The sequence below is a fragment of the Artemia sp. Qi Xiang Cuo genome, chromosome 18 (assembly GCF_049724085.1).
Source record: "Artemia sp. Qi Xiang Cuo chromosome 18, ASM4972408v1, whole genome shotgun sequence".
In the NCBI taxonomy this organism is placed as follows: Eukaryota; Metazoa; Arthropoda; class Branchiopoda; order Anostraca; family Artemiidae; genus Artemia; species Artemia sp. Qi Xiang Cuo.
Window position 1 is genome coordinate 23,676,271 of NC_142811.1, and position 72,089 is coordinate 23,748,359.

At 36.1% G+C, this 72,089-nt stretch overlaps 1 protein-coding gene across 1 annotated transcript; it reads right to left on the reverse strand.

The window, feature by feature from the left end:
• Positions 1-4,828: 4,828 nt before the first annotated feature.
• On the reverse strand, positions 4,829-59,336 carry LOC148941343 (remodeling and spacing factor 1-like). Its single transcript, XM_089104340.1, has 5 exons — positions 59,155-59,336; positions 23,684-23,868; positions 13,045-13,244; positions 8,341-8,695; positions 4,829-5,605 (listed from the first exon to the last, which is right to left on the reverse strand). The coding sequence occupies exons 1-4, from the start codon at positions 59,288-59,290 to the stop codon at positions 8,398-8,400; spliced, it is 819 nt and encodes a 272-aa protein (XP_088960466.1). The 5' UTR covers positions 59,291-59,336; the 3' UTR covers positions 4,829-5,605; positions 8,341-8,397.
• Between the last annotated feature and the right edge of the window lie 12,753 nt (positions 59,337-72,089).

Here is a 72,089-nt window from a genome sequence, read left to right on the forward strand (position 1 = left end):
TTCCTCCCACTCTTTCTCCATCACAGCTGCTGTCAATCTTACCGTATTTCTCTGATGAACTTCCCCTTCTATTACGTCCTGAACAGTTATCAGCTCAGGCAAAGCTTCCGAATTTCATTCTGTGTAATGCCCGATCCTTAACAAATAAAGTTGACGAGATGGAGATACTGCTGAGAGAAGTGAGTGTTCCTATTGCCGCAGTTACCGAATGCTGGGATACCACTGATGAAATGGGTAGAATAAAAGGCTACACTAGCTATTTCAACACTCGCCGTGATAGAGGCTTGAGTAGAAAAGGTGGTGGCGTTGGTATCTATATTCGTAATGACATTTCATCGAAGCTGTTAAATATACCAACCGATTCGTGTCACGATAGTTGTCTGGTAGAGTGTCACGATTAGTTGTCTGGGTAGAGTGCAAGCCATTCAAACTATCAAAAAAGTTCTCATGTTTGATAATTGCATCTGTGTATTACCCAGAGAGTGCAAAAAATAGGAAAGAGCTTATCAGCTACTTACAGACCTACATCAATAAACTTCGTCGTGCCCATGCCTATCCTGGCTTCATAATAGCTAGCGATTTTAACCAGACGAACAGACAATGGGTATCTAGTGTCCTTGATCTGAAGCAGGTAGTTACCATTGCTACGCACCAGAGTGGCAGTACTCTAGACCTAATTTTTACAAACATGAGTGACAATTATTATTCCCCTCGGTCGTTAGGTCCTCTCCAGAGTTCAGATCATCATGTAATTCTCTGGCAAGCCAAAAATAACCAACCGAAGCCAAAGAGAACCAAAGTGACTATTCGTCCGCTTAACTCTCAATCAATCTGCGATTTCGGTCGGTGGATCGGGACTTACAGCTTCGACGACCTGTGTTCTATAGTAAACCTGAATAGCAAAGTTCAGCAGTTTAACTCTCTTCTGTTAGAGATGTTTCACAAGTTTTTTCCTACTAAAGTTGTGGTGGTAAGTGAGTCCGATAAGCCATGGATCACAAGCGATCTCAAACAAATGATCAAGATGAGGTGCAAGCTGCACAGTTCCGGACAAATAGCCGCGGCGACAAAACTTAGAAATCGAATCGTGGCAGTCAATCGTTTCAAGCGAAGAAATTATGTTCGGGAAAAGGTAGTACCCCTTGTCCAAAGTAGCAGTCGGAAGTGGCATTCCACAGTGAAACAAATGACTGGCAAGTCAGTTAACAGTGAGCTAAAAATACCCAAGCCTGACGGATCTCAAATGAGCGCTTCAGACGTAAACGAGTTCTTTGCTGGCATTTGTACCACCTATCCCTCAATTACAGAGGCCGAACTGGTTGATCTCTTAGTCCATTGTGAAACTGACGAAATAAAACAGTTTACCGAATTTGCTGTTTTTAAAGAACTTCAAAAACTAAAACCGAATTGATCTTCCTACCCTGGTGAGTTGCCGGTCAAACTTATTCGTGAATATGCCTTGTTTTTAGCCAGACCATTGGCATCGATCATCAATCAGGGCTTCAGTGAACAAACCTTTCCCGATGCTTGGAAGCGAGCATATGTTCGCGTAATACCCAAAGTTCAAGGACCTAAGACATGTGATCAGTTAAAACCTATTTCGATCACACCGAACTTTGCTAAAGTTGCAGAATTTTTCGTGTATCGTGAACTTCTCACGGACATTTCACCGTCACTTGACCCCTTCCAGTATGGTTGCTTGAAGGGATGCAGCACGTCTGTTTATTTAGTACGGCTTTATCACCTAGTAGTTGAATGGTTGGAGTTTGGAAGCTCGTTTGTAGATTTAGTTCTGGTAGACTACCGAAAGGCATTTGATTTGATTAAGCACCCTCTTGCCTCCCAGAATCTCAAGTCAATGGGCGCCCGTAAGCACATCCTCCAATTAGTAGTTGATTTCTTACGTCACAGGTATCAAAAAGTGGACGCCCTTTTTCCCGGTGATATTGAATCGGAATGGGTGGAAATTACATGTGGCGCCCCACAAGGTACCAAATTAGCAGCTCTTCTTTTCCTGGCTGTTATCAACTATGTACTTTCTGACTTTGACGATCGTTTTAAATTCGTCGATGATTTGTCTGCGCTTCTTAAATACCACGTAAAGGATTCGCAAGCTGTAGCCCAGTTCGACCCAAATTTTTTCGATCAGTTTAAATCACAGTGTACTGCAAACAGTCTTCAAATTAATGAGAATAAATCAAAGGTTTTGAGGTTCAACCCACTTAAACGCGATTTTACCTACCCCACGACTTTGTTCCCTTCTGCTTCATGTGCGACTATCTTGGGTGTCACCTTTAGTGTGGACTGTTCGTTCTCTATTCATGTACAAGAGCTAGTTAAGAAGGGACATTATGCTATGCGGACACTGGTGGCGATGCGACGCCTAGGTTTTCCAGTGTATCAGCTGAAAACAGCGTGCCTCACTTTTATTCGACCCATCCTTGAATATGCGTGTCCCGTCTGGGGCCCACAAGTTCATCACATAGATTACTTAAGTGATGATTTGGAGGGGATCCAGAAACGAGCTGTAAAGATCATTCTTTGCGACGAATATGTAGATTACAGCTCCGCTCTGAAGTCACTTGAAATACCAAGCCTTCGCGATCGCCGTTTTCAGCTGATGATTCGTTTTGGCCAGTTTTTATTGTCTAGTCCTGTACATAGGACAATATTACCACCTAAAATGCCTGTCCGCGCAAATACCAGAAGCAAAAGCAAACTTATGCCCGTCTCGTGCCGCACAAACAGACTTAGTAACTCCTTTGTTCCTTTTTTTACATGTGCTTTTAATAAAATGAAGAGAAGTGTTTTCATGTAAAAATTTTTTCATGTAAAAAACAGCACCTTTTAGTGCATTTTTTTTTTAATGTGTCTATGACAGCTGTTTTCATTAAAGTGATTCTGATTCTGTTTTTGTAAGACCAAAACAGAAACAGGTACTTTAAAAACAGAACAGAAAACAGAAACAGAGCCCATGCTTAGTCTAGCAAGTACGTGGTAAAAAAAAAAAACTTTCGTGAATTAAGGTTAATTTCTATATGGAGACCAAAAATACATTCAATGAGAATCTAAGGAGCTTTTGTTGCGGAATATGTTGCTGTACTACAGTCGGTAAAGCATTTGACCTTTTTTGGAGAAGTCTCTTGCATATCCTCCTCCATTACAGAATTCCACAAAAACTAGTTGACCTTATCAAAGATATGTACTCTAAATTTAGGAATCATATCATGACTAGTGAACATCTCACTGACAGCTTCCAAACATCCACCGGAGTCCTTCAAGGATACACCTAGTCCCCAGAACTGTTTAACCTCTTCCTCAAAGTATTTTATCCCTGGTGGAAACAACTTGTGGCACACAGATAGCGGGTGTCCTGACAAACAAGCTAGCTTATACTGATAACATCAATGAAATGTCTGAAACACTACAAGTCATTGCTAACTGAGTCCTTAAAGCGACTAGCTCTTTTGTAATGATTATAAATGCATAATAGCCAAGGCTATGTGCTGCTCATGAAAGCTGCAGGATATAATTAAGCTAGATCTGAAACTTAACAGAAAGAATATCTAGTGGGTTAAAGAGTTCACCTACCTTGGTAGTATAATCACCAATGACAACAACCATTCAAATGACATAAAAAGATGGCTTCCACTAGCAAGGTTCAGTTTCAAAGGTCTCACGCCCAAAAGGCAAAGGAAGAATTCATCTTTACGACTTAAGAAATGACTTTTTTAAGCCTTGATTATCCCCGTCACAGTATACTCATGTCATGTGAAACATGGATGTTGAAGGTAGATGACCAGTGTCAGCTTGCAGCGTTTGAAACTAATGTCTCTGCTGCATTGCTTGCCTTACCAACCTTGATCGAATCTCAAACGTTGAACTCTTTAAGCACCTTAAAATCCAATCAACAATCCTCACCAGAATCCAACTCCAGCAGCATCAGTTGCTTTGTCGCATAAAACAGATGAGTCAGTTCTGTCTACCGAAAATCATCTTTGAAGGAGGACGGAATCCTAACCACTATCTTTACCAACTTGAGTATAGGCAAGAATTAATCAGTCTTCCCCCTCCACATGCCAAAAAGTTTCAACTTGTTCCCCTTCGCTTTTCCTGAGATATTGTGTGATATGCCCTTTCGGCAAATTTGATGTGTATAGTGTCATTTGATTTTGTTCCTCGTCCCCAACAACATGCCATGAAGTTGCAATGTAATACTTTTTTTTACACGGTACATTGCACAGATACCCTTTTGAGAATCTGGATACATATCGTTTTTTTTTTTTTTTAATTTAGTTTTATATCCTCATCTTTCCACTCAATACCCTATTATTCTATTCCTGAGATATTGCATCTGTACCATTTTGACAAACTGGATATACTTAAACTCTTTTGATTTAGTTCAATAGTAGTAGCAGTAATAATAATAGTAGGGAGCAAATAGCAATAGTTTCAATTTAATACTCTAAACTGTTCCTTTGATATTGCTAATATGCCCTTTTAACAACCTGCATAAATATAGTGTGTTTTGATTTAGTTTAACTTCTTTATCAACATTAGTAGGTGTTCAACTACTTGTATTACTAAGACCAACACTAAGGTTAGGATCCTCTCTTTCATTATGCGCGCTTTCATGTCTGCTTTCTAATAATTTTTTATCTAAACTAGCAGGGTCTGTAAGACTGCCAGTAGGCTTTAGTACGCTTTTACCATTATCAGGAACTATTGCTATACTGCTTGATCCAGGAGATTCATAATCATCATTTTGTGATAAATAAATCCATGTATCTGAGTTATCAATATCTCCTTCTTTGTCACCCTTTAACAATACAACACTAGGATCGTTGTCTATATTTGAAACATAAATAATACAACAACTGTGTTTTCCTTCATTTTACTTTGGTCATTAGATATACTTTCAGACTCACTGACTCTTGAAATTTGACATTCACTATCAATACTAATTGCATTTTTTTCTAAAGACGCATCAACCTTATAACTCTTATCATTTAACACACTAAAGTTGTTCACTTCTACTTTCTCTTTAGCTGCTGAGAAGGCTCAGCTATGTTTGCAGAGGCTTTGCCTTCTGACAAAGTTTCGGCCTCTGAGGATGGAACTATAGAGGAACACACTGACACAGAATATGACCTAGCACAGTGGCAGAATCTGACTGATCTAAATTTGTTTTATTATCAGTGCGTTGCACAAAAACAGGAATACTTTGACCCAACGACATATCTTCCACAGTTACAGCAGATACTAAAAAAAAACATTATCAACACGCAAATTAGGTACGACCTAGAGAAGATTAAATATACAGAAGTAAAACGAAGCATAAAGAATAGCTTTATGCTTCGTTGAATATTATCCAGTTGGATAATATTCAATCGTCGAATATTATTCACTTCTATAATAATAAAATCGTCTATTGTCCTGTAGTGGCACAGTGGGACTGCTCTGAGCTTGATAATACGGGAACTCACAATTGAAATTCAGCTGCAGCAACCCTCTACAAGGCCCAGAATTTGATTCCAGTGGTTAGATTATACGAAAGGGTCTCCAAACATCAGGAAGAATAGATTAAGATTATACGAAAGCGTCCCTAAACAAGAAAAAGAAGAAATAATAATAATTTATTTATAACCCACTTTTAAACAAAATAAGCGTAGTAAATTACACTAAAAAGGAAGAAAATCGAAAATTTTACATCTGAAATCGTTTTTCAGATCTAAACATATGTGTCTTCATGTCTTGTCCCACAAGTTTTCCTGCTAGAAATCAATAATTGTAGTCTCCAGTTTTTCGAGATTATTTGATACTACTACCACCAGAGGTATATCACAGAAGTACATGAAACCTTTTTCAATATTTTCAAAAAACCACCCAGGCAAGGAAACGGAACGGGTAATCATTGACTAATGCCCTGATTACAGGAATATTTTATTTTGTATGATTTGTCATTTGTGAATCTATTATTTGCCTACTAAAAACAAAAAACAAAAAAAAAACAGCGATTTTATTCTTGGCAAATAATTGCAAATTATTAAATATTGAATTATTACATATAAATTATTGGATAAAAATTATCAAATATAATTATTCAATAAAATAGATTTTTTCATATTTAATTATGCTTTATAATAATTTGTTTTATATTTAATAATAAAAAAAAAGAAATTAAATATAAAACACTGAAAAGCCGCAGAGGACCACGATGAATCTATAATGAATCCCGGATTTATCATAAGACTCTTTGGCAAGAACTTTGCAAAGAATTACACTGAAAAGTACATTTTTCAAGCATTTTCTAAAAAAAAAAGGTAGCACAGAACCGAAAGCTTGAAGCAGTTGAAATCATCTGTGACTTGATAAAACTGTTCCTTTGCAGAAATGATTTAGTCTTTCAGAGAAAAAGAGCATTTCAAGGAGGTAAGAATGTGAAAAATAATAAAACTCTGACTGCTATTTGAAAACAGTATTAATAACTTCGATTTTGAGTCAAATTCGAAAATCCGAAATTGACAAATATGCAAAGCGTAACTGTAAGGTAAAGATAGGGGTAAAGAACTTTCCCTAAGGGTATAAAAGCAACTCAACCTGCAAAGCCCCCTTATTCAGCATTTCAGACCCTCCAAACCCCACCGAAAGAAACATCATTCACTTTCTTCTGTTGCAAGTTCTGAAACCTGCATGAGTATTTAGAGCAAGGATAGACCAGAAAATGTATTGCAGTTATCCCCCTCCCTTCCAGTCGTATATCAGAATTTACAAATAAATTAAAGAAGGTCTGAAGCAAGAACATGAAGACTACAAACTCTTCATCTCTTTAAGGGCTCTGTTTTTTCAAATTGAAACAAAGAATGTGATATTAATTTATTCAACATAAAATAAAATCACCAAGCTATTAGTCCGCTTTGACAAAGAAAAAAAAAGAAGCAAAGATGAACACAGTCTAAACCAGGTTCCCAACTAAGGGTGCACACTCCCCTCGAGCAAAAAATTCTGGTGTACCATAGCCAAAAATGAAATATGGACCAATAGATTGGTCCAATATAAAAATGGAATAATAGAAAAATAAACCAAACAACAGCTCATCATAGTGCAAAGCCACGTGAGGCAAACACAAAACCATAGAATTTTTGTGGTAGCATTCACCTTGAGATTGCCATATTTATAGTTATTTAAATATTTCTTGATAGAACTGTGAATAAAATTTACCCTTGACGAAACCTGAATGTAGAGCCTCCTGAAAACTAGGCAGAGGCTCTGCCAAAGACCTACAATGGGATGTCCTTTCAAAAACCGAAAGATAGCCATGCTCAGAATCAAACCGACCAACGTCTTCATTTTCCCGTCTTCACAAACCGACAAACGTCATCCAGCTTCATTTTATACGTAATGTTTTGAAGGTTGCAGTCTTAATTGAATATTTTGTGGCCAGTTCAGCAGGGTTAGGTCTTGATATATTTGAAGTTTACCTTTATCGCTCCACACTGCCAGGTATTAAATCTTCTTCGTGATCCCACGAGGGGAGAGGGATAGATATATTTCTAGCCCTCAAAAGAGGACCAAGGTTGCATTATGAAATTGAAATAAAGACGATGTATATACAATTTAGGAGCTTCTAGTCTAAGGAGACTAGCAGCTTCTTCAGGGGAGGAATCAGATTTTGTTCCAAGATGAAATTTACAAAACATTTTAAGAATGAGTCGCTTTAGGCCAAAATGTCTCAACTTCTCTGCGTTTTGCGTCATGTCAAGGTTTTCCCAGCAATTTCTTGTAACATTTTTCGAACAAGCTTTTCACTCCAAACCCTTACTGCTCCTGCGTGCAAGCGTAAATTAAAACATACCTGCGCAGCAGAAGGAGAAAAGTAGACTTTTATCCCTAAGAATTATTGAGTACACCCCATTTCCTCTCGAAAAATCTTGGGTTTAAAATTGTTTTTCTATATTTGGCCTGTCTCCAACGCAAGACATGGATACAGATAGAAGAGGCGGGGGATGCCATCTACCCCCCCCCCCCAAAAAAAAACAAAAAAACAAAAAACAGATTGTTCAAGGTTGTTCTATAATTTTTATACTGTTCACTTGGCTTTGGCGTCTGAAAAATCAAACCTCAAAATAAATTCCAAGGTACGTCACCCCCTCCCCTTTCCTCCCTGTACGAAAATTTTGACATCCCAAACAATTCTCAGATTGATATATCTATGGTTTCAAGGAACCTTTATCCACCACTTTGATAAGTGTTTTAATTGTATTGCTTAGCTAAATAAAAAAAATGATCATGATTATCCCAAGACTGCGTTACAACTAAATAAACTAAGAGGAGTTTTACCTTCATTTTTTTTTTGTCAGATTCATCTTCTCCTTGATCTCCATTTTCCGGCTCAGATTATCTCCCCGAACCGCTCACAAGCAAAGCAGACTCTCTAACATCTTCTCTAATAATATCATTGTTAATCTCATTTGGGTTACTATCTCCTTCCTCCTTGTTATTGACTTCTGGAGAGGTCCCTTCAGCATCATCCATATTTTCTTCATCTTTCCTCTGATCACTCTCTATTTTATTCTTAAATTGGGTGTCATCAATCGTATCCTCAGGCGAAACAGACTCTGAAGTGTTTTCCTTAACAACGGTTTCTGTCTCTGATACAAGATTGTCAATTACTTTTGAAACTGATTCACGGTCCCTAAAACATGATATTTAAACTAAAGAGCATAAATTAAAGGAGCAATTAAGCAAATGTGTTCATAAGTTACTAGCAAACCTTTGAAGAGAAGAGGGCAAAATGGGAAAAATTCCCGTGTTCCCATAGTAGTGAGGGGAACTGCAGGATGTGTGTGTGTATAATACTGAATTTGTACACCAAATTTACTATCTAAATTTTTTACTTTCATTTTGGGAAGTTATAACCAAATCCAAAAAGCACCCGCAAGGGTATTCTACAGTCTCCACATAAATACTTAAAATTATCCCTGCAAAAAAATTGCAGTCCTGATCATAAGTGTTGCAACCTCTTGATGCCTAAAAATAGCTACATATACAAAGTGTCTCAGATGGCAAAGTGATTCAGATGGCTTTTCTTCAACGACAAATGGTGCATTATCGCCATGTTGGGGCAAAAATTGTCACCCTGAGACGCGAAAGGATGGAGGGTTATGCCTGGTCTAGTTATCCGCTAATTAATTGACCAACTCATTACTTTAAATTTGACAAATTCACTTGAACGCTTGAAAACCAGGACAACTTATAGTAGGCTATTCGGTGATTCGGATGGCTTTCCTACAACGGCAAATATTTCGTTATTGCCTTGTTGGGGCAAAAATCAACACTATGAGACAAGAAAGGATGGAAAGTAGAACTAAAGGTTAGAAAAAAGCAACAGAACACAAAATTCGCATTCAAGTGTGTTCTCTCCCATTATTCTAAAACTTACTCCTACCAACTATACCTTAAAAGTGTAGCTGGGACGTTCTTTATCAAGGAAAACTAAAAATTTCGTATATCTTTAGTTATAATGCCAAAACCAAAGGTCAGTTGCAAAAATCATAAAACTTGATGCAAAAGAGTGAAATTTGAGGTCATAAGGTATCTTAACTTACTTGTTTTTTGCCCATTCCAAACCACACATTGCTCACGCTGTCCCATTTTATTTTATGAAAAAGCTCAGACAGTAATGGTGTTCTCATCATTGGCTAGAGCAGTAATTTAGTTGTAACTATTTTTTTTATAGATTATATTAATAAAGATTTAATATAAAATTTCAGACATGGTAAATTTTAAGGGTATACTGTTTACTAATTTTTACAAGGATTACACCATTTTTAAGGCGGGAAAGAGATTTTTAACATTCTCTAAATGTTATAATTTTTGAAATTATGAAGACCAAAACCTAAATTATGCAGCGTAATCCCGGAAAGCCCAAAACTAAAAGTGTTACATTTAGAATCAGCATAAAATGAAGATCCTAGTGTTCTTTTCAAACTTTCGTTTATTTAAGTTGTGCTTATTGGGGACAATAACGGTTCTTTACTCTTTCAAGTAGAAGTGAATTTCCGATTGGCATTAATATACGGTTATAAAATACAACCCTTTTTAATTAGATAACAAGTGTCGCATTACAAGGAATACTGATAAGTTCCAAAAAAAATTAATGAATTCTGTATCCCAACGGAAATTGTCACTAGTGCGTTTCCCCCAGCAGAACGGAGCAAACACTGAGTTAGTTTTTACACAGGGAAAGATGCAGATAAAGTGGTAGCACCACCTTAATCAGTGGTAATTACCGTTTAATTTCATTTGACTTGATTATTCATATTTCATTTCCGTTCATTTAGGTTTCATACATTCATCCATAGTAGTATGGATAAAACTACTTATGGATGGAATTAGCCAAGAAATTTACAAACCCAAGCCGACTAGAGACGCAAAAGTTATGGTCCCGTTTTTGGGTGCCCTAAATATTTTAGGCTTTTAGCGTGGGGTAAACAAAATATTCGAATTTTAGTAGCTTCTTTCGTCGGCACTGATACAGAAAAAAAATAATTGAGAATTAGCCAATAGAAAAAAAAACTTTTGGCCGAAACCAAGATGTTTTTCAAGTTCTTCAAACGCTTAGGAATCCCCATTACTAAGGGAATGACGAATATGAGTTCCAAACTTTTCAGAAAAAAAATTGCTGGCCCTTTTTTGAGTGAGTCAATATTCCATGACTCCTGATCTCTTTGCACCCCCACATTCTTACCTGATAACTTTAGAGGGCCTGGGTACGTATATTGTCTTTCGATTTACTTGGCTACATCACAGTGAAAAAAAGGCCTAAAGCTTTAAGTAGATCAGAGACAAAAATTTGTTCGGGCCCTCTTCCCTTCCACAACCCAAAAAACGTTCGCTTATTCCGCCCCTACACTCCTTGAAAGCTTTCAAATCAGTCCCCACCGCCCCCAAGCCGTTCCCAATATATTAAAGATATGGTGTATTGGTAAACTGGGTTTATATAGCGTTTTTTGATTTTTCGATTTGCCGGGGTACGTAAAATGCATATACTCCATTGGTTCCATTGGGGCTTATAGCGCCAAAACTTTTACGCGGATTACAGACAAACAAGTTTCGCCTCTCTCCCCTCTGCCCCTCCCTTGACTCTAAATTTGCACATCACTGGTCCTCCATCTTCCAACACTCCCTGAAAATTCCAAATTAATCCCCTTTTCGTTACCAAGACATTGCAGATACGTTAGTTTAATAGCGTGGCAGCACACAATTTTTGATTTGCCTTGGTATTTAACCTTGAATAGATTCTAGGGGCTTATATTGTAGCGCAAAAACGCTCTAATGGATTGGAGACAAAACTATTTCACACTCAAAACTGTTTCAACTGATCAAGTTGGACACCAATATTTCAGGGAAGTTTCAACTTAATTCCTCAAGCCATTCCAAAGATATTGCAGATACGATATTTTGATGAGCGAGCAACATATAATGACTTTTGATTTACCATGCTACTTAATACTGCTTAGATACTAAGCCCAAAAACATTTAGCTGGATAGAAGGGAAAATATTTTCAGCCCCACCCCTTCCATCCAGCCTAAAAACTGAAGTTTCCCATAGCCATTCCTGAGATATTGCATCTATTATATTTTGATAACCCAGATCAACACACTGTCTTTCAATTTACCTCTGCCACTCTCCCCAAGTCAAAATTTGAGGTCCGTCTTGAGGTACCCGTACAATGGGTACCTGAAGCCTGAAGCAGAGCTAGTATTTCTCAGTCAATAGTTTTCTGCATTCCTGGAAATACAATTGCTAGATAAATCAGATTTTATTTTTCCAGTTCTCTTTAGCTTACCACCGCAATTAATGAAAAAGAATAACATCAGGTGTGTTTCATGTGAAGAGCCTTGATAAGCCTTATTTTAGCAATTTCAAATTAAGGAACTATACTTCCTTAAATTGTATTTATACACTGGAGAGTTGCTAACAGTGGAAGGTAACTTCTATGTTTATAGGGTTCAATTTTGAATAAATTGAAAATTACCAATCTATATTGCATAGTCTACATGAATCAAGAGAAAAAAAACTTAATTTTTTCAATTTCTATTGAATTTCTTAGCATGTTTATAAGTAATGAAAAAAGGGATATAAAGACTTGTGACAAAAATTTATCAAAACAAAAGAAGGAAAAAAGTGAAAGTTTTTCTTTTCAGAGAATGTAGTATTATAGGGAAGTGATAACACTGGACAAGAATATCAGAATTGCAATTTCAGGAAAGATGAAGATTATCTTGAACTGTTCCTTAGATAAAGCATGATATAGCATGCTAAGCTATATTTTGTCAAAAATCGCACATGAGAAACGGCACTCCAGCTGTCATATTTGGTGACTTGACTGCTCCTTACTTTTTCCATAATTTCATTGACCTGAGCCATAATTGCAACTGAGCTTATAAGAGGACCATTTCATCCCTCCCCACCAGAACTGGTATAGGCTATGTAGAAAGCTTTTTGGTAGAAAGGAAAAAGCAATTTCTTTTCTTCAACTGCTAAAAATATTTGCAGTCGTTTCATTTGTTAACTCGAAACTTTGTACTGCGACCTGTATGGCAACTCCACCTTTTTCTACAGAGGCATTCTTACCTTGCCAAAAGTTCCCATTTCTCATCGTCTTCGTCTTCCATATATGCTATTCAACCTTGAATATATTCTAGGGGCTTATATCGTAGTGCAAAAACGCTCTGGTAGATGGGAGACAAAACTGTGTCAGCCTTCTGTACCATTCTTCCAAAATTTTAGGTCAAATTGAACACCAATATTTAATGGAAGTTTCAACTTGATTCCTCAAGCTATTCCCGAAATATTGCAAATACGACATTTTGATAGGCAGGAAACATATAATACCTTTTGATCTTCCTTGCTACTTAATGCTGATCAGATACTAAGCCTGAAAAATATGACAACTCCACACTTTTCTACTTTCCAAGGAGATGAAGTTATCAACATTCCATAGTGGCTTCTGTTTTTTTCTACAGAGGCAATCTTACCTTGCCAAAAGTTCCCATTTCACATCATCTTCATCTTCCATATACAACCATATATTACACTCCGTATCAACTATGTACCAGTATTTTCGGCCATGTTTGTCTCTACCAATGGGTTGAAACCTCAAGCCTTCTGGTCCCAATCGAAGTATTTCAGCCTTAAGACCTGCACCTGGGTTGTCTAATGACGTCTCTACCAAATACTAAAAGAAAACTAAATATTTACATTTAATTAGCTTGTATAATTCTTTTTTCCTTTACTTAGAAATGTGTTTTTTTCCTTTTCAATTAGTCGTACACACTGTGTTTCAATGTACTAAGCTTAGAGGTTACAACATTTCCGATTAAAAAAAATCGGTAAAATAAAACACCAAAAACAAGTTTATAAGACAACTTATACCCTTGTACCTCTTTCCATTCAGGATAGCCGAAACAACTGACATCAATTTGTTTCTGATCTGCCATAGTTCAAGCCTGACATTTGAGTTACAGCGTTTATGGTGAATGGTATTATTCTTATATCCAAGCCACCAAGTTATAGTCATAAGTGTGGATAAAAGCAAAATTACGCTTGACTACAGCATCAATAATGCGTATGTGAATTGGTGCAATGTTGGTGCAATGAGTTGGTGAGTTGGTGCAATCTTGGTGAGTTGAGCAATGTTCAACTTTCAAGTGTGATCTTTAGCATTGACCTATCAGAGTGACAAATGAAACTCAGAGAGGAAAGACAATAACAAAATGAAATAAAAAAAGGGTGAAAAAAACGAGGATTTTGTAAATGGCCTACCACAATCTTTTAAAGAGGTAATTGAGATAAAAAAATACATAAACCTAAATTTAGCGATAAATAGAGACACTGGAGATATTTCATTAAGCCCCATTTATAAAAATTTAATTTTGAAGGACTCAATCAATATTTTCGCCCGGTCTAACTCGAGAGAACCTATTTGCACATCAAATCAAGACCGAATTTGTAGACCAGCTAAAGCTATAGCAAAACAAAGAATTATTGCTCAATCATCCTAGTAAATTTCTTTTTCATTGATTCCAACCTGGTTCTTATTTAGTTTATGTTCTGTTGTTGTAAAGTAAACTTCGAAAGATTCGATTTTTGTTGGATTCTTGGTTCTTTTCTTTCTTTTTTTTTTTGTTTAGAACTGAGGACGACTTGGCAGAGGTCCTTGTCGAAACATTTGCTCGTTTCTTCGTCTTTATGGTTCACCACTGGCAGACAAAATCCTCGTTTTTTCATCCTTTTCTTATATTATTTTTCATTTTGTTATTGTCTTTCCTCTCTGAGTTTCAATTGTCATGTATAGCCAGTGCGGTCTTAGAATGTATTTCCTATCAGAGTGAAGACTCAAGGCAAGGTCGACTGAAATCAGGAAATATTGAAGCTTTTAAAAGCAGTGTTTCCTTATCTGACGATAAAATCATCATCATTCAATCAGGTTAGTAGACCATACAAAGGATCAAATTGGTGTCAATACAGGCTTTTCAAAGCACTATCCAGTCATTTCAATATTTCAACTTCTGCAGTGCAAATCTGATATTAAAATCAAGAAAAAACACATATCATTCATAAACTTCGGGCTTTTTATCAACAGGTGTAACTAAAATTTGGCTCAAGCATTAGTTATCAAACTTGTTGTAGATAACAGATGGCAGGATAATCGTTAGCTGTTATTAAATTAAAAGAAACAAAATTTTGAAGAAACAAATACAATATCCAAATTTAAATCAGCAAAAAGTAACTCGTCCAAAAAGTCAAACTTGAAACAAACAAAAAATATTCTGAATTAAAGAAATTAAACACAGATAAACAGAAATTATAATGAATAATGAAATCTTAAAATAAATTTAAAAAAAGGATCAAGAACTGAGTTTTTAAGGTCGACGAAAATACTGAACGAAGCAATACGAATATTTTGGGAGGACAACCACTACCCTTCATTAGCGCTATGAGAAAAAATTAGAAAGAGACACATTCATTCTCTGAATAAAAATGACAGCAAAAAAAACCGAATGAACAAACTGATAAATGCATATAATTTATCCTAGAAGATTCTGCTTACTTTCATTTAAAGAAAAAAATTAATTAATTTCTTATCATTTTTCAGATCATGCCTGAAATCTCCTCCTCGGGAAATTTTCCCCGGAAACCACCAATGGCAAGTTTCCCCCACGGAAAATTCCCCCGCGAAAAATGTCCAAATGTTTCCCAATAGCAGAAATTATCTGTAAGCAATGGATAAATTACAAAACTTAAAAAGGCACTTAAACTTCTACAATGAGGTTCTCCAATTGGTTTGAAGTTAGGGAGGAAGGGAGATACCTCAAAGATTGCATTTAATGCCAAAACATCCCAGTTCTCATTGACCCTCCAGATAAGCACATAATTAGTTCTAAGGGAGAGAGGAGGGGTGGGTGGAGGCAAGAATTGATGTAAAATCCCTGGGGCCGTAACCAGGACTTCTGTTTGAGGGGGAAAGGGTACAAAAAACTTAAAAAAACGCATCAAAAATGTAAATTTGATCTTTAATCCCTCTTGATTTATGGGAATATTTCTGGTCAACGCGTCACGGTCGACTTTCTCACAACTCTATTTTTTTTAAACAATAAAAAACTTTAGCGTAAAGAGCGAGGTGCTGAGGAGGGGACAGCCCCTTTCATATACGGAATAATTTCTGTTCGTTTTAAGTTTTAACGTCGTTCCTTACTTTCAATTAAAAAAAAAACTTGTTTTTTTTTATTTAATCTTAATTAAGGATTACATTTTTTCCCTTAGTCCTCTCCCTTTTTTAATATAGGATATAATGCGGTTTGAACACCTATGGCAAGTCTCGGACCAGGAATGAAATGCCAATTCTTTGCCAAGGGATCGGAGTGAAGGGCAGCCAGATGATTTGGGTGATTATCTGTCCAGTTTACTCTCAATTGCTGACCATTGGTTGTACAAAATTGTTAAATGGTACAAAAGTATTCCATTATTCAGAAATATACAGGTAAATTTGATAATTTTTTTCAAAGGTTTGATGACAAATATTGGATCGATACAGACATTTGTAGTTTTGCTTAGAGACTGATTCCATTAGCGCTGCCAGGTACATCAGTTTCTGCTGATCTTTATCAGTTGTCTGTTTATTTTGGCTTTGTTTTTGCCACCTTGAGCTGTTTTTCTTCTCTTTTTATTTTCAGAGATTCATTTTCATATATGCTCAAATTTGGAAACATTTTGGTCATATTATAGGCGAAGGAGGATAAATTCACGAATTTGTGGAAACAGTGAAGCAGAAATGGTGGACCCAACACCCGTAAAGAAAAGTTGTGCCTTATACTTGGAACCCTGTCCCTCTAGGAAAATGACAACTTGGAATCTATTATAGCCATGCTGCTTTGATTTCTTTTGGAAAGTAATATAGGTTATAATGCTAGTATCAAACAGTCCGTGGTAACAAACGGTAAGTAAGGAGCAACTCGATCCAATACTAACCAAAACTCTAAAAAACGAAATTTTGAAAACAATAGATACGTTAAAAGCATTGGCTTTTTATGATGATTCCAAATATATAAAATTTATTAAGTTTCATATTACCCATAAAAAGATACGAGCTTGAGAAAATGTGCCCAATTTTCGAAAAAGAGAGGGAACACCCCCAAAACGTCAAGTAATCTTGATAAAAGTTACACCATGAGATTCAGCAAGTCAGATAACCCTCTGTAAAGGCTTCAAGCTTGTATCTACAAAAAAGTTTAATTTTGTATTTTTTGGCAGAAGAAATATCACAGATGTGTGTTTATTTATTATTTTTTTTATTATTATTATTCTTTCCAGATGTAATCGTATCAAACTAATAGTCCTAGAAGATCAGGAGATAGCTCTTTCGAACGAAAATAAAAAGTTCTAGTGCCCTTTTTAAGCGACGAAAAATATTAGCAGGCACCTAGCCCACCTAACACGCCAATTTTCCCCAAAGGCATCGTATCAAAATTTTATTCACCATAGTCGAAACCTCCCAAGTTTAAGTTTCAAGCTTCTATCTACAAAAAGGTTTAAAGGTCTAATGTGTGTTTTTTTTTCTTTCCAGGGGTAATTGTGTTCAACTAATAGTGCTAGAAGATCAGGAGATAGCTCTTTCGAACGAAAAAAGCTCTAGTGCCCTTTCTAAGTGACCAAAAAGATTAGAAGGCACCTAGCCCACCTACCACGCCAATTTTTTTCCCAAAGGCATCTGATCAAAATTTTGAGGATAGCCATTTAATTGACCATAGTCAAAACCTTTCATAGTTCCTTGGGAAAGGGCTGCAAGTTAAGCAATTTGCCCATATTTTTACATTTAGTATTTGTTATTGCGAAACCTATGGAGATTTTTTTGGGTTAATTTTCTAAGGGAGGGGGATTTTTTCATCAAAACTTGAAATGAACAGAAATTATTCTGCATATAAGGGGACTGTCCCATCCTCAACCCTAGCTCTTCATGCTAAAGTGTTTTAGAACTTTCTAAAAAACTTATTGTTCTAATGAAACGGCCCCTGTAACCCCCCCGTATATAGGACAATTTTAAGTTTTAATCTTGCTCTTTACTTTCAGTTCAAAAAACTTGTTGGTTTTTTGCTCAATTTCTGGTCATTTTTCAAACAATAATGGAGACCCGGCTCCCCTCCATGGAAAATTACCTTCTCCACAGAAAATCTCTATGAAAAGTTCCTAACACATAAAACAACCCCTCCCCTTAATGTCCCCCCAGGCAATCCCATCCTCCCTGAAAATTCCCCCAGAAAATTTATTGCAGACAATTCATACTGAAAAATTCTCTCTAGCATACCTTCATTTGATAAAGAATTTAGTTTCTGATCGATTTTAAAATTGTGCCAGAAATCCCCCATTCCGTGGAAAGGCCCCCCCCCCCAGTTGATAGTTACTGCCATGGAATATTCCCCAATGGAGAATTTTTACTGCAGAACAATAGGAGGGAGCTAGTTGCCATTCAATCTTTTTGGTCACTTGAAAAGAGTACTAAAACTTTTAATTTCCATTGCAATTGACTGTATCCCAGTATTATATGACAATTGGTTCAATACAGTCACCCTTAGGGAAAAAAACAACAACAAATAAGCACAAAAATTCTACATTTTTGCATATGGGAGCTTAAAACTTAAAAGTAGGATTTTCTGATACCCTGAATCTGATAGTGTGATTTTCATTAAGATTGTTTAACATTTTGGGGGTGTTTCCCCCCTTTTTCGAAATTCAGGCAGATATTCTCAAGCTCAAAGCTTTTGATGAATAACACTCACTACCAAATCTCTGTCTACCAATATCAAATTTTTTTTTTTTTTTAGGGTTTTGTTTATTGAGCAGAATTGAGCAGAATAAACTCGTCCTTTTTCTTCTCACTATCACCTTTCGGAGCTAACCAATCTGGAAGGACAACTACACACTGGATCAACTGTAATACCAACGCTGTCAACATTTGAACTTTTTCGTCTGGAGAAACGCGAAAAGTTCGTAAACTCCGTCTGGACGACGGAAGACGAGCAATTGAGGCTAAGATATCACCAAGAACTAATCATCGATACGTTTAATACCGTAAAAATAACTGATTATAATGCATAAGAAAAAAAAACATAAATCTACACACAGTAAGACCTTAGAAGCCTAAAACTTTCGGGGCGAAGGCTAAACAAGTTAAAACGGGAGGTTTGTTCGTGAATTAATTTGATCTTTTTGAAATTAAAAGTAGAAATGGATACAATTTGAATAAATTTAAAATATGCTTTTGACATTAGTTAGTTTTTGACATAATTTTTTGTTGAATGTTGAATGGGTCATTTTGACATTATTTGACATGTAATTGAGCACTAGCGTAGGATTACATCAAAGTCAATATAGGGTAATACTAATGGCCAATCAGTCCTAAAAAAAACGTTATTTACAATTCTACAATCAATTATATTTCCATGAACTGAAAGGAATTGCTACAAAAAAAGGAAATGTATTTATCTAACAAATTCGAAAACGTTATTGGAGAAAGGATAATGGAATTAGAGCACAAAAACTAAAAATAAAACTATGTTTTACAGTTTTGTATCACATTTTTATACTTGTAATGAACTTCGAAATCCTATTTTAATCGCTATTTACATTTGAACGTCCTATTTTTAATTTTCCGTACACTGAATTCCCACGAAGTGCTGGCGACATATTTTTATCAGTTAGCAAATCTGTTTTCACGAACTAACTAAATTTTTTTTAGCAACAACGGGTGCGACAGAAACAGGCCCTAGGAGGGTTTTTAAGCTATTTGCGCTATTTATTGTGTGTCTCATCATTTTACTTCTCGTAAGTTCCCTCGTATTCTTGTAATGATTGTAAAGTCAAGTATCGTAATCAGGATACGATACTTCAGGTATCGATCAGGATTTTTTTTTTTTTTTTTTTTTTTTTTTTTTTTTTTTTTGTAGTATATTGTGGTTTGTCGGGTTTGACTGCTATTTAATGTTTTTAAAAAGGAGTATTAGTGATTATTAGAGAAGCAGGGGAAAAAAAAAGGATTTTTTGTTTTTTTTTTATTAGAAAAAAGGAGTACTGGTTTCGAAACTGTAGTTCGTCTTCTTCTGCCACGTAGAATTTATTTCATCTACATTTATTTACATTTTGTTTAAATAAAACATTTATTTGAAAATGTCTACCACAAGTTTCAATGGAGCCGAATTGTTTTCTTATGCTTAGTTATGAAAAAACAAAACAAGCAACAGAAGCAACGAGAACAACAAATAAGCCTTAAAAACTAATTGAAAACAAAAAATGTAATGCATAAAAGGATGAGCGGTAAATGACTTTTGTGAAATATAGAAAAAACAAGCTTAAATAAAATAAACCATAAAAACACGGATAAAAGCCAACATTGAAAGAAAATGCAAAGATAGAAAGGTAAAAAAACGACTCTTAATAAAACTATGACACATTGCTGTTATCACCTATCATGATAGAATCTCAAACACCAAGCTTCTCCAAAATCTCAAGGTCAAACTTACCATCATCGAGAGAATAAAACGGCGGCAATATAGATGGCTAAGAGACAACAAGCGTACGGAAAGCACTCCTCTCCCGAACGTAGCCTTTGGAAGCTGGGTACATGGTTCTCGACCTAGTAGATGCCCCCAAAGAATGGAAAGAAAACTCCTCGTCGCTCAACTTTCGTACCTTCTCCGCCTGGGCAGAGGATAGAAGTTCATATAGGAGTTACATCAACGGAATGGTAAAATAAGAGGTCCCAAAATGACCTTCAGGGATGGATGGGACTTCTGTCAAGTAACTAAAGCCAAATATTTCATTGTTTTTATAAAATCAAAACGAAAAGCCAAAGATTATATTTTGCCTCTTTAGCTCGGAGGTGTTTCTTCAGCGCAAAAATGTTGTTTCTTGTATAGCCTTATGGTGTTTTCGTTGGCCTTGGGAGGAACCCACTCTCGGCCTTCATTTCCACAATTTTGTTTTTGACCTAAGCGATCGTTTCGGCTATAAAGATTTAACTGACTCAAAACTCTTAGATAAAGTGGCGCCATCTAAAACAAAGAAACTTAAAAGGCCATAGTAAAACGAAGAAACCAATAAGGATTTTACTGACTCAAACTCTTGGATAAAGTGGCGCCATCTAAAATAAAGAAACCTAAAAGGCCATACTAAAACCAAGAAACCAATAAGGATTCCATCCTCAGTTAGTTGAAGTAAGTTAAAGTATTACAAATTCTACAGACTCTTAGCATTTAACTTAAGATTTTAAGATTTAAGATTTTAACGCCCAGGTTGGTAGAAATAGGGATAGATGGTATCCCAGCCTAGGTAAATTTTGTGTTGGAAAAGAAAACAGCAATGGATACAGAATTTTCCAATTTTGTGGGTATAACAATCTAGCTATAACTAATAGATCGTTTGGTTATAAAATGGCTCGTGAGCTAACAAAGTGTTCACATAATGATAAGACGACAAAACTTGTTCATTATGCTTTTGCAGACCAAGGACTTGGAAGATCAATTCAAAATGCTAGGGTCTATAGAAATGACTCTATTGATACTAAAAGTAAAAATCACCATCTAGAAGTGTCAAGGGTTAATTTAAAGCTGAAATATCGGAAGGGTAAGTACCTCCCGGGAAGTATTGATGTTGGTAGACTCCAGGATGAGAATTTGAGAGAAACTTTCCAGGAACAGTTGAATACTAAACTAGAGAGTTTAAAAGTTGATAATGTAGAAGATGGTTGGAATAATTTTAGAAAAATAATTTGTGAAGTTGCTGAAGGTGTATTAGGGAAGAAAGGTAGAACTGCAGCTAAGAATATTAGTGAAAAAGCTTCATGTTTAATAGAAAGGAGAAAGGACTTGTACAAGAATTATATGAGTGATAGATCATATGAAAATAAAAGAAATGTAAAGAAAGTGGAGAAAGCATTAAAATATGAACTAAGGAGGTGTGAAGTGGAGGCCATAGGTAAAATTGCTGAGGATCTAGAAGATGCAGCTAAACGGCATAATAGTAAAATATTGTACTGGCACGTTAACAAATTGAGAGGGAGTAGTCAATCAAGACTTGTCCCAGTTAAAGATAGGAATGGGGTCGCAATTAGTGACAAGGAAAAAACTAAAGCGAGATGGGCCGAACATTTTGAGAATTTGCTTAACCGAGATAGAGTTACATGAACACATATATAGGAAAATGAAAAAGTTTGTGCTACCTTGGATGTGAAGGAAGATTTGTTTTGTAAGGAGGAATTAGCAACAGTACTAAAAGGATTAAAGAATAATAAGCCTCCAGGTGCTGATAGGGTGTTAAATGAGTTTCTTAAATATGGTGGCTCTGAGGTTAGAAATAAGTTATTGAAGATTATGAATATGATTTTTGAAAATGGGGATGTACCTAACGATTTTAGGAAAACCTTAATTAAGCCACTTTATAAGAAAGGTGATAAAAGTGAGTGTGGTAATTATCGAGGCATTAGTCTTTTCTCTGTAGGTAGCAAATTACTTAGTAGTATGATACTTTTTAGACTGAGAGATGCCGTAGACAAAGTTTTAAGAGAAGAGCAGTGCGGTTTTACAAAAGGTAGAGGATGTGTCGACCAAATTTTGACTCTTAGGTTAATAATTAAGAAGTGCCTGAATTTTCAAACACCTTTGGTCCTCAGTCTAGATTTTGAGCAAGCGTTCGTTTCTGTTGATAGAACAGCTTTAGTAAAGATTTTATCCTTGTATGGTAGACCAGACAAATACATTAAAGTAATTAGTGCTATTTACGAGAAAAAACACTGCTGCGGTTAAGGTAGGAAATGAGGTTAGCAGCTGGTTTTGTATTAAATCAGTAGTTAAGCAAGGTTGTGTTCTATCCCCCTTTACATGGATTATTTTGATGGACTTTGTTTTAAGGACCACAGGAAGGGCAATGGGAGACCATGGAATCAAATGGGGAGGAAAAACTTTCCTGGTTCTAGATTATGCTAATCATTGAATCATCCTAGATGAAAGTGTGAGCAAAATGAGTCAAGTTTTATATGTTTTGCCAGTTCTGGGTGCTAAAATAGGTACGAAAATTAGTGTTAAGAAGACTAGGTCACTAAGGCTAGGAATAAGTGAAGATGAAAAGGTGGCGTTGGGAAACGAAAAAATTAATCAGGTGGACAGCTTCACTTACCTTGGTCGTACTACTAGTCAAAATGGGGGTAGCAGTGAAAATGTTAAAAGTAGAATAGCCAAGGCTTTGGGTGTTTTTTTCATAGTTAAAAAAAGTTTGTAATAATAGTAAGATAAGTGTACAAACCAAGATTAGAATATAAGAAGCTATAGTAATGACAGTGGCAAAATATGGCTCTGAAGCATGGACGCTCCAAAAAGCGGATAAAGATTTGCTAGATGTTTTCCAGAGAAATTGCTTAAGGATTGTTCTGGGTACCGCCTGACTGACCGTATTTCAAACAATAGGCTATACGAAAAATGTGGTTCAATACCGCTCTCTAGGGCTATAATGAAAGAAAGATTGAGGTGGTTAGGGCATGTTGTGCGGATGAAGGATGACACATTGTTAAAGATTGTCCTTTTTGGGCTACTGTCTAGGGCAAAACAGAAAGCAGGTTGTCCTCGTATGGGGTTGGAGAACGTTATAAAGAAAGATTTAAAGTAAATGGGAACTTCAAGGGTGGATGTAATAAGGGAGTCTTTGAATAGATTGGGGTGGAGGAGGAACAGGCGTAGCTGTGTTGACCTCAGGCGGCTTGGTGCTGCGGTGAGTTGTTAGTAGTAGCAGTAGTAGCTCCTTACTTACAGTTTGTTACCACAAATTTTTGATGTTTTAGCAGAAACCTGGACATATTGCATCTTATTACAACCATATTCCAAGAGCTGTTTTCAATATACTTAATAGAGAAGGAATTTCAATCTATATGACTGAAAGGTCCACATTGGTGCCTTTGGACACATTTCCAAGGCGTATTATACAATTATACAATTTCCTTTCCATGTCCCACTCCCTCTCTCTGCCCTTGTATTTTACTTTTCTTTTGCTTCAAAGCTATGTGGCTTGAGAGTTGATTCAATCAACAAATATGCAGTATGCTAACTTAAAAAATGGATACTGTTAAACACTAACCTTAAGAAGTCTCAATTTGGCTCCAATACTTGAACCAGCAAAACCATGTGACTCAAATTCTATTGTGTCAGGAATTGAATAGATCTGACTTAACCTCAAAATAGCAGTTTCCCATTGCCCTGTTCTAAAAGTCCTCTTGGATCTTTTTAGCAATTTTATTATGAGATCAGACAGTAGTTTTGGAACTGCAAGTAAAATAAAAATCTAGATCTACAAATGAATTCCTTCCAAGACATGCAAATCAAAGTTTTGGTGTACATATGGAGCAAAACTGATGCAAACTGCACTTTAGCATAATTATAGGTAGATTATACAGATGATATACCCTGGAGGTAGATCTCACATCATTTGATGGATATCATGACAAGTCCCTGGATATATTGGACATAAATGCAAGTACAAGCATGCTTGTACAAATACGCTAGTCACCATAGCATATAACACCAGTAAATAATAGTTTGTATCCATGAATAGCCACCTTTACTTATATATTTATCAATGGTAATATCAGAATCTTTCTTGACCATAATTCTTATGCATCCTTTTAAAGATATTTTCCTGCAAAATTTGGGCATTTTTAGACTTAAAAAAAAAAAAAAAAAACCACAAAAAAACTTAACTGTTTGGTGAAGTTTTCTAGTGCAATTTTTACAATAAGCCTAAAAAAATCTGAGACCAAACTAACTACACATGATGTTTGACAAAAAAAGAAATTAAAATAGTAATCAAAAACCAAAGGAGGGTGATTTTCAGACACTGAAAAAAAATACATAAAAGACAATTTCAGCAAAGACATACACTAAGTCAGCCTCAGAGCTAAACACTTACAAAAACATGTGAATAAAATTGTTTTATATTTTTTTAATTGTGTGAACAAACATTTATATCTCATTTATCAAGTTCATTTTCTGCGAGATTTCAGAACAACAGAATTATTTCTCAATCTCTGTAATTTGCCCAACATCTAAAAACACAGTGTGAACACCCTTTTATTCAGAAAAGGGGTTTGAAAACTAACACATCTTAAAATACAATAGATATAGAAGACAAATCCTTAGTTATAAAGCCTTTGATTTCAAATGTTTCCTTTCCAACTGATAGATGTTATATAAATGTTCCCTCGTTGTCTTTTTTTTTCAATTCTGGGAAAGACAGAACTGATCCTATTCTTGATAACAGCATTCCTATGGAAACTTGAAACTGATAGAACCCATCATCAGTTGGGACAAAGCCCACACACACTTTTAATAGACAAATCTCTAGAATCTACAAGTAAAAATGAGAATTTTGATCTGTTATAGCCATCCACTTTTGAACATCCAGATCCACAAGGGGGGAATTGAAATAAAAAAATACATACACAAAGATCTCACTGTAAATAATGATACAGCGGAAATTTTTATATAATATACTGATGATTATTTAATAAAAAGAGATTCAGCTTACATTTCTTCTCATTCTAAAAGAAGTTTAATTACCTACCCTAATACAAACCAGATCAGTAGACAGGCTGCATTAGCCACTAGGAAAATAATCCTTGGCTAATCTAATCTATAAATGGTTTTTCTTTTATCTTTTTTTTAAAGTCAATTCTCTGGTACTCTGTATTTTACTTCAAAAACTCAGTCTTTTTCTTTTATTTATACCTTTTTTTCTCCCCCTTTTCAGGTGCTGAGAATGGAATAGTGGAAATTTCTGCTGAAATATTTTCTTTGTGTTTTTTTTTATGTTTCTGCTGGCTAAATCATTTTCATTTGGTTTATTAATTATTCTTTTCCTTTATATTCTTCTTTTGTTGTTGACTAAAAATAAATCTAAAAATGTATTCATATTTTATTTTAAATCCCATTGTTTTGCATTTTACCCACTCTAAAATACCAGAAATCCTATCAAATAACTACCTCAAAAATGCTCAAAAATCCAATGCAATTTTCAGACCTAAAAAATGGTGATAAAAAAAGAACAAACGATTGGATGTATCATAAGGTAATTGGTGTGACGCTTATCTGAAATAAAGACCAGTTTTCACTCTTCTTTTAAGTTGAGAGATATGACAGGAGAAATTATACTGAAAGTATCCAGGTGTAAAGCATTTTCAATTTATGATAATCTTTTAACTATAATTTAACTATGTAAATTTGATAAGTTCTATTTTGTATTAAATATTTGTTTTTAATATTAAAACCCAAGAAGCAGAAATCAAGTCATGATAGTTGACTTGATAAAATCCAGAGGATTTGGATGCTCTGTACTGGTGGTGTATGGCAAACTCTATACTCATTAACAAAACCAAGTGCAATGCTGTGCACTTTTTGCATAGACTCCCTCAACATTACCATTACTTTGTTGATGGTAAATCAGTTTAAGTGTGGAGTATATTCAAGACCATGTGGTTTGCTTTGATTCAAGTCTCAAATTTGATATACATGTATCAGGTATCAGCCATAGGGCAAATTACCATTCATTATGTCTAAAGTGTACATTCTGTAAGCTTAATCTTTGTTCATTGATTTCACTTTATGTATCCACTGTACATCTAATACTTGAGTATTGATCATCAGTATTGTATCCCCTTAATAAGAGAGATAGATAGTTGAGAAAGTGCAACATAGGGCCACCAAACTCATACCTTACCTGGCACATCTACCATACCACCAGAGAATTCAGACTACAGTTGCCAAGTCTTCAGATCTGGCATGATAGAGCCATAGAGCTGATCTAATACATACGTCCTGCATTGTTAGGAGCATTGATAATACAACTCCAACTCACTACTTCACTTTTACAGAATACAGTAGTACCTGCCAACACCAACACAAAATATACCCACAATATCCAAAGAAAAGAATAGGCCAAAACTCTTTATCTAGCCAAGAGAGAAAGAGAGAAAAGTGTGGAAGTCTTGGAACACACTTATATTGGAAACAGATGCCACTATCACACTCTAGTCTTTCAAAAGTAGTTTTGCCCTTATGAATGTCCATACTAGGTGCTATAAAGTACTATAGCACTATAAAGGTAAATATGTACAAAAAAAACTGATCTGTTTCTGTTGATGCTTGAATTATACAGGTTTATCTAAGTTTTGACAAGATTTTGAAGCAAACTAAATTTCAGCTGGGAAAGGAGGGGGGCAAACTGAGGTCTGGGAGAGCAGTTGCCCCCTAACCCATAGTAGATTATGCCCCTGCTTATCATGATCTGTTTTGAGAATATTTTTTATTTTTTCCATTAGTTGTTTGCGTGACCTGTATGTTTTCATACAGTGTGTTATTTTCATAGAGTTGTCTGTTTGTATTATGCAGTCATAATGTGTTTCAGCATTGTCAGGTTGTTATAACAACCTGAATTGTTACAACATTTGGTGCAACAAGCTTGGTAAAGCTTACCACATTTTGGAATAAACAAATAAATAAATAATTCAAAATTAAAACAAACACAAACTATTAAATAAATGAACAAATAAACCCAAAATGAACAACCATAACAGATATAGATAACAGGGTAAATAAATCCTAAAACGAACAGAAATTAAAATGAACATTCAAGTTGGACTTAAAACAAACAGAAATTACCAGAAACAGGATTGGGGCCACCACTCTTCTGAAGGCCAGGGAGTTAAATGCCAGTGGTTGATATTATGAATACTTGTGGAGTTTTTTTTTTCAGATTTACTGCATTAAGAATATAATACTGAATTGTAATTTAAATTCTTGGACAAAATTTGGATATTCAATATTAGTCAGAATTTTCATTCAAAAGCTGTTTAGCACAATATATTCCTATTGTAGCTTTACAATAGAGCTTTAGAAGGGTAGAGAGGGCAATAGCTAATCATTTGAATTGAGAATCTGCATAATTTTGGGAATTCCACAGGGCTGAAGCCATCCTGACCCCCATCCTGCAGACACTTTTGAATATGCATACGTCTTGATCCACCATTTTATGGAAAGAATATTTGTATATCAAACAATGTAAGAAGTGTTTTTTGGTTTAATAAATGCATGTCAAAATCATTTATTAAACAGAGTTCTGTTTCATTGTCTTTAAAAAAATGAAAAAAATAAGAAATCAATGCAACCAGATTTCCTTCCCTTAATTTTTTGCCTCCATTCAGGTTCTCTTGGCCCTAAAATTTTCTATATAGCCTGAAATTTTAAAGCCAATCAGTATAAAAAGAATTAGTTTTTTTTTGTGCAAAGGATCAATACAACCATATTTTTCTTTAAAAGTTTACTGTTCTTCTTAAAGTCCTCTTTGTCTGGTCTGTTTAGACTATTATAGAAATTTAATGTAAATTAGAGGAAAATGATGTTTGGTCTATTTTTGGGTTTCACTGATTGATAAAACCCAGTTCTTCTTTAAAACATTTCCTTCCTCTAAGCTTGTGGCTTCATTCATGTCCCCTTTTCTTTTTCTAAATGCCCTTTAAGTCTAATTCAACCTGAGACAACAAAATTTGTTTTCATGGTTTTCAGGTATTACACATAGATACAATGATATTTTTGTTTTCACTGAGGTCAACCTGGCCCTGTATACATGCCTTTTAAGTTACAAGCCTATCAGAGACAAACAAAATTTTAGTCCCTTTTTTAGGGACTCTAGTGTGTCAGGTCAAGTGTTTTTCAATAATCAGCTAAAAATGAGTCCAAAATTTTTCTTTGATCTTGCCATTCAGTTATTTGGTGGAACAGAACAGTCTTACCAAATAGTGAGTAGTTCTGCATCTTGGACAGTTGTACTGAAATGGGTTAAGCGAATAACTAATTTGAGAAAGAAGTTGTGGTAAAGGAACACTTTGGTCACTTTTACTAGGATAGGAGTAATCAAGATTGGATGCTGCTGGTCACAAGATTTTGGAACTCTGATTTTGGGTATAACTTGTATGTGTGCCTTCTTCCATGCCTAAGGATATCTTAGTTTGTTAAAACACTGGTTAATCATTCAAAGTTTAGCATAAAGAGTAACGCATTGAAGAGGGGCCAGCCCCTTTCATATACAGAATAATTTCTGTTTGTTTTAAGTTTTAATGTTGCTCCTTACTTTCAGTTAAAAAAAACTTGTTTTTTATTTCATTTCTGATCGTTTTTCAAATTTTCAAATAATATCCAGCACCCCCTTCATGGAAAATTTCCCTCTCCTATGAATTCCTCCATGGAAAGATCCCCCCATGTAATCTTCTCCTTTAAATTATACCAAAGAATTCTTTTTGTAAACTGTGAACATGATGACCCTATAATTAATTGTTGATATTTACCCCCCCCCTTCTCCTGATAAATATTTTGAGGGGTGTATTCTTCAGGAATGGTTATCATTCTGTTGTTTTGAATCTTTAAGCTACAACTGTTTCTTACTTTCAGCATGCAAAGGCAGAGCAAGAAGAATATATTAGCAATACATTAATGAAAAAGATTTATTCATTGAAAAAAAGAGAGAGACTTTGGCCTCTAAATGATGCAGCTACAATTAGTGAACCTCTACAAAGAAATCCACTTGGTCAAGAGATCTGCAAAGGTGAAGAAACTTTTAATGTTGTTTTTAAGCTGATTGAAGAGATGGAATACAATACTCTGTTTCATTAGTCTCAAATCTTTTAGCCTTTTGGCCTGGAACAATCATTAAGCCAATCATCTGAGCAAAAGTATTGCAAGTCAAAGCTTATTGTAAAAACATGGTCCAGGCCCACTTTCTTCCACAACATTTTTTCTCTATTTATAAGGATTCCCTTCACCTAATAGCTTATTGGCCCAAGTTTCAACCTTTCAAGAAAAATTTTTCATATATTTTTGGATGGATTCAAAAGACAAAATGTTTTGTCAAACTTTGCCTTTCCTAAACATAATACTTAAATTTCCCATTCCTTTTCAAAATACTCATTCCCTTAGTTTTTCTCAAGATACTACACATAATCTATTTGGATAGCAAGGATAAAAAGGCAATATGCTGTCTTTTGATTTATCTCACTACTGCATTGTGGATATATTTGAAGTTCCACTAAGAAAAATATTGCAAAAACAGTTAGAAAGATTTGAGACAGAATTTTTTTTCAGTAAAATTCTGCTTTAGCTATTTTTGGCTATCTTGGAAAGCAGTTAGGTTAGGGAAATGAAACTTTCAGGGATGGGTCAACAGGCTAAAGTATGTCTTGGAAGGCATTTGAAGTACTTTGAAATTTTTCATTATTCATATTATTGACTTACAAATAAAGTAAACATACCACTCAATGCCTTTTTTTATGCTCTTTCCAAATATAATTGATAAAACTGTTAGAAAGATTTGAGACATATTTTTTTTTTTGTAAAATTCTGCTTTAGCTATTTTTGGCTATCTTGGAAAGTAGTTAGGTTAGGAAAATGAAACTTTCAGGGATGGGTCTACAGGCTCAAGTATGTGTAAATTTTGCATTATGCATATTCATTTTATTGACTTACAAATAAAGTAAAAATACCACTCAATGCCCTTTTTTATGCTCTTTCCAAATATAATAATCATTTTTGTTGGAAATGAACTTTAACCCCACCTATATATATATACTAACTCAGGGTATATATTTGCACATTAAGGGGGTGGGGGTAATTTTATTTCTGATGTAACTGAGAGGTAAATTTGCAATTTCCCCCCCACCCCCCTATTGTGCAAATATACCTTGAATTAGTATATATAGGGGTGGGGTTGTCAAATTCATTTCTGACAAAAATGATTATTATATTTGAAAAGAGCATAAAAAAAGGCATCAAGTGGTAGGCTATGTTTACCTTATTTGTAAGTCAATAATATGAATAACAAAAAAATTACCAAAGTATTTCCTTGGAAGGCATTTAGAAGCACTTACCTCTAATCCTTCTCTCTCTAAAGGGTCCTGAAATTTGTTGGTATAAATTTAGAAGTGTGGCTCCTGATAAGGAGACATGTTAAGAAAAAAATTCTTACTTTAAAATATGTATAATGATCCTAGTTAACATATTATCCAAGGGTAGAACCTTTATCATCAAGTCTTTCCTCTAAAAATCCTTCTTTTTCCAGAAGAATTCTGGAAAAAGAAGGAAAGAAAAGAATCCTTCTTTTTCCAGAAGAAGGAAAGAAAACTTATACCCTGAAATTTGCCCATATGACAGGTCTATACCTATAGAAATTCTTCTTCTAATTCACAGCAGGCAGGCTATTCAGTTGGTACTATTTAGCCCTCTTCTTTTTGCTTCACTCTGTGGGCTACAGAGCTACTGTCTTGGCTGTCTCTTATTTATTAGATATTCTCAGATATCTTTCAGTAGATCTTTTCACTCAAGGAGTTCAAATATAAGATGATAGATATCGATTTCTGTGCTCTGTGTGCAGGTATAGTTGGCTAGGCTCTTGGCTGATAGTGAGATTTTGTGGCGTTTGAAGCATTTTAACAGTTTACAAAGCAAGGTATGTTGTGCAGACGTCAGCATATTACATTCAAATAGGCAATGGTCAATTGTTTCATTATTCATATTACAATGCCTGCAAAGAGGGGACAGGGGAATTGAACCACTTGAATTAGAAAGCTTATATGAGAATGCAAGGAAATTTAGGTCATTTGTTCCAGAACGAATTCTATGATAAATTTTAGAAAGATACTTATGGGAAAGGATAGGATTAATCTTATTAAAATTAATATCTGATAGCCTCCATCGGTAAATATCTCTAATTGGGATTGGTCTCCCACTTGGCTGGTCAATATTTATAACATTTTTTGCTATTTCATCAACCTGATGATTACCACTTATGCCAGAGTGGCTAGGAATGTACTGAAAATAAGTTTATATGCCACTTGAAGCAAGATTATCAATAATACTGAGACAACGATAAGCATCAATTTCCAACTTATATTGAGGAGCTGAGGCCAGCAACTCCAGGCTTGATAGAGAGTAGGAATATATGATAATATTATTTGAATTTGCAATCAAAGGTTGGTTTTCCTTAAGGTGTTCTAATGCCATGATTATGGCATTTAACTCAGCAGGAATTATAGATAAATTATTATATAATCTCTCGCCCATTGCAATTTTCAGGTGAGGAAGGAAAACACCACTTGCAACCTTCTCATTCATTTTTGACCCATCAACAAATATTTGGAAGAGATTTTTATAGGTGATTGTATTAAGTTCTGCAATTTTTTTTTTGAACAAAAGCAATGGGAGTTAAATCTTTATTCCACTTTGAGAATTCATTATTTATTATGGGACTTGACCAATTCCCGGGGGGGGATCGGGGGAAAGTGGGTGCAATAGACTTTGCTGGTATGGGGAACTTCTTCTGAATATTGGCATACTCATCTGCTATGCCTCTATACATGGCTGGATTTCTTAGCCAATTATGTAATGTGTGTGAGCTATTTGATTCAATTTTTGTAAGATGTTTTGTCAAGAGAAACCTACGTCTCTCCCTTATTGTTGTTAATCCACTCTCCATAAGCAGAAACTTGGTGCTTGTGGGTTTCCTAAGACCAAATATGAGACGTATTTTATTCATTTTGTGTTGTTTCAATTCTGCATCTGGGTCTTTGCACATGCACCATAGCCGATTGTCAATATGAACCCATAGTCAATATGGGGTATTATATGTGATTTATAAAACTGGAGTAAGGTTTTTTCCTTACAGCCCCAGGGTGTGGAAAGAAGTCTTTTTAGTATATTTGTTTTTATATAGCATTTTTTTATTGTGTTTGAAATGTGGAGGTGGAACATTAAGTTTTTGGTCAAGCATGAGACCTAGGTAATTATTATGATTACCTTCTGGAATAGCTGTTATACTTAGATTTGGTTGTATATTCATATGGTTTTGCTTTTCGTGAAATTGGATTATTTTTTACTTGGTGGGTGCAATAGCTAGCTCTGAATGTTGAGAGAATATTTCAAACTGGAAGAGTGACTTTTGCAGATTTGACTGTGGTATCTGGAAGGTGTTGCCAGATGACCATTAGGGTGGTCCTTGTTTTTCAAAGGAGGATTTCTTCAGCAGGCACCCCCTAGTCTTGTTTTTATAGTTAAAATATCACAGAATCTCAAAAAAGAGCCGAATATATTTACATTAAGAGGTCCCTAACAGAGGCTAAAACTTATATTTACTGCATGCTCATTGCTCAAAGCTGCATGTCTTGCACAGTTTTAAACATTTCAATAGTCAACACTACACTATAGTACAGTATGGTAGCTTTATGAACTACTGGACTTATTTACTTATTTATCTGTATGCTTCCCAAAATGTATTTCAACACAAGACGCCATTTTTGTTGTATGCAATGTGAGTGAAAATGCAAATTTCAAGTTTTTATTAGTTTTATGAACTACAATATATTAATTATGCTTCACACTGATACAGGTAACCTCATTAATTTGATACTTTGTTGCAGACACACTGACAGTGACAGAGCAATGAGTGACAGCATGGACTGCATGATTTGTACAAGTGACAGTACTGATGCAATATTAAAACCAACTACAAGAAGTGAAACAGAGATATGGCTCATCGGGCAATTGTCAGACACTCTGATTTCAACAAAACTACCGTCGAAGAAGGAGGCCATGGCGCTATTCTATCACTACAAACAAGTGGTGAACCAGACAGTCTGTGAAGCAGCACATTCCACAGCCAATGACATCCTTGCAGTTTGGACAAAGGCACACATTCCAACAAGGCTCAAGAAACATGCGGTAAACAAAATTTAGTGTCTCTTTAATGAGTATGACAACCTGAAGAGAAATAAAGAAAACAAAGCTAAGCGTTCTGAGACACTGAAAAAGAAGGAAGAAGAGTGGAAAGTGGGCCTGGACGTTTTGTTTGACATTGCACACGCCAACGCAATGGAGATGATGCGTATCCAAGAATACCGTGAGTTTCTGTTGGCGCAGTGGGAACCAGGACGCCGTGGAAAGATGGGAAGTGTCGACAAGGTAAAAATAAAAAGAGTATCATCTCAGAAAAGGAAAGAGTACCATGACATAAGAATTGAGAAGGAGAGGCACGAAAGAAAAACAAAAGAAAAGAAAGTGACACCGGAATCATCATCTGACAGCAAAACAGGTCAAGAAATTAAAGACCCCAAAACAGAAGATATAAAATCATCAACCTCAGCAAAACGTCAAAAAAGAGGACGAGTAAGCATATTGGATGACAAAATTTCAGCCTGTCTGGATGTGGCTAAAGTTAGTGACAGAGGCGCTGCATTACTTCTTGTTCCGACTCTGCAACACGCTGGTCATGATCCTGCTGAGTACAATGTCAATCACTCTTCAATTCGCAGAGACAGGATAAAGCGGCGCCAGGTAATAGCCAAAAATCTACGACAGGAGTTTAAACCAACAGTTAATCTAACTATTCACTGGGATGGAAAACTGCTAGAGGATATCTGCAGCAGACAGATTTCGATCACCTTTCAATTTTGGTCTCTGGAGCAGGTGTAGATCAGCTTCTTGGTGTTCCAAAGCTAGCCTTGGGAACTGGCCCAGCTTCTGCAGCAGCAGTTTTTGAAGCGTCTGTGGCTTGGAACATTACAGATAATGTAAAGTGCATGTGTTTGGACACCACATCTGTCAATTCCAGTCTAAGAAATGCTGCTTGTATCCTTCTGGAACAAAAACTTGACAAGGACATGCTTTAGTTTGCTTGTCGACATCATATCTTAGAAATAGTCTTACAAGCAGTGGTTCTTGATTGCCTTGGTCCTAGCAAAGGCCCAGAGATAACAATTTTCAACCGGTTTAAGAACACCTGGCAGTTTATTAACAGAGCAGACTTTCAGACTGCTTCATCAGACGAGTGCGTGTTTACAGCTCTTTCACATGTAATCACAGATATCATAGCAATTGCTGAGATGCAGACACTAGCCTATCAACTCCGTGATCATTACCCTGAACTTTTAGACTTGGCAATCATATTCCTTGGTGGCATGCCATCTAAGGGAATCTTGTTCAGAGCTCCAGTTGGGCTGCACAAGCAAAGTGGATGGCAAAGGCCATCTATTCGCTAAAGATCTAGATGTTCAGAAGTCAGTTCAAACTCACGAAAAGGTAAGAAAAGGCTCTTGCTGATATTTGTCAATTCACTGTGATCATCTACGTGAAAGAATGGTTTCAGGCATCGTCTGCACCATCAGCCCCTTGCATTGACCTCCAACTTCTCGAGGACATCTACAGCTACAAGAAAATATCAGAATCAATATCAAAAACTGCCATGAACAAAATAATAAGACACCTATGGTACTTATCAGAGGAATTGGTGGCCCTCGCCTTCTTTGACGACAACGTATCAAATGATACCAAACATCATATGCCTACGGCTCTGCAAACATCAGGAGAAGAGCACCCTCTGAAGAGAATCACAGTGGACCCGTTGACAGTGGGGGGGGGGGGAAGAAGTTTGAAAAATGTTTCACGCAGAATACCCACAGATTTTTCAGCATTACCGGACTACCTTCATCATTCCTAACTAGAACATTGATTTATGGTCAGTTGACAAAGACTACCAGGCAGTTAAAAATATAGTGCACAGCATGAGGGTAATCAATGACACTGCCGAACGTGGTGTTGCACTGATGGATGACTATAACAAACTGCACACAGCATCTGAAGAACAGAAACAGTTCCTGTTGCTAGTTGTCAAGGAGTACCAACAGCGTTACAGTGATTGAACCAAAAAGACATTGATGAACCAGTATGAAGCCCATAGATAGATAGATAGATAGATAGTGTATTTCCAAAGCCCAAGAGCCATCTACACACAAAAATTTATGAAAAATAAAGAAATCACAACAGAACAAATTACGAAACACACATTAAAATAATACATAGCAAAAAATACCTTATGGTAATTTATCGAGAAAATAAATGTAACTCCATATAATTAATAATAATTAATTGTAAAAACTTTTCCTTCTTTCTAATTCCTTCTCTATGTACGCACCAATACGAAATATTGTGGTTGGATTACTACTTTGTAAAATACCAGGAAGCAGCGAAACAATCCCATGTAAGTAATTTTCTTTTAAATCAGAGAGCACCAGGCACTTTCGGAGAAAATGGTCCAAATCTTCGTCCTCATCTTATAAAGAGGACACACATATCGACCATCAGGATGTACTATCCCCCTTCGAACACCGTTTGCCTGCTCTGGATTGGAAGGCAATTCGCCCTAAGATGAATCCATCGACATAAAATCATAGCCGGTAAATTAAATTTAAAACAAAATGTGAACTGTGTAGTTTGACAATTGAAGTGACTGGACACTATTAATATTACTGGACACTACTTCCAATCACTTATTTTCTGTTTTGTGTACAGCAACTCAACATGTTTGATATTATTTAATTAAACGGCATTATTGTGCGTTTTTTTAATCAAAGCTTGCTTACACATTTCTAATAGTTATGGTAGGGACCTCTGAAATTGAAAATAATGCTACAATGTTTTTTTATTATTCAATTATAATCAGAATGGAATCATTTCAGACCGTGCCCCATAAAAAAAGAGTAAAACAAAATTTTCCCATTTCCTAAGGACCACCCTAATGACCATAGCACCAGATCATCAGCATATTGTAGATTCGTGTGGGGTAGGTTCATGTCCCAGAGATATAGGGCATATAGGAGGCAACTGAGGACTGCTCCCTGAGGTAGGCCTTTGGTTATTGTCTTTTGGGGTGAAGAGGCTGAACCAACACAAACGATGAAACTTCGAAATTCTATGAAGGATTTAATAAAAGATACTAGCTTAGGGGGTACTCCAAGGTTTGCAAGTTTGTTTAAAAGGATTTGGTGGTTCACATTGTCATATGCCCCTTCAAAATCTAGGAAAGCTGCAACTAGGACATTATTTTTTGAGAAAGATTCATTTATTGCATTTGTTAGCAAAATGAAAGCATCTGTTGAGGAGTGGTGTTTCCTGAATCCAGTTTGAGTGTGAGGGATCATATTATTTTTTTCAACAAACCAGAGGAGTCTGTGAGAGATCATTTTCTCCATTATTTTCCCAATCACAGGAGTAATCATTATGGGCCTATAAGACTCAGGGTTATCTTTTGGTTTATTTTTCTTCAGGATTGGTAGGAGTGATAAACATTTCCATATATTGGGGAACATAGAAGATGCCCAATAGTGATTACAACAATTTAGCAATTCTTGTTTGTATGAAGGTGTAAGATTATTTATCCATGTAGGATGTATATTGTCATTGCTGCCACTAGTTTTGGTCCTAATATGATGCATTGCATTATTCAATTCCTGGATCGAGTATGGGTTAGTTACGTACTTGGTTCCCGGGTGCGGTTGGTACCGTGGCTTAATAGGAGTTGCGGACAGTTTGCTTTGATTATTTGATGTTAACTTATTAACCAAAAGAGTTACAAAGAGGTTAGCTTTTTTAATATCATTTTCATAATGTGTATTATTATGTATAAGCTCATACTGCGGTGGGATGGGGGAAGTCTTTTTCCCACATATGTGGCTTATGAATTTATGTATAATTGGCTCATGTGTTTCTCTGGGGATACTATTTGCAAAATTACTCCAGTATTTATATTTAGTCTCTATCATAGTCCTTTTTACAAACGATTCTGCTTGTAATTTTTTTAAATAAGTATTAAGTGATGTTTTTTTTTTATAAATTCTCTCGTAGCTGCCTTTTCTATCCTCCATTTATTTAGGCACTCATTTGTCCACCAAGCTTTAGGAATTTGTTTAGGGAATGTTTTCTTAGGTGTTGTCCTGGGGATAGCATGATAAGCTGTATTTATTAGTAAAGATGTCAAGGCTTCAGCATGTGTGTCAACTGTTGTGTTAGAAATGCATGAACTTTGGGTGAAACTTGTAATTTCATCATTTAGCTTATTTTGGAACATAGACCAATTTGCTTTAGTGTTGATATATTTCGAGGTATGAGATAAAGTTTCAGCAGGTTCATTTAGGGAGCAAACTATAGCGAAGTGGTCAGTACATAGACTATCAATTTTATTTATGTAAATTTTGTTCAAAAAATTTAATGACACAATTTGTAGGTCAATTGTGGAGAATCTGCCACTTTTGGGGTTGAAATATGTATTCATGTTTGGAGGGGTAGCAACAGCTAATTCATTATTATTTGAAGTCATATTCTCAATGAATTTACCAGCTTTATTTGCTGGTTTATTCCCCCACAAAAGCTGTGGGCATTGAAATCTCCACAAATAATGATATTTTTTAACATATTAGAATTATTTATATAATTAAAGAAATCCTTGGCATCTGTAGTTTGGCCATTAGGGTTATAAAAACTTATTATGTAGGTTTTTAAATTATTCAGCCAAACACTGATACCAATAGCATCAACATTATTTGCAAAACCTGAAAAATTGATGCCACAAAATTTTATATTATTTTTAACTAATAAAGCTACCCCACCTCCTTTTCTTTCTGAAAATCTATCCTTTCTGAGGATAGTATATCCCAGAGACTTAATTTGTTGATTTTGGGTTAAATGAGTTTCCTGGAGGCAAGCAATATTAATGGAATTATTGTTCATAAAATATATTAGTTCATTTAGCTTATTTTCTGTGAGTGATCTTACATTCCATTGGAGTATTGATATATGTTGTTTTGTTGATTTATTCTTCATATGACTGTGTATCAATGTTCAGCTTTGTTAAAAGTAAAGCAAGATCTTTTTTTGCTTGAATGAGCATATCATCTGGGATGTAGATTTTTGCCAATTCTGCAATGATTTTTGTTTTCTGTAGTTGATGTATGTTCATGTCCTGAACTGCATTACAGTTTAGAATGAATAAGCATATATTTGGGGATTGCATTTTTGGTTGTGCATCCTGTTTGTCGGTTAGGGGATTGATTCCTGGTAGTGTTTCTGGTTTGTTTCTTCTTGGGAGGGGGGCCAGGCAGACTTCATCTCACCGGACAAGGAGGCTTGTTGGCTTGGTGATTCCTTCTGATAGGGACTTGAGCGAGGGGGCTTAGAAGATGGTGTTTTATATGGGGTGCTTGAAGCATTGGGGGCGTTTGACTTGGGGGTTTTGGTTGGTTTCATTACAGGATTTATTTGGTATTGTTGGGCAGCATTTGCTTCCATTGCTGCAAAGGGGTATGGGATGGCCTTTTCTATTGATATTTGGAGTGTTAGAGCTCTTGTCTTGTATGCAGGGCATAAAGATTTATTTGTAGATTCATGTGGGCCTTTGCAATTGAAGCATGTAGGCTGAGTTTTGTTGCAAGTTGTCAACTCTTTAGGATGGAAAGCTTTACAATTACTACACCCTCGGAGAATTTCATTGCATTTGTTTGTCGTGTGTTCCAGTTTGAGACACTTCTGACACTGGATAGGCTTAGGTTTGTATTCCTTGTGTGGTTTGATTTGCCCAAATAGGAATAATTTTTCTGGGATATTATTTTTTTCCTTCAGTGTGAATAAGAAGGATCTACTGGTTTTTAGGCCATTAGAGTTAGGTCTGTCAAGTTGGGTAACATCCTCAACTGGGATTGTGTTTCCAGCCCTATCTGAGAGGCCTTCTTTTAACTCCTGAGTGGATATCTCTGGGGGAACATTATAAAATACTATTTTTGTTGGTGATTGTTTTGGGTTCCAATTAGATGCTATAATTGGGGTATTCAGAAGGGATTTTAGGTTAATTATTGTATCTGCTGATTTCTGATCTTCGACAGCTATTAGCAGAGATTCATCACGGTTAATATTAAGAGAGAACTTTGATTTTAGCAATTTAAAATTGCAACTCTTATTGCAGTGATCATTTTTATTTCAAAGGGGGTAGTAGGAGTAATTTTAAGGTTAATTCCTAAGTTTTTGGAGGGAGGATCTTGGGCAGGGAGAGGGGACATGCTTTTGATTGGGGAGATTTTTTTACCTTAATTTGTAGTTATCAGTTTCTTCTTCTCTGGCTTTAGTTCTGAAAATGCAAGCCTTTTATTTGGGAGTATACCCAATGGATAATATCTAAACATTTCTATTCTATATAATGTAAAAATAATATCCAACCATACTTAGTCATTGCCAAAATTATTCAACTAGTTAGCTATCTGAAAAATCCTTTTAAGCAAATAAGAAAATTATCCAACTAGGAAAATAATTAAAATTTTAAAGAAAAATAGTTTTATCTTGCTAGCCAAATACAATAAACCATGAGTCAACTTAGAATCTCTATCTAGGTGGATAATACTTTAACTTAATGCTTCTGATATATATCTAACTAGACAGATAAGTAAATTCTTCATGCAAACTAGTGGTAATATCCAACTAGTCAGACAATTTTTCTCTCAGACATAGCATGAACATCTAACTTGGTGGATAACACTTTATCCTAGCCCTTGTGATATTAATCCAACTAAGCAGTTAAGTAACTTCCTGTTTAGTTAAATATATATCAGAAGATCTAAGACTAAGCATTATCCACCTAGTTAGATATTCTTGCTATGCCTAAGAGAAACAATTTATCTGGCTATTTGTATATTATCCCAAAACTGCATAGCCTAATGGAATTTACTTATCCTCCTAGTTGGATATATATCAGGAGTGTTAGGAATAGGTTTTATCCACCTAGTTAGATGTTCATGCTGTGCCTAACAGAAATGAATTATCTGGCTAGTCAAATATTAACCCTAAACTGCTTAGAGAATCTTATCTGCCTAGTTGTATATATATAAGAAACACTAAGCAACATTATTATCCAACGAGGTAGATATTCTCTATGCCTTAGAGAAACGATTTATATGGCTAGTTGGGTATAAACCCCAAACTGCTTAGAGAATCTTTTTATCTGCCTAGTTGAATATATATCAGAAACACTAAGCAACATTATTATCCAACTAGGTAGATATTCTTGCTGTGCCTAAGAGAAACAATTTATCTGGCTAGTTAGATATTAACCCAAAACAGCTTAGAGAATCTTCTTATCTGCCTATTTCGATATATCTGAAATACTAAGCTATGTTATTATCTAACTAGGTAGATTTTCTGTATATTGCATAGACAGTCAAATATTCAGCTAGGTAGGTAAAGGTGTAAGAGTCTTGGTAAAGTTCTACCAAATCATAATATTGAGTTAGGACAAAAGTGAATACACCATTCAATGCCTTTTTTATGCTGATTACAAATATAATTATCATTTCTATCGGAAACGAATTTCCGCCCCCCCCCCTATATATACCTAACCTAACCCTGAATTGGCATATATAGGGGGGGGGGCTGAAATTCATTTACGATAGAAATGATTATTATATTCTTAATCAGCATAAAAAAGGCATCAAATCGTGTATTCACTTTTATCCTAACTCAATAATAGCCTATGATTTGGTAGAACTTTACCAGAGTCTTAAAAATGTCATTATCTGTCTAGCATGATATTTTATCTTGATACTAAGTGTAGTTGGATATCATTTTTACATTCTATAGAATTTAATTTTTATAAGGATATCCATTGGGCACCTTCCCTTTTTATTTGAGTAGAATTTTGAGCCATATCAATGTTTCTTTTTTTCAAAATTTTGGGAAATGTATTTCCATATCTTTAAAACCTTGTAAATTGGGATTAAGCAAAGTTGTGAAGCTGAAAATAATTTTTTTGCACTACATTTAAGCAGAAGATATATTTTGCAAGGTTTCACATTGATAACACACAGATTTTAAAAGGTCAGAACCCACTAGAGGGAGAAAGAGTGGAGGAAGGTACTTTGAAATACCTTCCCAGGACAACCAACAATACTTTAAAGCCCAGCTCCCACTAGCGCCCAAGAACCCAAAACATTTACTTTAGTGCTCAAGAACCCATAGCGCCCACAGCTCCCAACTTAAAATAAATACAAGCACACCCAAGTATCAATTCATAAAGCCAAATATTAAGTTCTTCTTCTAATTCACAGCAGGCGGGCTGTTCAGTTGGCACTATTTATCCCTCTTCTTTTTGCTTCACTCTGTGGGCTACAGAGCTACTGTCTTGGTTGTCTCTTATTTATTAGATATTCTCAGATATCTTTCAGTAGATCTTTTGACTCGAGGAGTTCAAATATAACATGATAGATATCGATTTCTGTGCTCTGTGAGCAGGTATAGTTGGCTAGGCTCTTGGCTGATAGTGAGATTTTGTGGTGTTTACACACATTTACTTTAGTGCCCAAGAACAGCAAGGTACAGCAAATTCTTCTTTAAATAGCGATTTAAAAAATTATTATCCTAACTCAAGTTTGTAAATCACAGATGTTGCTGGCATGCATAAAAGAATTCTACTAGTCACAAAGATTGGAGTCAACAAACCAATGTGACCCAAAGGGTACTTGACAAAGAGAGATCATATCAAGTTACAAGAGGGGAAATTTGGCTTCAGTGGGCAAACATATTTCGCAGAGACATATCAAGTTACAGGAGAGAAAAAAGTATTTACAGGTAATAGTTAAATAATAAGGTTGTGGCCAGGGGCGTAATTCTAGAAAAGTCCTGGGGGGAACTTCAAAAAGTTTTTCCACGTCATTGCAGAAAATTGTACTGATTCCACAAAAAAAAAAAATGAATTTTCTATTATATTTAAAACTTAGAAACAGTGGCATACCCATGATATCAGGGGGGGGGGATTGACGCTCGGTTGGCAAATAAAATTATACTCTTGTCTTAAATACTTCTAGTTGTAGCCAAGGCCAGGGGCATTGCTAGCAATTTTCCTTTAGAGGGGGGGGGGGGCGATGAAACTGTGCTGACAGAAATCAACATTGCACCTATGAATTTCTCAAAAAAAAAGAAAAGAAAAAAGGCATGGATCATTTAACATTTCTCTTCAATAATTGCAAGCAAATAGTTTGAAAACAAAGATATCTGCTGTGAAGTGGCGAAAACTTTGATAACATATCTATAATAGTTTGCCTGGGCATTTTTCGATTCTGAGGATTTTTTGTTTTCCCCCAAAAATCGACCCCCCTCCCTTGCCCTCAGAAATGGAGGACGGAGGGGCCTCTGAGCCTTCCCCTTGAGGCAGATCCCGTTTATTTTCGATTCTGAGTATTTTTGGTTTTCCTTCCAAAATTGACCCCCCCTCCCCTGCCCTCAAAAATGGGGGAAGGGGGGCCGCTGAGCCTTCCCCTTGAGGCAGATCACGCTTTATTTTCGATTCTGAGCATTTTTGGTTTTCCCTCCAAAATTGACCCCCTCCCCCCTGCCCTCAGAAATGGGGGAAGGAGGGGCCGCTGAGCCTTCCCCTTGAGGCAGATCACGCTGTATTTTAGATTGTGCGCATTTTTGTTTTCCCTCCAAAATTGACCCCCCCCACCCCTGCCCTCAGAAAAGGGGGAAGGAAGGGCCTCTGAGCCTTCCCCTTGAGGCAGATCCCATTTATTTTCGATTCTGATTATTTTTGGTTTTCCCTCCAAAATTGACCCCCCCCCCTCCCCTGCCCTCAGAAATGGGGGAAGGGGGGCTGCTGAGCCTTCCCCTAGAGGCAGATCACGCTTTATTTTTGATTATGAGCATTTTTGGTTATCCCTCCAAAATTGACCCCCCCCCTCAGAAATGGCAGGAGGGGTCTCCGAGCCTTCCCCCTGAAGCAGACTATATTTATTTTCGATTGTTTGGTTTATATTTATTGTCATAATAATTTTATTTTTAACTTGGGCGCCAGGTTCAAAGGTAAATATAAACCTTTGCTGAAACCAGATCTAGCTTACAGGATTATAGCTTTGATACTTTAACTCCGCAGCTTCCTGAGTCCAAGCGCCCAGGATCAAAAAATAGCTTTAGACTCAAAACACTGAATGAACCATCTTTTTAAAAAAAAAAAAAAAAAAAACAAGCCTAATCACAATAATTCATACTTATATTTTCGGCCAAATAAGTATTCAAATAATCAATTTATTGTCAGTATAATTTTATTTTTAACTTGGGCGCCAGATTCAAAGGTAAATATAAACCTTTGCTGAAACCAGATCTAGCTTCCAGGATCAAAGCAACATTTACTTTAGCGCCCAAGAACCCATAGCGCCCACAGCTCCCAACTTGGAAGATAAATACAAGCACACCTAAGTATCAATTCTTCTTCTTCTTCTTCTATTTAACAGCAGGCGGGCTTTTCAGTAACACTATTTAGCCCTTTTCCTTTTGCTTCACTCTGTGGGCTACAGAGCTACTGGCTTGATTGCCTCATATTTATTAGATATATTCAGATATCTTTCAGCAGATCTTTCGACTCTAGGAGTTCAAATATAAGATGATAGATGTCGATTTCTATACTCTGTGTGCAGGTATAGTTGGCTAGGCTCTTGGCTGATAGTGGGATTTTGTGGTGTTTGAAGTATTTTAACAGTTTAGAAAGCAAGGTATGTTGTGCAGACGTCAGCATATTACATTCAAATAGGCAATGGTCAATTGTTTCATTATTCATATTACAATGCCTGCAAAGAGGGGACAGGGGAATTGAACCACTTGAATTAGAAAGCTTATATGAGAATGCAAGGAAATTTAGTCCATTTTTTCCAGAACAAATTCTATAATAAATTTTAGAAAGATACTTATTGGGAAAGGGGGAAAGGATAGGATTAATTTTATTAAAACTAAATATCTGATAGCCTCCATCGGTAAATATCTCTAATTGGGATTGGTCTCCCACTTGGCTGGTCAGTATTTATAGCATTTTTTGCTATTTCATCAACCTGATGATTACCACTTATGCCCGAGTGGCTAGGAATGTACTGAAAGTAAGTTTTTATGCCACTTGAAGCAAGATTATCAATAATACTGAGACAATGATAAGTGTCAATGTCCAACTTATATTGAGGAGCTGAGGCCAGCAACTCAAGGCTTGATAAAGAGTCGGAATAAATGATAATATTATTCGAATTATCAATCAAAGATTGGTTTTGCTTAAGGTGTTCTAATGCCATGATTATGGCATTTAACTCAGCAGACATTATAGATAAATTATTAAATAATCTCTCGCCCATTGCAATTTTCAGGTGAGGAAGGAAAACACCACTTGCAACCTTCTCATTCATTTTTGACCCATCAACAAATATTTGGAAGTGATTTTTATAGGTAATTGTATTAAGTTCTGCAATTTTTTTCTGAAAAAAAGCAATGGGGGTTAAATCTTTATTCCATTTTGAAAATTCAGTATTTATTATGGGAAATGACCAATTCCATGGAGGGGATTGGGGGAAAGTAGGTGCAATAGACTTTGCTGGTACAGGGAACTTCTTTTGAATATTGGCATACTCATCTGCAATACCTCTATACATGGCTGGATTTCTTAACCAATTATGTAATGTGAGTGATCTATTTGATCCAATTTTTGTAAGATGTTTTGTCAAGAGAAAGCTACGTCTCTCCCTTATTGTTGTTAATCCACGCTTCATAAGCAGAAACTTGGTGCTTGTGGGTTTCCTAATACCAAGTATGAGACGTATTATATCATTTTGTGTTTTTTCAATTTTTTGCATCTGGGTCTTTGCACGTGCACCATAGACGATGATCTCATAGTCAATATGGGGTATTATATGTGATTTATAAAACTGGAGTAAGGTTTTCTCCTTACAACCCCAGGGTGTGGAAAGAAGTCTTTTTAGTATATTTGCTTTTCTATAACATTTTTTTATTGTGTTTGAAATGTGGAGGTGGAAATTAAGTTTTTGGTCAAGCATGAGACCTAGGTAATTAATATTATTATCTTCTGGAATAGTTGTTTTATTTAGAGTTAGTTTTGCATTAACATGGTTTCGCTTCCTGTGAAATTGGATTATTTTTGACTTGGTGGGTGCAATGGGTAAATCTGAATGTTGAGAGAATTTTTCAAACTGGAAAAGTGACTTTTGCAGATTTGACTGTGCTATCTGAAAGGTGTTGCCAGATGACCATAGCACCAGATCATCAGCATATTGTAGATTCTTGTGGGGTAGGTTCATGTCCCAGAGATATAGGGCAAATAGGAGGCAACTGAGGACTGCTCCCTGAGGTATGCCTTTGGATATTGTCTTTTGGGGTGAAGAGGCTGAACCAACACAAACAATGAAACTTCGCACTTCTATGAAGGATTTAATAAAGGATACTAGCTTGGGAGGTACTCCAAGGTTTGCAAGTTTATTTAAAAGGATTTGGTGGTTCACATTGTCATATGCTCCTTCAAAATCAAGGAAAGCTGCCACTAGGATATTATTTTTTGAGAAAGATTCATTTATTGCATTTGTTAGCAAAATGAAAGCATCTGTTGAGGAGTGGTATTTCCTGAATCCAGTTTGAGTGTGTGGGATCATGTTATTTTTCTCAACAAACCAGAGGAGTCTGTGATAAATCATTTTCTCCATTATTTTCCCCATCACAGGTGTAATCATTATGGGCCTATAAGACTCAGGGTTATCTTTTGGTTTATTTTTCTTTAGGATTGGTAGGAGGGACGAACATTCATAAAACCAAATATTAAGTTCTTCTTCTTCTTCACAGCAGGCGGGCTATTCAGTTAGTACTATTTAGCCCTTTTCTTTTTGCTTCACTCTGTGGGCTACAGAGCTACTGGCTTGGTCGTCTCTTATTTATTAGATATTCTCAGATATCTTTCAGTAGATCTTGTGACTCAAGGAGTTCAAATATAAGATGATAGATGTTGATTTCTATGCTGTGTTTGCAGGTATAGTTGGATAGGCTCTTGGCTGATAGTGAGATTTTGTGGTGTTTGAAGCATTTTAACAGTTTACAAAGCAAGGTATGTTGTGCAGATGTCAGCATATTACATTCAAATAGGCAATGGTCAATTGTTTCATTATTCATATTACAATGCCTGCAAAGAGGGGACATGGGAATTGAACCACTTGAATTAGAAAACTTATATGAGAATGCAAGGAAATTTAGTCCATTTGTTCCAGAACGAATTCTATGATAAATTTAGAAAGATACTTATTGGGAAAGGGTAGGATTAATCTTATTAAAATTAATATCTGATAGCCTCCATTGGTAAATATCTCTAATTGGAATTGGCCTCCCACTTGGCTAGTCAATATTTATAGAACATTTTGCTATTTCATCAACCTGATGATTACCACTTATGCCAGAGTGGCTAGGAATGTACTGAAAATAATTTTTTATGCCACTTAAAGCAAGATTATCTATAATACTGAGACAATGATAAGTGTCAATGTCCAACTTATATTGAGGAGCTGAGGCCAGCAACTCAAGCCTTGATAGAGAGTAAGACATATTATGTCTTGTTGTCATATTATGTTGATATATATCAACAGCAACAGCACCCTTATAAGAAAATCGAAATATATTTTCTTGTGATTATTATCGCTTCTAATCAGCAGTTGTACCAAACCAATCCTAATCAACTCATCCTCAGGGCTATACTGTGGTGTTTATCCTCCCCATAGTATAGTGCAGACGGTTTGATATCTTTCTATTTTCCCTTGTTGTTTTAGTTTTATTTTGTGTTTAAAGCTTTTTCCAATAGGCAATGATTAGAAGTCCTCAAAAAAAAAATGTCCCCCCAGATCACAAATCAAATTCCAGTGAAAGTGTCATAGTGAAAGATACCCATCCTGGCTGGTCAAGCACGCTATCTCAAAGTTCTAATGATAGCTCCAATTCGGAGAATAGGACAATGATAAGTGTAGGGGCTAATGTAACCATAAATGATGATAATGGGTTTCAAGAGGTACTCTCTAGAAGTTCTAAAAAAAGGAAAAAAATCTCCTCAATTAAAAGCATTTCCCCTCTCCCTGCCCAAGATCCTCCCTCCAAAAACTTAGGAATTTACCTTAAAATTACTCCCACTACCCCCTTTGAAATAAAAATGATCACTGCAATAAGAGTTGGAATTTTTAAATTGCTGAAATCAATGTTCTCTCTTAACATTAACCGTGATGGATCTCTGCAAATAGCTGTAGAAGATCAGAAATCAGCAGATACAATAATTAACCTTAAATCCCTTCTGAATACCCCAATTATTGCATCTAATTGGAACCCAAAACAATCAACAACAAAAATAGTAGTTTATAATGTTCCCCCAGAGATATCTACTCAGGAGTTAAAAGAAGGCCTCTCAGATAGGGCCGGAAACACAATCCCAGTTGAGGATGTTACCCAACTTGGAAAACCTAACTCTAATGGCCTAAAAACTAGTAGATCCTTCTTATTCACACTGAAGGATAAAATTGATATCCCAGAAAAATTGTTCCTATTTGGGCAAATCAAACCACACAAGGAATACAAACCTAAGCCTATCCAGTGTCAGAAGTGTTTCAAACTGGGACACACGACAAACAAATGCAATGAAATTCTCCAAGAGTGTAGTAATTGTAAATCTTTCCGTCCTAAAGAGCTGACAACTTGCAACAACACTCAGCCTACATGCATCAATTGCAAAGGCCCACATGAATCTACAAATAAATCATTATGCCCTGCATACAAGAAAAGAGCTATAACACTCAAAATATCAACAGAGAAAGCCATCCCATACCCCTTTGCAGCAATGGAAGCAAATGCTACCCAACAATACCAAATAAAGCCTGTAATGAAACCAACCAAAACCCCCAAGTCAAATGCCCCCAATGCATCAAGCACCCCATATAAAACACCATCTTCTAAGCCCCCTAGCTCAAAACCCTATCAGAAGGAATCACCAAGCCAACAAGCCTCCTTGTCTGGTGAGATGAGGTCAGCCTGGCCCCCCCCCCCTCCCAAGAGGAAACAAACCAGTAACACTACCAGGAATCAATCCCTTAACCAACAAACAGGATGCACAACCAAAAATACAATCCCCAAATATATGCTTATTCATTCTAAACTGTAATGCAGTTCAGGCCATGAACATACATCAACTACAGAAAAAAAAAATTATTGCAGAATTGGCAAAAATCTACATCCCTGATGATTCGCTCATTCAAGCGAAATAAGATCTTGCTTTACTTTTAACAAAGCTAAATATTGATACACTGTCATATGAAGAGTAAATCAACAACAAAAAATATATCAATACTCAATGTGAATGTAAGACCAAATTCAGAAAATAAACGAAATAAACTAATATCATTTATGGATAATATTTACATTAATATTGCTTGACTTTAGGAAAGTCATTTAACCAAAAAACAACTCATTAAGTGTCCAGAATATTCTATCATGAGACAGGATAGCTCTTCAGAGAAACAAGGTGGTGGGGTAGCTTTATTAGTTAATAATAATATAAAATTTTGTGGCATCAATTTTCCAGATTTTTCAAATGATGTTGATGTAATTGGTATCAGTGTTTGGCTGAATAATTTAAAAACCTACATAATAAGCTTTTATAACCCTAATGGTCAAACTACAGATGCCATGGATTTCTTTAATTATATAAATAATTCTAATATTTTAAAAAATATCATTATTTGTGGAGATTTCAATGCCCACAGCCTTTTGTGGGGGAATAAACCAGCAAATAAAGCTGGTAAATTCATTGAGAATATGACTTCAAATAATAATGAATTAGCTGTTGCTACCCCTCCAAACCTGAATACATATTTCAACCCCAAAAGTGGCAGATTCTCCACAATTGACCTACAAATTGTCTCATCAAATTTTTTGAACAAAATTTACATAAATAAAATTGATAGTCTATGTACTGACCACTTTGCTATAGTTTGCTCCCTAAATGAACCTGCTGAAACTTTATCTCATACCTCCAAATATATGAACACTAAAGCAAATTGGTCTATGTTCCAAAATAAGCTAAATGATGAAATTACAAGTTTCACCCAAAGTTCATGCATTTCTAACACAACAGTTTACACACATGCTGAAGCCTTGACATCTTTACTAATAAATACAGCTAATCATGCTATCCTCAAGACAACACCTAAGAAAACATTCCCTAAACAAATTCCTAAAGCATGGTGGACAAATGAGTGCCTAAATAAATGGAGGATAAAAAAGGCAGCTAGGACAGAATTCATAAAAAAAAAACATCACCTATTACATACTAAAAAAAAATTACAAGCAGAATCTAATCTAAAAAGGACTATAATAGATGCTAAATATAAATACTGGAATAATTTTGCAAATAATCTCTCCAGAGAAACTCATGACCCAATTATACATAAAGTCATAAGCCACATCTGTGGTAAAAAGACTTCCCCAACCCACTCCTGTATGAGCTTATACATAATAATACCCATTATGACAATGATAATGGTAAAGCTAACCTATTTGCAACTCTTTTTGTTAATAAGCTAACATCAAATAATCAAAGCAAACTGTCCACAATTCCTATGAACCCAAGTTACCAACCACGCCCAGGATCCGAGTACATAACCAATCCATTTTCAATCCAGGAATTGAATAATGCAATACATCATATTAGGACCAAAACTAGCAGCAAGTTATGACAATATACACCCTACACGGATAAAGAATCTCACACCTTCATACAAACAAGAACTGCTAAATTGTTATAATCATGCTTGGGCATCTTCTAGGTTCCCCAATATATGGAAATATTCGTCCCTCATACCAATCCTAAAGAAAAATAAACCAAAAGATAACCCTGAGTCTTATAGGCCCATAATGATTACACCTGTGATGGGGAAAATAATGGAGAAAATGATCTATCAAAGACTCCTCTGGTTTGTTGAAAAAAAATAATATGATCCCACACACTCAAACTGGATTCAGGAAACACCACTCCTCAACAGATGCTTTCATTTTGCTAACAAATGCAATAAATGAATCTTTCTCAAAAAATAATGTCCTAGTGGCAGCTTTCCTAGATTTTGAAGGGGCATATGATAATGTGAACCACCAAATCCTTTTAAATAAACTTGCAAACCTTGGAGTACCCCCTAAGCTAGTATCCTTTATTAAATTGTTCATAGAAGTGCAAAGTTTCATCATTTGTGTTGGTTCAGCCTCTTCACCCCAAAAGACAATAACCAAAGGCGTACCTCAGGGAGCAGTCCTCAGTTGCCTCCTATTTGCCCTATATCTCTGGGACATGAACCTACCCCACACTAATCTACAATATGCTGATGATCTGGTGCTATGGTCATCTGGCAACACCTTTCAGATAGCACAGTCAAATCTGCGAAAGTCACTTTTCCAGTTTGAAAAATTCTCTCAACATTCAGATTTACCCATTGCACCCACCAAGTCACAAATAATCCAATTTCACCAGAAGTGAAACCATGTTAATGCAAAACTAACTCTAAATAAAACAACTATTCCAGAAGATAATCATATTAATTACCTAGGTCTCATGCTAGACCAAAAACTTAATTTCCACCTCCACATTTCAAACACAATAAAAAAAAGCTATAGAAAAGCAAATATACTAAAAAGACTTCTTTCCACACCCTGGGGCTGTAAGGAGAAAACCTTACTCCGGTCTTATAAATCACATATAAGACCCCATATTGACTATGGGCTCATCGTCTATGGTGAATGTGCAAAGACCCAGATGCAAAAAATTGAAACAAAACAAAAAGATATAATACGTCTCATATTTGGTCTTAGGAAACCCACAAGCACCAAGTTTCTGCTTATGGAGACTGGATTAACAACAATAAGGGAGAGACGTAGCTTTCTCTTGACAAAACATCTTACAAAAATTGAATCAAATAGCTCACACACATTACATAATTGGTTAAGAAATCCAGCCATGTATAGAGGTATTGCAGATGAGTATGCCAATATTCAAAAGAAGTTCTGTGTACCAGCAAATTCTATTGCTCCTACTTTCCCCCAATCCCCTCCATGGAATTGGTCATTTCCCATAATAAATACTGAATTCTCAAAGTGGAATAAAGATTTAACCCCCATTGCTTTTGTCCAGAAAAAATTTGCAGAACTTCATACAATTACCTGTAAAAATCACTTCCGAATATTTGTTGATGGGTCAAAAATGAATAAGAAGGTTGCAAGTGGTGTTTTCCTTCCTCACCTGAAAATTGCAATGGGCGAGAGAATATATAATAATTTATCTATAATGTCTGCTGAGTTAAATGCCATAATCATGGCATTAGAACACCTTAAGCAAAACCAACCTTTGATTGCAAATTCGAATAATATTATCATCTATTCCGACTCTTTATCAAGCCTTGAGTTGCTGGCCTCAGCTCCACAATATAAGTTGGACATTGACGCTTATCATTGTCTCAGTATTATTGATAATCTTGCTTCAAGTGGCATAAAAAAATATTTTCAGTATATTCCTAGCCACTCTGGCATAACTGGTAATCATCAGGTTGATGAAATAGCTAAAAATGCTATAAATATTGACCAACAAATTGGGAAACCAATGCTAATTAGATATATTTTTTGACGGAGGATATCAGATATTAATTTTAATAAGGTTAATCAAATCCTCTCCCCCTCTCCCAATAAGTATCTTTCTAAAATTTATGATCGAATTCGTTCTGGAACAAATGGAATAAATTTCTTTGCATTCTCATATAAGCTTTTTAATTCAAGTGGTTCAATTTCCCTGTTCCCTCTTTGCAGGCATTGTAATATAAATAATGAAACAATTGACCGTTGCCTATTTGAATGTAATATGCTGACTTCTGCACAACATACCTTGCTTTGTAAAGTGTTAAAATGATTCAAACACCACCAAATCTCTTTATCAGCCAAGAGCTTAGCCAACTATACCTCCACACAGAGCACAGAAATCGATATCTATCATCTTATATTTGAACTTCTTGAGTCAAAAGATCTACTGAAAGATATCTGAGAATATCTAATAAATAAGAGAAAACCAAGACAGTAGCTCTGTAGCCCTCAGAGTGAAGCAAAAAGAAAAGGGCTAAATAGTACCAACTGAATAGCCCGCCTGCTGTGAATTAGAAGAAGAAATCCCATGCAATCTGGTGTTTATTTACCTTTGAATCTGGCGCCCAAGTTAAAAATAAATTTATACTCACAATAAATTGATTATTTGAATACTTATTTGGCTAAAAATATAAGCATGAATAGTTTATCACTTAACAAAAACACTGTATAGGGCAAAATAAGCCCAAACAAGGCTAACACTTACATGTATATCATACAGACATTTTAATTTATCAGGACCCAAAAATGAATGACACATTTGAAATAATTCTGAACGCCCAGAAAGAACCCAAAGTTGATCTCTCCTGTAACTTGATATGTCTCTGCAAAATGTGTTTGCCGACAGAAGCCAAATATTATATCTAAAGTTAGCAAATCACAAATGGTGCAGGTATACACAAAAGAATTCTACTGAGGGGGAGCTGGATTTCCCGCCATTATTTTGTAACAATCAGAAATCAAATAAAAAAACATTTTTGTTTCAGCTGAAAGTAAGGAGGAACATCAAAACTTAAAACGAACAGAAATTATTATGTATATAAAGGGGGGGGGGGTAGCACCCTCCTTAATACCTTGCTGTTTGCGATGAAGTTTGCCTTTTTACCCCAGTTCTTTAAAACTACTCATAAAACACAAGGGCAGTTTAGACGGCATAATAACCCTTTTAAAATATTCTAGAAAAGTCAGAATTTAGCGTAAAGAAAGAGGTATTGAGACAGGAGCAACCCCCCCAAAAAGCACAACCAAGCATAAATTTATAAAACCAAATATTAAGTTGTTTTACCTTGGTACAGCATATTCTTCTTTCTACTTTAAATAGCAATTTTTACTGGAGGCATAGAAGAAAAAGCGCAAGGAACCACAACAGCAACCTTATAAGAAAATCGAAATATATTTTCTTGTGATTATTATCGCTTCTAATCAGCAGTTGTACCAAACCTATCCTGCTCAAGTCATCCTCAGGGCTATACTGTGGTGTTTATCCTCCCCATAGTATAGTGCAGACATTTTGATATAATATATTTTGCCTTGTTTTTTTTTTTTTTTTTTTGTTTTTAAAGCTTTTTCCAATTGGAATTTTTTATAAGTCCTCCAAAAAAAAAACGTCCCCCCAGATCCCAAATCAAATTCAATAGTGCAAGATACCCATCCTGGCTGGTCAAGCACAGTATCTGAAAGTTCTAATGATTGATCCAATTCGGAGAATAGGACATTGGTAACTGTAGATCCTAATGCAAACATAAATGATGATAATGGGTTTCAAGAGGTCCCCTCTAGAAGCTCTCAAAAAAGGAAAAAAATCTCCCCAATTAAAAGCATTTACCCTCTCCCTGCCCAAGATCCTCCCTCCAAAAACTTAGGAATTTACCTTAAAATTACTCCCACTACCCCCTTTGAAATAAAAATGATCACTGCAATAAGAGTTGCAATTTTTAAATTGCTAAAATCAATGTTCTCTCTTAACAGAAATCAGCAGATACAATAATTAACCTTAAATCCCTTCTAAATATCCCAATTATTGCATCTAATTGGAACCCAAAACAATCACCAACAAAAATTGTAGTTTATAATGTTCCCCCAGAGATATCTACTCAGGAGTTAAAAGAAGGCCTCTCAGATAGGGCTGGAAACACAATCCCAGTTGAGGATGTTACCCAACTTGGAAAACCTAACTCTACTGGCCTAAAAACTAGTAGATCCTTCTTCTTCACACTAAAGGATAAAATTGATATCCCAGAAAAATTATTCCTATTTGGGCAAATCAAACCACACAAGGAATACAAACCTAAGCCTATTCAGTGTCAGAAGTGTTTCAAACTGGGACACACGACAAACAAATGCAATGAAATTCTCTAAGAGTGTATTAATTGTAAATCTTTCCATCCTAAAGAGCTGACAACCTGCAAAAACACCCAGCCTACATGCATCAATTGCAAAGGCCCACATGAATCTATAAATAAATCATTATGCCCTCCATACAAGAAAAGAACTCTAACACTCCAAATATCAACAGAGAAGGCCATCCCATACCCCTTTGAAGCAATGTAAGCAAATGCTGCCAAACAATACCAAATAAAGACTGTAATGAAACCAACCAAAAACCCCAAGTCAAATGCCCCAAATGCATCAAGCACCCCATATAAAACAATATCTTCTAAGCCCCCTAGCTCAAATACCTATCAGAAGGAATCACCAAGCCAGCAAGCCTCGTTTTCCGGTGAGATGAGGCCAGCCTGGCCCTCCCTCCCAAGAAGAAACAAACCAGAAACACTACCAGGAATCAATCCCTTAACCAACAAACAGGATGCACTACCAAAAATGCAATCCCCAAATATATGCTTATTCATTCTAAACTGTAATGCAGTTCAGGCCATGAACATACATCAACTACAGAAAACAAAAATCATTGCAGAATTGACAAAAATCTACATCCCAGATGATATGCTCTTTCAAGCAAAAAAAGATCTTGCTTTACTTTTAACAAAGCTGAACATTGATACACAGTCATATGAAGAATAAATCAACAACACAACATATATCAATACTCCAATGGAATGTAAGATCACTCACAGAAAATAAGCTAAATGAACTAATATCATTTATGAATAATAAATCCATTAATATTGCTTGCCTCCAGGAAACTCATTTAACCCAAAATCAACAAATTAAGTCTCTGGGATATACTATCCTGAGAAAGGATAGATCTTCAGAGAGAAAAGGAGGTGGTATAGCTTTATTAGTTAATAATAATATAAAATTTTGTGGCATCAATGTTCCAGATTTTGAAAATGATGTTGATGTAATTGGTATAAGTGTTTGGCTGAATAATTTAAAAACCTACATACTAAGCTTTTATAACCCTAATGGCCAAACTACAGATGCCAAGGATTTCTTTAATTATATAAATAATTCTAATATGTTAAAAAATATCATTATTTGTGGTGATTTCAATCCCCACAGCCTTTTGTGGGGGAATAAACCAGCAAATAAAGCTGGTAAATTTATTGAGAATTTGACTTCAAATAATAATGAATTAGCTGTTGCTACCCCTCCAAACCTGAATACATATTTTAACCCCAAAAGTGGCAAATTCTCCACAATTGACCTACAAATTGTGTCTTTAAATTTGTTGAACAAAATTTACATAAATAAAATTGATAGTCTATGTACAGACCACTTTGCTATAGCTTGCTCCCTAAATGAACCTGCTGAAACTTCATCTCATACCTCCAAATATATCAACACTAAAGCAAATTGGTCTATTTTCCAAAATAAGCTAAATGATGAAATTATAAGTTTCACCCAAAGTTCATGCATTTCTTACACAACAGTTGACACACATGCTGAAGCCTTGACATCTTTACTAATAAATAAAGCTAATCATGCTATCCCCAGGACAACACCTAAGAAAACATTCCCTAAACAAATTCCTAAAGCATGGTGGACAAATGAGTGCCTAAATAAATGGAGGATAAAAAAGGCAGCTAGGACAGAATTCATAAAAAAACCAACACCTACTACATATTTAAAAAAATTACAAGCAGAATCTAATCTAAAAAGGACTATAATAGATGCTAAATATAAATACTGGAATAATTTTGCAAATAATCTCTCCAGAGAAACGCATGAGCCAATAATACATAAAGTCATAAACCACATTTGTGGGAAAAAGACTTCTCCCAACCCACTCCTGTATGAGCTTTTACATAATAATACCAATTATGACAACGATATTAAAAAGGCTAACCTATTTGCAACTTTTTTTGTTAATAAGCAAACATCAAATTATCAAAGCAAACTGTCCACAATTTCTATGAACCCTAGCTACTAACCGCGCCCAGGATCCGAGTATATAACTAATCGATTTTCAATCCAGGAATTAAATAATGCAATACATCATATTAAGTCCAAAACTAGCAGCAGCTCTGACAATGTACACCCCACATGGATAATGAATCTCACACCTTCATACAAAAACAAACTGATAAATTGTTATAATCATGCTTGGGCATCTTCTAGGTTCCCCAATATATGGAAATGTTCATCCCTCCTACCAATCCTAAAGAAATATAAACCAAAAGATAACCCTGAGTCTTATAGGCCCATAATGATTACACCTGTGATGGGGAAAATAATGGAGAAAATGATTTATCACAGACTCCTCTGGTTTGTTGAAAAAAATAACATGATCCCACACACTCAAACTGGATTCAGGAAATACCACTCCTCAACAGATGCTTTCATTTTGCTAACAAATGCAATAAATGAATCTTTCTCAAAACATAATATCCTAGTGGCAGCTTTCCTAGATTTTGAAGGAGCATATGACAATGTGAACCACCAAATCCTTTTAAATAAACTTGCAAACCTTGGAGTACCTCCTAAGCTAGTATCCTTTATTAAATCCTTCATATAAGTGCGAAGTTTCATTGTTTGTGTTGGTTAAGCCTCTTCACCCCAAAAGACAATATCCAAAGGCCTAGCTCAGGGAGCAGTCCTCAGTTGCCTCCTATTTGCCCTATATCTCTGGGACATGAACCTACCCCACACGAATCTACAATATGCTGATGATCTGGTGCTATGGTCATCTGGCAACACCTTTTAGATAGCACAGTCAAATCTGCAAAAGTCACTTTTCCAGTTTGAAAAATTCTCTCAACATTCAGATTTACCCATTGCACCCACCAAGTCAAAAATAATCCAATTTCACCGGACGCCAAACCATATTAATGCAAAACTAACTCTAAGTAAAATAGCTATTCCAGAAGATAATCATATTAATTACCTAGGTCTCATGCTTGACCAAAAACTCAATTTCCACCTCCACATTTCAAACACAATAAGAAAATGCTATAGAAAAGCAAATATACTAAAAAGACTTCTTTCCACACCTTGGGGTTGTAAGGAGAAAAACTAACTCCAATTTTATAAATCACATATAAGACCCCATATTGACTATGGGCTCATCGTATATGGTGCTTGGGCAAAGATCCTGATGCAAAAAATTGAAACAACAATAAATGATATAATATGTCTCATATTTGGTCTTAGGAAACCCACAAGCACCAAGTTTCTACTTATGGAGAGTGGATTAACAACAATAAGGGAGAGACGTAGCTTTCTCTTGATAAAACATCTTACAAACATTGAATCAAAGAGCTCACACACATTACCTAATTGGTTAAGAAATCCAGCCATGTATAGAGGTATTGCAGTTGAGTATGCCAATATTCAAAAGAAGTTCCCTGTACCAGCAAAGTCTATTGCACCTACTTTCCCCCAATCCCCTCTATGGAATTGGTCATTTCCCATAATAAATACTGAATTTTCAAAATGGAATAAAGATTTAACCCCCATTGCTTTTGTTCAGAATAAATTTGCAGAACTCAATACAATTACCTATAAAAATCACTTCCAAATATTTGTTGATGGGTCAAAAATGAATGAGAAGGTTGCAAGTGGTGTTTTCCTTCCTCACCTGAAAATTGCAAAGGGGCGAGAGATTATTTAATAATTTATCTATAATGTCTGCTGAGTTAAATGCCATAATCATGGCATTAGAACACCTTAAGCAAAACCAATCTTTGATTGAAAATTTGAATAATATTATCATCTATTCAGACTCTTTATCAAGCCTTGAGTTGCTGGCCTCAGCTCCTCAATACAAGTTGGACATTGACACTTATCATTGTCTCAGTATTATTGATAATCTTGTGTCAAGTGGCATAAAAACTTACTTTCAGTACATTCCTAGCCACTCTGGAATAAGTGGTAATCATCAGGTTGATGAAATAGCAAAAAATGCTATAAATATTGACCAGCAAAGTGGGAGACCAATCCCAATTAGAGATATTTACCGATGGAGGCTATCAGATATTAATTTCAATAAGACTAATCGTATCCTCTCCCCTTTTCCAAATAAGTATCTTTCTAAAATTTATCATAGAATTTGTTCAAGAACAAATGGACTAAATTTTCTCGCATTCTCATTTAAGCTTTCTAATTCAAGTGGTTCAATTCTCCTGTCCCCTCTTTGCAGGCTTTGTAATATGAATAATGAAACAATTGACCATTGCCTATTTGAATGTAATATGCTGACGTCTGCACAACATACCTTGCTTTGTAAACTGTTAAAATACTTCAAACATCAAAAAAACCCACTATCAGCCAAGAACCTAGCCAACTATACCTGCACACAGAGCATAGAAATCGACATCTATCAACTTATATTTGAACTCCTAGAGTCAAAAGATCTGCTGAAAGATCTGAATATATCTAATAAATATGAGGCAATCAAGCCAGTAGCTCTGTAGCCCACAGAGTGAAGCAAAAGGAAAAGGGCTAAATAGTTTTACTGAAAAGCCCGCTTGCTGTTAAATAGAAGAAGAAGTTATGCTAGCCTAGTATTTATTTTTCAAGTTGGGAGCTGTGGGTTCTGGGCGCTAATGTATTAATACATTTGGGTTCTTTGGGCGCTGGGCTTTAAAGTATTGTTGGTCCCAGGACATAGGCCTAGCCTACTTTAGCCTGTAGACCCATCCTTGAAAGTGTCATTTTCCTAACCTAACCCCTTTCCAAGATAGCAAAAAATAGCTAAATAGAATTTTACATTTTCTTCCCCCCTATATATCCTCCCTTTAAACACAAAATATGAATATTTGGTTATCTAAGATGATTTTGGTCTACCTTCAGTCTTGTTTTCCAAAGCTTCTTCAAGATCTTTGGTATTGATTTTGCCTAGTCCAGAAGACTCTCCAAAAGTTACAAGGAAACTACATATTACACCAAAATCTGGAGTTGAGTGAAGTGTGGTACTTCCCATGTTTAAATCATTCAAGGCGCCATTATTGTTTACAAAAATAAATAGGATGAAGCATATATTTGAGCACCATCTACGATTTAAACATTGTTCTAATTTACCTTTTTCTACTTAAGCAGTGTTGCCAAAAGCAGAAACAAAAACACGCCCGACTCTTTGAAAAACACGCCAGAATACGCCCGAGCCTTTGAAAACCAAGACTGCTATCATATTCAGTTCCTAAAGTGCTAAAATTGCCCAAATTTTGTTTATTTTCACAACAATTTTGCTGCTAAAGCGAAAAACAAATCAGCGCGTGTCACGGCTTGCGCCGTGACACGCGCATGGACAGTATTGGGTCAAGTACTCCAAAAATGTTTTTAAATATAAATAGCACGTACTCAACCAAAACCGTAAGTAATTATCAGTACTAAGTAGTCAAAGTAAATTTTACATAAGTACTTAGTGTTTACGTACGCACTTAAATACGGAAGTACACGGCTTGAAGGCTTTTTTCGCTGACAATAGTTGTTCCATTATTTCCAGTGAAGAAGTGAAAAGAAACTCCATTCTAGCGCCACCAGGGCCGTATCCAGGGGGACCCAAACCAATGAAGGCTGGTTATTTTTTGATAGATTGACAGATCTGTCAACAAATGACTGGTCTTCATTGGTCTGGATTTGGGAATCTGACGCCAGAATCTGTCAATGAAGACTAAGCTTAAACCATTAAAACTTCGTCTAAACAGTTGACATAGCACTATGATCAACAGCACAGTTTAATATCCCACTACTTCTAAAAGCATGTTTGAAACAAATTCTTTATTTTAGTGAGAAGTCATTACATCTTTTTTTACTTTTAGTAGCAAAAGATTCTCAAACTTAGCATCTTCTAAGTGGTTTTTATTTGCGGTCAATACATCTACTGCAGCGGAAAATTGGCGTTCAACAGTCGCAGATGATGGGAGAGGGGTATTAAATTCCTTAAACAGTTTTCCAACTTTCGGATAGTCTCTCAGAGAATTGAGGGTCCTTCTCTTGTCTTGAAGAATTTTGAAGAATTCAGCTTTGAGACTAGTGTCTATATTTACTTCTTGATCACTGATAGTAGCCTATCATCATGTTCCATTAGCGAAAATAAATCATTAGTCACATTTGTACTAAACTTCTCAGCCCTTTCAGCGAGCTCATCACTGGAGACAAGCATGACCATTTTTTTCTTTTCCAAGCACTATATCTATTATTTGGTTTTTTGTCCTTGCAAGGCTGGATTCAACCATCTTAATTTGAAATTCGGGTGAGAGCAAGTAGCTATGACTAGTTCACTTGAGACTTTCTCTTCCTATTCCATTGAGAAAACATGCAAGAAGCGTTCATGCAAACCACCTAAAATGACCTCTACTAATGGCAAAGCGTGCTTGAGAATACGGATATTCTAAAGTTCTTTTAGTTTAGTCTCCAAACCATAAAGTACTGGCAAAGCAGTACCAAGAGAGTAATTTTTTTCGCCTTGCAAAAAAGCTAAGGCTTGGCACAATGAATCTGTAATAAAGCACATACTCCTTAAGCAAATCCCTCGCCACTCGCTTCAACTTTGGAAGTTTCAGTTCATCGCAGGCACTGGATAGCTTTACCGCATCAGATATGTCTACAACACGCTTTACTGGACCATGGAGAGAGTTCCAGCGTGTACCATTTGATATTACTTGGCACCTTCCAGTAATTTCCAAAAACTTGTCTGCAGCTTTTGTGCTATGATTTGTTGCTTTCCATATGCTTTAACATTTGGTCATGGCTAATTGATAAAAGCCTTCTTGAAGATAGCAATTAGGCGAAAGTACTGGAGCTAATAAATAAGTAACTATCTGATTTGTCCCTGGTGTGATTGAGCTCCAAAGCCACGCTACAGTTCACCTCTTTCTGAATTCTGTCTAACTGTCAGCAACGGTGCCTCTGAAGTTTAAATGCGGTTGTGTATAATTAATGGACACTTAAGGCTATTGAAAGATCATGGTAATTAAATAATAGTTGCCAAACAAAAGCCTATTTTCACAAGCCTGATGTGTCCTATAATTGAGAAGACTAAAATTATTTGTTTTCTTCACCATACACTTACCTTCAGATGCTTGTGGAAGTTGGTAGTAACCTTAAGAGATCCTTTGATAGTCTTGTTTGGGTAATTCTTTGTTCTTCACTTATAATAAGCCCAACATTTTGAAATTTGTTCCAATTTCTAGACGACTTTAGAGAACTTCAAGACAAAAATGTACTTGGTTCTTAAGTACCGATAAATACAAGAAAAATGAATTTAAGTATGTACTTAAAGTACTCTTCAAAAAATGTATGTAAGCATATATATAAGTACTTGGAACTGTACTTAAGTACGTGCTTAAGTCCCTGTATTTAAGTACCGACCCAACAATGCGCATGGCCCGCTAAGTGTAGTTGGATTTGCTTTAGACCAATTTTTTTGTGTTCGGTTATTTCGAAGGAAAAACAAAGAAGGTCCTGGTAAAATCAAACTTCGCACAAATCTTTTGACAAAAATACGGAAAAATGCGGTCCACACTTTTTGTTAATTCCTCAGCCTTTTGAAAAATTCCTCATTATTTTGTTCATGACAAAAAAAAATTATATCACGAAAGTGCTACAAATTGAAGCATGGGCTACTGTGCTAACATGATGGAATAGTGCTAAAACAGTTCCTTTGTGCTAAATTCAGACAAAGTTTTGCCAGCAACTTAAATCTACTTTTACCTTGCTTGGTGACCCTTGGTTCATCCTGCTCCACTTTCACGTAAAAACAATATCTTTGCGTGATCCGCTAAATTTCATCTGTTTTTAAGCTGCAGGTTTGTGCGTCATAATGGTTACACAGATGTGAAATCTTTTTGTTAACTTATAGAACTTAATATAGCTCATTCCTATGGATACGCTGGTCTATACTAGTAACAACCACAAGCCGAAGACATAAAATATCTTTGGTTTACATTATTGCATAAAAATTTTTGGCACATTCTATTTGGTATAGTTACAGCCCATTATTTAATTGTACTTATTTGTACTTGTTGCGGGACCAGACGAGGACGCCTCACCCGGCATCTAGAAGACTACATATGATTGACTCCCATTTGTCGCGATCTTGTGCCAGCTCTTCAGCAAACCGGAGCCAGCAGCTCTCCCACTTTCTGCCAAACTTTCGAAATCCACCAATGGGGTTGAGGTCGTTTTTGGCAATTCTTCACCAATTCTTAAATTGACCGCCAGGTCGCCTGCGCCAATCTGGCAATGGGACAGCTAGAAGCACTTTCTTTATGATGCGGTCATTGGGTCTTCTAAGGACCTGACCAAGCCAACGCAGTCTTCTCTGTATGACAATCATGGCGGTGGGTTCGATGTTACAGCAGCGTTGGAGCACATCAATATTTGAGATTCTGTTGGAGTATCGAATCTTCAGGATTTTTCGTAGACAGCGGTGGTCAAAGGCTCCCAAATCATGGAGATGAAGCGCCTTCAGTGGTCAAGCTTTGACTGCATAGTAGAGAACAGAACTAACAGCCACTTTATAAACAGAAAGTTTTGTCTTCATGCTGATCTCCCACCGGATCCACAGATAGCGGCGGAGTTGTGAGAAGATGGCTTGGGCTTTGTTGATTCTGTTCTGTACATCAAGGTCACAGCCTCCACGAGAGTCTATTATTGAGTCAAGATAGGTGAAGCTGTCGGCATTTTCCAATTCTTGTCCGTAAAGCACAAGCTGATAATCCGAGTGCATGTTTAGATCCATGACTTTAGTTTTGGCCGTGTTGATTTTCATACCCAGTAGCTGAGAGAAATGTGCTATTTTATTTAACATTGCTTGGGCAGTTGCTGGATCAGCGGCAAAAGCGTCGATGTTGCCCGCGTAGTCCAGGTCAGACACGTTAATGCCCAATCCCATAACAACACCATCAAAACTCGAGAGTGCACTCTCTAGAATCCAGTCTATACGGTAGCTAAACAAAACAGGGGACAATATGCACCCCTGTTTTACACCACTTTCGACATTGAAGGGCTCAGTTTCTTCACCCAGCACTCTTACTGTCGATTTGCAATGCTCGTAGTAGGCCTTCAACAGCTCTATGAAATCTACTGGCATACCATCTTCCAACATGATTCGCCAAAGGTTTTTGCGAGTTACAGAGTCAAAAGCAGTTCCAAAATCAAGGAACATGTTAATTATGGGGAGTTTGTAGCGTTCGTACTGTTGGAGAATAAGGTGAAGGGCGAAGACCTGGTCAGTACGCCCTCTCCTTTTTCAGATTCCGCATGGATTTTTACGCGTCTGCTCATCCCTTGCTTCCTCAAACCTTTTAAGAAAAACCATTACAAATACTTTGGTAACTATATCCATAAGTGATATACCTCGGTAGTTGCGGCTGTCGTATTTGTGCCCCTTTTGAAATACTGGGGTTATGACTGACATCTTCGAATCAGACGGGAAGGTCTTCTTCTCTCACATCAGACTGGAGAGGATTTTTAGTTGTTCTGTTACAACGTGTGGTGACGCCTTGTAGACCTCGGGAGGGAGACCATCTTCTGCAGGAGACTTATGTTTTTTTTAGCCGTTTGATCACGTTTAGTATCTCTGAAGCTGAAGGTGGTGCTATGTCGATTTCATATGATGGTCTTTCAGCTGTTGGTGGCAGCATCGGCGTTGCATCTTGCCTATCTGTATTTGGATTAAGCATGTCTTTAAAGTGATTCTTCCAGTAATAATGTTTACCTTGCACGTCAGGGATCAAACTTCCTTGAGCGTCTTTTAGGGGACCAGCGATGTGTGACTTTATTCCAGTTATTTCTTTGAGGGTTCTATACAGTCTTCTTGCTTCATTATTTTTGGCTGCTTTTACATCTCTAAAGCAAACTCATCCTAAAATTATTGGCAGTCTTGACGTAAGCTTGTTTTAACCTGTTTACGTAGTGACTTTTTTACTGTGATTGATGCGTTTGATGCCTGCCGTGTAGCTTCGATTAGCTTTACAGTTTTCTCTGAGACATAATTCTTCCTCGTCTTTGCAGGGGCATAGCCAATAACTTCAGCGGCCATCTTTTCAGTGGTGTTCCGGAATTGTTTCCATCGGGTTGTAGGGTCTTCATCATAGTTGGTCAGGCTTGCGAACTGGTTCTGTAACTTGAGGCAGAAGTCGTATTTCACTGCTTGGATTTTCAGTTTATCCACGTTTAACTTCCTTTTTGGGGGTTGTCTCTTCCTCGTGCTCAACTTCAGGAGTATTTTCGCACCTACAAGCGTATGATCGCTTCCAGATTTTGACCCTGAGCACGCCCCTCTGTAAGCTCAGGAATTGATGACTGAGGAGCGCCAACGCTGACGGATCAATATATGGTCAATTTGGGCAATTGTAGAGCCATCGTTTGAGCGCCAAGTTATTCTCTGACAGGGCTTGTGTTGGAGCATAGTGTTGGTAATGGTAAGATTTTGAGATCTGGCGAAGTGGAGTAGTCTATCCCCATTGCAGCACCGCTGGCCGTGCCCATTATTTACAAGATAACCTCATGATTGAAGTAAGGCCTGAAAAAGAAAGGTGAATCTAGTGAAGAAAAAATGTACAAGCAACATTATCAATCGAAATACTATTGGTAATTTTTATTAAAAGCGAAAATTTTTATAGTCTTCCAAAAGCGATTGTTATTTATTTTAGATGAGTGTCTTAAATACTTGTCTAAAAAGTACTGCTATAAAGAGTACCGATATTACGTTTCCACTAATGCATAAACGGGAAGTTTTCATTTCTTTAAACTGTTTTCTCAGCCGTAGAAATGAGGGTAAAATTTACGCATTGATCTATATGTCAAACTTTTCAGTCTGTTAAAGCAAGTAGAGCCTAATTGATCCTTAGTACAAAATATATAGCACAATTTTTTTGCTACAATCTTTTTTTAGAAGATCTAAAACTGAACTGGCCAGCCATGACAAAAACAAAGAAATTAACATAAAGGCGACAAACGGGTCTATGGCAAGTACATGAAAGCAAAGAGAAACAACAAAAATCCAATGAATATTTCGCCCATATTTAATAAGGTGTCTTCAGCCTAAAAAAAAAGAAAAGAAAGGAAACTAGAAACTAAAACTGAAAAATATAACTAAAAAATATATAAAGCTAAAATAGAATATCATAAAATATGTAATATACAATTACTTACATTTAGAATCTGCAGCTACCTTAGTCAAACCACGAAAGTTTGATGGTACTTTCGTGGTTTGATGAAGGTAGCTACAAATTGTAAATGTGAGTAATTGTATATTATATTTTTCAGGTTAGTCTGTTTTGTTTTATATATGCTTTTATTTATATTTTTAAGTTTTAGTATCTAGTTTTTTTTTTTACGCTGAAGACGTCTTTTTATATACGAGCTAAATATTCGTTGGATATTTGCCGTTTCTCTTCGCTTTTATTTACTGGTCACAGACTCGTTTGTCGTCTTTATATTCATATCTTTGTTTATAATCTTTTTTTATAATTATAACTCTGTTTCTCTGTGGTTAAACTAAATTCTAAAAGAGAAGCTAGGCTGTATCTAATCTAATCGTTCTTTTCTCTGTGAAATTCTAAACCCAGGCGTGTACTACCGAGAAAGGACCTTGATATAAGAGGCAACCACAGGAAAAATAATCTATGGTTTGGACATAAAACCTCACCAATTCAATATCAACCAAAACCTATTCACAAACATCTGTCAAATTTGTCAAAAAAAAGTATAAATCTGCGTATAATTCAAGTCTTGTCTTAATCTGAGCTTTAATGGGGATGAAAAACTTGACAATTAAATTCCCTTAAATTAGCGCTATTCTGTTTGCATCCTACCTAACCGCAAAGTGCACTTGTAGAGCCAAGCTGAAATCAATTCCCTAAGCGGAGAGCGATTAAGAATAACGTTCCATGGGTTAAAGCGGGCTCTTGTCGTTTTGATGCATAGCCACGGCTGAGCCATGGTGATTTTGTAATTTTCGTACCGTTCCTACAGCCCATTAAAAAAAGCTCACATTCCCGCTCCACGCCCACTCCAAAACTCAGCACGCCCCTGATGGATAATTATACAGCAAAAAGAACAATATTTAAAGAGGGTACCTACAAACTGAGCTACACTCGAAAACTGGCATTCTTAGAAGAAAAAATAAATAATACTGTAAAAAAGTGAGAAATGAAAAATGATAAACAACAAAAATACACATCATAAAAAAGAAAACAAGACACCACATTCAACTCACAGCCCACATTCCAAATCAAGTAATAATCTTAATATATAGATAAATACCAGCACCGGCAACTCTGACTTCATATTAATTAATTATTATATATTAGATATAGTTTTAAATTGTTTTTAGAAGGCGAAATAGAAGAATGTGAATCTACATAACTTTCATAAATGTTCCAAAACTTTATTATTGAATTTTTTGGAGAAAATCTGGATGGTTCAGTATGAATTCTAGGGCAATGCAATTTGGCTGAACGTCTTCTAAGACTATGACTTACTTGACTTAAGGCTCCTGCCGAGGGTTCGGCGTAGAGAACGATGAGACTAGGCGCCTCCACGTTGACCTATCGCTTGCCAGGCTCGCAGCTTCTTCCACCGGGATGTGGGCTTGGGTGAGGAATTCATCGGCTTTGTCTTTCCACCTAGTGGGTGGGCGTCCTCTGGGTCGTTTCCATCCGTGTAGGGTGGGGTCAAAGTCAAATGCGACCCGTGCTGGGGCGTCGCGTGCCCTGCAAAGGAGGTGACCGTACCACCGAACAGTACGCTGGGCAAGCTGCGGTGAGACAGGAGTTTGAGCCGTACGTGATAGGAGAGTCTGGTTGCTAATGAGGTCAGTCCAGTGAAGTCTTTCGATTCTTCGGAGATGTTTCGTCTGAGCAACATCGACGGCGCTGAGGATAGATTTGGCAGCTGGCCACGTCTCCACTCCATACAGCAGGACGGTGCTGACTGACGCATTGTAGATGCGCATTTTGGTAAATCGGCTTATGTTTGGCTTTCGCCAGATGCTGCTAAGCCTCCCAACAAGTGCTGAAGCCTTGGCAATTCGAGATGTAAGCTCTTTGTATAGTCTTCTAAGACTATACTCATTCTGAATAAACAAATTACCAAGAAACCAATAAAATCAAGAGCGAATCGTGATAAATCTTTAACTTGTTTAAGTCTAAAAAGGACACAATGAACTGGAAGGACGAGATCAACTTGCAATATGCTCAAAAATGTATAAAGACTCTTAGTAGAGGATTTATCAGGGTGTGCCGATGGGGAAGGAAGGAGTGCTTTTAATCTACGAAGGGTTTCTTTTTGATGACGCTGAAGGGGCTTAATTCTAGATTTAAAAGTATTTAAATAAGCAATGGGACAATAATTAAAACAAGAATGAATTAAAGAATAATAAACTGACTTAAGGGCGGGGAAAGGGAGGTAAAATTTTAGACACCGCAATAAACCACATTCCTTCCTAGCTGAATCTTTAGTCTATCAATGAAGCATCCAAGATAAATTTTCATCAACTATAAGACTTAGGTACTTACAGGATTCTTTTCTAGTAATGGTAACTAGTTCTTCGTTAAAATGAACAGATATTTGAGAAAGCGACGGCAGGGCATGATAAAGTTGAGAAAAAAAATGGTATAATGGGTCTTCGATAAATTTAAAACAATCCGGTTGTCAGCAATCCACTGTATGAGCTTCATTAGACTACGACAGATGTTTTATTGACCGATGGTTCAGATATACCTGTGACCGAATTAGCTGTGTCGTCTGCGAATAGTAGAGCAAGTCCATCACCTGCGATTCCGTCCATAAGGTCATCGACATTTATTAGAAACAGAAGTGGTACAAGAATTGAACCTTACGGTACTCCTATATTTCTTGAACATGGGGTTTTTACCGATCTTACTGTACTTCCATCCACATATCGATTTCTACAAGTAAGATAAGACTGGATGAGTAAGAAAGCACTTCCTCTCATTCCGCAATTGTCAAGCTTACTCAGAAGAATCAGATGAAAAATTTTATCAAATGCTTTCTTCAAATGCACAAATATTGTAGCTGGTATTTCGTAACAGTCCATTGCATCATTCAGAAATTGCAATACACCACTTTGATAACCTGGTACTTAGTTTATTTTCCGTCACCCCAGGTTCAGAAACCCCAAGCCCACTTAGTCCACTAACTCGTATGACATTTTTGAAGTTGACCCCCAAGCTGTTTCTGAAGAAATGCACAACACATTGGATACTAAATCTCTACACCTTACCCTCTAACTTTTCCCCCAAGGGTTTGAAGTTAACTTCCCCCTCCCAAGACTCCCTGGAAGTTTCAGCTTGATCTCGCAAGCAAATAACAAGGCAGACAACAATGGATTTCCATCATACAAACAAGAACAAGTTAAAAAAAATAAGGAATTTATATAAGATAATGAAATTTATTATCCTTAAATGAATAGTTCGGCTATATATTCAAGGTCCACCGTCGGCAAAGCATATACAAAAATATAAAATAAGACTTAAAATAAATTGCGCGATCATTACAGCCAAAATTAAAATCATTCCTAGAATCATCGCTTCAAGGAAGTACAACCAGGATGGAACTAAAACAACACGAAACAAGGCAATTCATTCAATCCAGTCAGTCCAGAGCAAACAAAAACATCGGCGTTCTGAAAGACTATCAGCTAAAATAGTTGCTGGTATACGACAAGTGACTTGCATCGATATTTGGCTCAGTTTATTTTGTTGAAATCTGCACGGTAGTTCGTCGTATAGGGTTATTAAATTAAATTAAATTCAATTTATTTATAACCTGTCAAAACAAAAAAGGGCGCAAATCCCCTAAATGACAGAGTACATAAGAGAAACAAAAGAAAAAAGACAAGAAAACTTATATACTGAACAAAAATAAGTAGTTTTTACATTCATGATAATGCAGAACTTAGAATTGAACGCTGTTCGATACCTCGGCACATTCGAATACGATTACTAACAGTGCCTTGCAAACGTTCCCAGTTCAAGGCCTACTTGTCAGGGGTGCAGCTAAGGAGGGGGCTCTTACGATTTCAGTCTCGTTCAGCTTATGTGTCCGCATTTGACGGCACACTTGACGATTTTTTCGGTACATTCTTTATATCCATCCCCCCCCCCCAAAAAAAAAACAACTCAAAACCCAAGCTGCGTCCCTGCTTTTGGTACCATTTCCATAGCTAGATACAAATAAATGAATTAAATCTGCTTCCAAAGAAAGATAAGTTTATTGGTGGTGAAGAACAGAGTTAAAAGCCTTTAAATATATATGACAAAAATACAGAAGTTATTTTTTACTTTTTTTTGCCTTTCAAGATTCGTTAGAAAAGTTAAATGGACATTTTGCACGCCAAATTCTTCACAAAGACCAAATTGAGTATCGTTGTGATTACACTCCATGCTAATTTCATAATGGATAAGCTTCACTAGGTGCTTTCCAGTCCTTAGACATACGGTTATTGGACTATATCAGCCGCAAGATTTCGCATCCTGAATTTTATTATGAATACACGTTACTAGAACTTTACATGGCGCATTAGGTATATGCTGCTTGGCGATAAAGAGATATTGCCAAACATTACCTTGATAGCCTCGTATAAAATAGTTTCCTTTGATTTACCCAACTACTATGATATACACAGATCCTAATTCTCATGGAGACTTAAAGTAAAAAAGTATTCAAATGGCTTAAACAATGAAATTTTTAGCTATTTTACCCCCCCCCCCCTCCCCTTCCTCTTAGTTGAATATTTGGAGTCCCCCCTGCACATCCCTTTTTGTATTCAAATGCTATCTTAAAGTTTGAGCTTCATCCCCGAATTGTTCTTGAGATGCAATTGATGCCTGGATACACATACAGTCTTATTTTATTTTATTAATTTGTTTTGTGCTTTTTTATTTTTCAGGCTGCCCCAGTCTCCATTCGTACTTTTAAGGCTCAAAAAGGCAAATCAGATGCATTTGAAGTAATTTTTTTTCAGAAAAGTTTGTTTTTCGATGAACAAAAATCTATTCTTACTTGGCCGTCATGGCCTAAAAAGGCCATAATGAAGACAGGGCTCTTTTCCGCAAGTCATTATTTAAAGTCCATTTGTCTTCCTCTTCAAACCTCCCAGAATATTTTAACTTGATAAACCGAACCGTTTCCGAGACCTTTCAGACATGTCATTTTGTTAGCCATGAAAAATATAGCGTCTTTTTATTTACTTCATTATTTCACAGAGCAGACACTATAAGTCCCATAGGAGCTTATAGTGCAATATTCACGCTTGTGTTGATATGTGTTTATACAGATTCAACATATTTTTGCATGGGAATAAATGTATACGTTCAAAAGCATTTTGATGGGTTAAAGAAAAAATTTCCAAAGTGTACCCGTGAGAAAATGTGGAACTCTTGGGCTAGCGAGCTGCCGGCTAATCGGAAAACCAAAAACAAGCATGGCCGTTTTTTCTACTAAAACCTGTTAGTAAATAATGGATAATTCACACAATTTAGAGACATTACTATGGGAGTGTCGGGTTAATGTTGGCCTTGGAGACATACTTATTAGACCTTCTGACGTTTTTGAACAAAAAATAACGAACCTAAAATTTTGATCCAATATCATGGGGGTTACCCGGGGAGGATTGAGGCAGTAGAAAGAACATGGAGGAAAGCACGTTGCCTTCAAATACCTTTTGTTCCTTAAAAAGGGAACCAGAACTTTCAGTCTGATGTCATCGGTTTCTTTGAAAACTCATTGACTACAAGATGATTGAGATAACTTTCTCGGTCCTCGTTGTAGGGGGAACGAATATCTCTTTCCTATTTTTGTTTTTGTGCTGGGGCACCCTAAATCTTAGGGCTTGAATAGGTAACTTTTTAACCAATCAGAAAAAAGGTTTTGGGGTCCCATTTTCTTTTTTCTGGGGTAAGGGGGGGGGTGTACCCGGAAAAAAGTCTTTTTTACATAAATTGCTCTTAGGAACATGACTTATGACTCTATCAAGGACAAACTAATAGAGGACAAAACATTTTTGCCGATTTTGGGCCCTGCTCCCACGATAAAATGTTTAAAAAATTTGACAGATGAACTATTCCTTTAAATTTTTGAGCCCTATCGCACACCCAATATCAGACAAGAACTTTTTCCATCTTAAAACCTGTGTGTAAACAATTGTAAATTTTGTTATTTATGGTCCTTGCCCCAGGGGCAGTGAGGATAATGCTATATAAGAAAGGATGTTAATTTGATCTTTTTACTATTCTGAACAAAATGGCTGTCTCAAAGTTTCGATTAAATGGCTTGGGGGGATTGTTTAGGCTTAGTGGCTAAAAAGGCGTGGGAGAGATGAAGGCTCCCCTCCAGTAACTTTTTAGTCTTGCCGGAAAAAAAATATGTACATCTTTTAATTGTCTTCATTCGTCCTGAGGTCAACATTGTCCATAGAAACCAAAAAGTTGCCCCCAACCCATTTTTTGCAATCAACTGGCATAAAAATGAAGACAAAACCAAAGTATTTGCTCTCACTAGGCGATTGCAATGACTTCAGATTGCTCCTTATGGACCTTAATTACGCAGCCTGGGTTTCAAAAATGATTCAGTTTGTTTGGGTTAGATTAATAAACCAGTAAGAAACGAGTTCAAATGCTTGATCTCTTAAGGACAATCCTTTTCTGAAGAACCAGCCATTTACGGTTGCTCGGTGATGTACTTTTTGGTCTTAAAAGTTTACTTAAAGCATAATTTCTGGTTCTGAATTATTTTAAAATACTTTCAGT

What these genes read in the sequence shown, in the direction of transcription:
- LOC148941343 (XM_089104340.1), bottom strand. Translation starts at nt 59,290, where the DNA reads ATGGGAAGTACCACACTTCACTCAACTCCAGATTTTGGTGTAATATGT. An exon ending in CCAAATTGAGACTTCTTAAG is followed by an intron (nt 13,245 to 23,683) that starts GTTAGTGTTTAA and finishes GTTTTCTTTTAG; the next exon opens with TATTTGGTAGAGACGTCATT. An exon ending in AAATGGGAACTTTTGGCAAG is followed by an intron (nt 8,696 to 13,044) that starts GTAAGATTGCCT and finishes ATCATGTTTTAG; the next exon opens with GGACCGTGAATCAGTTTCAA.